Genomic DNA, 70,848 nt, shown 5'->3' on the forward strand with positions numbered 1-70,848 from the left:
TTGGGGGGAATGAAGTGAAAGGTATGCACTGACTAGACTAATACAATGTGCAGTCACACAGGTGCAGTTAACAGGTATGCATGGAGTGGTATATCACACTGCGTGCACTCACGTAGGTAGGTGGGTGCACTGAACACAACAGGTAGGTACATGCAGTGATGGGTATTACAATGTGCACCTGTCACACACAGACAGGTAGCGGACAGGCACGGTGACACTGCGTGAGCTCAACTCACGTACGTAGGTGGGTGCACTGTGAACAACAGGTAGGTAGGTATATGCAGTAATGGGTATTACAATGTGCACCTGTCACACACACAGGTAGTCACTGAATGTGCTGGGCCTGACAAAAAAAAATAGATCACAAGAACAAGATTAGCTTTCAAAAGAGCTGTTGTGGGGTGCTATTTTAGCAATAAGAATCCGCAAGGAGCAAGCTAAGAAGCCTACAAGAGCCGAACTAATCTTTCCCTATGAGAGTCTGCAGCAGCAGCAGCTATTCTTCCCCAATTTACTGCAGGCACACGAGTGAGTCAAATGGCCGGCGGTGCCTGCCTTTTATAAGGGGGAAGTGGCTCCAGGAGGGAGTGTAGCCTGATTGGCTACAATGTGACTGTGATGTAGAGGGTCAAAGTTGACCCTAATGGTGCATTATGGGGGCGAACCGAACTTCCGGAAAAGTTTGCGTTCGCTGGCGAACCGTTCGGGCCATCTCTACAGTGGATCACCCCTGAGCCTCCCAGGGGGACAGCGCTGCCTTAGATTGCAGCGCTGTACAGCCCTATTAGATGGCGGTTTCGCCCACTAACAGTCTCAGAGCGGCGCTCGCCGCTGGGAGGCTGAAGGCGGAGGGGAGGTCCGTCATCAGAGCGGGGATGCACGCACATTAGCGTGCGCGCTCCCCTGCAATCCCCATTCCAGGCCAATTGGCGTGGAGCGGTCGGCAGGTAGTTAAAAGGAAACCTACATATGCCTCTGGTTCCTTTTAAAGGACACCTGAAGTGAGGATATATGGAGGCTGCCATATTCATTTCCTTTAAAGCTAGGTGCACACATAGCAGAAACGCAAGCGTTGTGTAAAACACTGCATTTTATGCCCCACTGTTACTCAATGAGCCGCATAAAAAATGGGTATGTGTTTGTACTTTGGCATCTTTAAAATCGCTAGTTTAGTTGCATATTATGCATGAATGCATCAGAAACGCACATAATGAAAGTCAATGGAAACGCGATGTATTATTATTGTTGTCGATTTATATAGCGCCAGCATCTTCCGTGGCGCTGCACAATAGCATACAGGGTATAACAGTACAGAGTATTCAATATAACACTTGATACAAGACAAGAGGGTATAACAGCTAATGCAGTGAACAAATTAACTACAGTACATGTTTTTACAAAGGTGGGGGGTATGTACACACATTACACAGCATTGTGAGACAAAAGGGGAAGAGAGCCCTGGCCAAAGGGACTTACAGTCTAAACATTTAACCACTTTACCACTGCGGGTACGTGTATCTACACCCCTTTAAACACCCTTTGACCACCAGGGGCATAGATACACGCACCCCCTGCCGCTGTCCGCGCCCCCGCTCGCTCGTGCGCATGCTTCCGCGCTCGTGCACGCCGCCGCCCGTTCGCCCGGGAAAAACCATTCCCGTTCGTTGATCTCAGCCCTTCAGCAATGATCAGCTGCTTCTATGAGAAGCAGCATGATCATTGTGAACAAAAAGGTTGCCCAGCCTTCCTGAACTTCCTGCAAGCGTACTTCCTACGCTTGCAGGACGCATTAACAAAAAATTACTGGGGCTATCTTACACCCACAAGCATTTCTCATATACAAATACATGATTTTACATTATAAATGAACTCATTAACTCCCACACTCCCCAATTGTTACCATTTTTTTTTTTTTTTAGTAATAAAAAAAAAAATTACAATAATAATAATAAAAAAACAAATAGTTACCTTAGGGACTTAACTCTCAAAATATTTATGTCAAGAGGGTATAACACTGTTACTTTATAAACTATGGACTTGTAATTGGGGATGGACGCAAAACTGAAAAAAATGCACCTTTATTTCCAAATAAAATATTGGCGGCAAAAATTGTGATAGGGACATCATTTAAACGGTGTAATAAACGGGACAAATTGGCAAATAAATTTCATGGATTTTAATTACAGTAGCATGCATTGTTTAAAAACTATAATGGCCGAAAACTGAAAAATAATGATTTTATTTCCCCACATTTTTTTTCTATTTTTCCATTAAAACACATTTAGAATAAAATAATTCTTGGTATAATGTGCCACCTAAAGAAAGCTTAATTGGTGGCGAAAAAAACAAGATATAGTTCATTTCATTGCGATAAGTAATAATAAAGTTATAGACGAATGAATGGAACGAGCGCTCAAAGGTGAAAATTGCTCTGGTGCTCAAGGGGTAAAACCCCTCAGTGGTGAAGTGGTTAAGGTATAGGACAGTAGGTAAAGGGAAGCTGTGTGTGGAGTGGTAGAAATGGTGGTCAGTGGCTGAAGTGTCCTAGGTAGGAGAGTATGCTTGCCTGAAGAGGTGAGTTTTCACATTGTGCCTAAAGATAGTAAGTGTGGGTGAGTGGCGGATGTGTTGAGGGAGAGTGTTCCAGAGGAGGGGTGAGGATCGAGAGAAGTCTTGCAAGCAGAAGTAGGAAGAGGTGATCAGGGAAGAAGACAGAAGGATATCATTAGCAGAGCGGAGATTGCGTGTAGGATGGTATCTGGAAATAAGTTGATTAAAGCGGAATATAACCCTGCATTTCAACTTTGCTCTAAAACATTATTTACAGTATATTATATGCAACCAGCATTTTTTTTTTTACTAGACCAGCATTGGAAGGGTTACACAGAGTTTTAAAGTTCCTGGAGATTTCTGCAGACGCATCCGAAGCTGAAATAGATACATTTTGTTTACATAAATGTATCTAAGTGTTGAATGTTACACACTTTGGCTGTCCTCCAGCTCAGTCAGAGAGAGTGAGTCACATTCAACACTTAGATACATTTATGTAAACAAAATGTATCTATTTCAGCTTCGGATGCTTCTGCAGAAATCTCCAGGAACTTTAAAACTCTGTGTAACCCTTCCAATGCTGGTCTAGTAAAAAAAAAAAATGCTGGTTGCATATAATATGCTGTAAATAATGTTTTAGAGCAAAGTTGAAATGCAGGGTTATATTCCGCTTTAAGATAGGAAGGAGCTATGTTGTGGAGAGCTTTGTAGGTCGAGAGTAAAGCCCAATCTACATGATACGATTATTTGTGCAATTCGATTACGATTCTATTTACGATTCGATTAAATCCGCCATGTCCAATCGGGATTCAATTCGATTCAATTCGATTTGCCATTGCAAAGCAATCGCAAATTGAATTGAATCTAATCCCGATCGGACATGTCGGATTTAATCGGATCGTAAATAGAATCGTAATCGAATCGCACAAAGAATCGTATCGTGTAGATGGGGCTTAAAGGGAACCAGAGACGAAGCACCCTTGTGTAATTTACCATATATATCAGTAAGAACATTAGAGAAAACACTTACCATGCTCTCCATTTCATCCTCACTGCTAAAAGTGTCTGTTATCAGCAGTCATAAGAATCCCAGACTGAGCATTCAGTCTGGCTTTGCAGGGAATGATTATAGCTAAGCTGAGTCACTATAGCAGAGCCACAAGGGGGCAGGCTTGGGCTTGAAAAGACACCACAGAAGACAGACTCTGCTATAATCTTTCCGTAGCAAAGTTAGACTGAGCAGCCTGAGTGCTCAGTCGGGGATTCTTATCAGAGGTGATAACAGTCAGATTAAACAGAGAACAATGAAACAAAGAGCAGATTAGGTGTTTACTGTCATGTTCCCACTGATTTATAAGGTAAAATACAAGAGGGTGCTTCTTCTCTGGTTCTCTTTAAGGATTTTAAATTGTATCCTTTGTGTAACTGGCAGCCAGTGAAGGGAGTGGCAGAGGGGAATTGGGCTGGAGAAGCGGGAGGAGAGGTGGATGAGGTGTAACTGGCAGGCAGTGAAGGGACTGGCAGAGGGGGCTTGGGCTGGAGAAGCGAGAGGAGAGGTGGATGAGGTGTGACTGGCAGCCAGTGAAGGGACTGGGGGAGGGGAATTGGGCTGGAGAAGCGGGAGAAGAGGTGGATGAGTCGTGCAACAGAGGTCATGATAGAGTGTAGCGGGGCTAAACAATTGGCAGGGAGGCTGCAGAGCAGAGAGTTGCAATATACAGTGTTCTCCCCAGAGCCTATTACCCGGGCGGAGCGCCCACCAGATCTCTGTCCCCGCCCGGCTGCTGTGATTGGCCGCTTTCTGCATCATTAATTCTTTCCTCCGCACGATAGACATGACAGCTTGAAACGCAAGCAGAGACACCATCTCCGCCCTCTTCCTCAGCTCCTTCCTTCCTATCAGCAGCGTGGAAGGGCGGGGAAATCTCATAGCAGAGAGAGGAACAGGCAGACCGAGGGAACTTTCAGCTGGAGTCCGCACTGAAAAGAATGTGCGGTTTGATTTATCTTTTGGTGAGTCACTCCCGCTGGCTACTACAGTGGACAGACGTTCTTCTCTTCCTCTCCGTCAGAGCAGCATGTACAATGCCCCCTTCCCCAGGTCCTTCAGGTCACAAGAATGTCAGAGACCTCAAAGAAGTGTGGCACATTAACATATCAACATGTTTCTTTATTCTGGAGCATTCGGTGAGAGAGATAAGTGGTTTACAGAGGCTGTAAAAGGCAGCTTTCATTCTGCCTCCTGTGTCTCTGCACTTTATCACAAGCTGACACTTGGTTTGCTAGCTATTAACCCCAAATTGTTCAGTTCCATCACTGTGATATCTAGCTTTCAGTATGGGCAATGGCAAAAAGTTTAGTTCAGCATTTTACATCAAGTTTAGCCTTTTTTTTTGTCTCAGCAGTTAGTTATTTAGGTTGAGAAAGACATACATCCATTGAGTTCAGACAGACTACTTGTATGTTCACAAATCACTGTGCTGTACAGAACTGTAGTGAGAGGTATAAGGAGGCTGCCATCTTTATTTACCCGACAGCCTCGCTGAGCCTTTGCCTATAATACTTTTAGCCATAGCCCCTGAACAAGCATGCAGCAGATCAGGTGTTTCTGACGTTGTCAGATCTGACAAGATTACTGCATGCCTGTTTCTTGTCTGATTGAGACACTACTGCAGCCAAGTAGATCAGCAGGGCTGCCATGCAATGTGTATTGTTTAAAAGGAAATAAATATAGCAGCCTCCATATTCTTCTCACTTCAGTTCCCCTTTAAACTAGCATGGCTTTTGCAAAGTCTTCGCTGGAGTTCTCACCACTCATATCGCCTGCCCGTGTGATCAGCTTTAAGTCAGCACTCCTCTGCAACTAGTGTGTGCAGCAGCAGGAGTAACATACATTGCATGCAGGGATGGTGAATGGTGTCAGGTCATATATGTGATGATGGGGCTATGGCACTAAGGCCCCATTCACACAGGTGCTTTTCAGGGAATCCTTAGAGCTTTGCTGAACGCCAGCGAACAGAGAATCGCTATGACAAAGCTGCCCTATGGTGGCATTCACACTGCAGTTGCGATTTGTATGAAAATCAGAAATGCACTGCATACAGCATTTTGTGAGTATTCGCAATGCGATTTTTGTTTCTTGAACAAGTTATCGTCCCACCCAGTAGCACTCAGTGTGATGCTGACCTCTCCCCAGCCAGTGCGATTCCCCAGCCAGTATGACCCTCACTCTCCTTTCAGCGTTCCTTACTTTCTGACCCAGCAGCACCCTGCGTAACCTTACTTCCCCACCCGGCTACTTTTTCATGCCACCCGGCTGGAAAATATTTCTGGGGAGAACACTGAATATAGTCAGGAAATAATCAGGGCGTGCACCAGAAGTTTGGTAGCGTCCTGTGTTAGAAAGGGGCGGATGCGGGAGATGTTTTTTAGGTGGAGGCAACAAGAGGAGGATAGTTTGGTAATGTGTGGTTTGAATGTGAGACTTGAGTGCAAAATGACACCTAGACAGCGAGCCTGGGGGACAGGTGTTATGGAAGTGCCATCAACAGAAATAGTGATGTCTGGCAGGGGCATTGAGTTGTGAGGTGGGAAGACTACTATTTCAGTCTCGTCCATATTGAGTTTCAGAGAACGGGAGGACATGAAAGAGGCGATTGCATTGAGACGATCCGGGACACGAGCTTTTAAGGTGTCCAAGTCAGATGCTGAAATGTAGATCTGGGTATCGTCAGCGTATAGGTGATATTGGAAACCAAAGGAGCTGACGAGCTGACCAACACCATATGTGTAGATAGAGAAAAGGAGACGTCCGAGGACTGAGCCTTGGGGAATTCCAATAGTGAGGGGACGTGGAGAGAAGGTGGTGCTGGAGTGAACGATTCTGAAGTTCCTATCTGAGAGCTAGGAGGAAAGCCAGGAGAGAGCAAGACCCTGAATGCCCATGGATGAGAAGATTTGGAGAAGTAGGGGGTGGTCCACTGTGTCAAAAGCAGAGGAGAGGTCTAGGAGGATAAAAATAGAGTAGAAGCCTTTAGATTTAGCAGTCACCAGGTCGCTGGTTACTTTAAGTAGGGCAGTTTCTGTAGAGTGGCTGGGGCAGAATCCAGATTGGAGGTCATCAAACAGAGAATTAGCAGTGAGGTGATGGACTAAGTCAGTATAGACGTAGCGCTCAAGTAGTTTTGAAGAGAAGGGGAGGAGAGAAATAGGTTGGTAGTTGGGCCGGGAAGAGGAGTCAAGAGAAGGTTTTTTGAGAATAAGATTATAAGGGCTTGTTTGAAGGAGGATGGAACGATGCCTCTGGTGAGAGAAAGGATAAGGAGTGAAGTTAAGGCAGGTGAGATGGTAGAGGATGAGTGAGTAATGAGGTGAGAGGGCATGGGGTCAAGTGGGCATGTAGTGTGGGTCGTGATTTAGAGATGAGAGAGGAAACAGTGAGTTTGGTTAGTGGTGAGAAGGTTGTCAGGGAGGATGTCAGGTTTGGGGTATATATGGAAAGAGAAGGCTGCTGGTTAAAGTTTTTTCAAAGGTTGGTGATTTTATCACTAAAGAAGGAGACAAAGTCCTCAGCTGTGATGTAGGAAGTGGGAGGTGGAGGTGGGGGTCGGAGGAGGGAGTTGAATGTAGCAAAGAGTAGTTTAGGGTTGTGGGAGTGTGAGGAGATTAGTGCGGAGAAGTATGAATGTTTGGCTGCTGTAAGGGCCTGTCTGAGTGTGTGCAAAGCCTCTTTGTAACTGTGAAAATGCTCAGGCAAGTTATTTTTTCGCCAGCGCGTTTTGTATGCGTTTTTGATGTTTTTTTATGCGTTTTTTTTTTTTAAATAAAGATTTCGGATGTATTTCCACTTCCTGTTGTCTACCTGGTGATTTGCATCAATGTAAATATAAAAACGCATACAGAATGCATATGCGTTTTATATATGCAAACGCATTAAAACGCATGCAAAATGCTTGAAAAATGCATCTGTGTTAAACGCAAACGCACCAAAAAACACACACAACATTAACATAAAACATGACATAAAACGCTGCCTTTCACATTATGTGTCAAGTGAAATGATTGCTCAGTTGGGTTAAGATCAGGCGACTGACTTGGCTATTCAAGAATTTGTCACTTCTTTGCTTCAGTAAATTCCTGGGTTGCTTTGGCTGTATGTTTTGGGTCATTGTGCATCTGTATTATGATACACCGTCCAATCAATATGATTACATTTAGTGGGATTTGAGCAGACAGTATGTCTCTGAACGCCTCAGAATTCATTCGGCTGCTTCTGCCCTGTGTCATTTCATCAATAAACACTGCTGTCCAAGTACCACTGGCATCCATGCACGCCCAAGCCATCACTCTGCCTCAACCATGCTTTACAGATGATGCTGTATGCTTTGGATGATGAGCTGTTCCATGCCTTCTCCATACTTCTCTCTTGCCATCATTCTTGTTGAGGTTGATCTTGGTTTCATCTGTCCATAGAATGTTTTTCCAGAACTGTGCTGTGCTTTCTTAGACGTTCTTTAGCAAAGTCCAATCTAGTCTTTCTACTCTTGAGGCTCATGAGTGGCTTGCACCTTGCAGTGCGCACTCTGTATTTACTTCATGCAGTCTTCATTTTATGGTAGGCTTGGATAGCGAAACGCCTACCCCCTGGAGAGTGTTGATCCCTCGGATGGCTGTTATAAGGGGGTTTCTTTTCACCATGGAAATGATTCTGCTATCATCCACCACTGTTGTCTTCTGTGGATGTCCAGGTCTTTTTTCTTTGATAAATTTGAGAATGTAAATTTGGGAAATGAAAGGAGAGGGCATGATTCATGTATATATACATATAATAAGCAGTATGGAGTAAATGGTGTAATTGTGGTATCCCATCTAATAATGTCTGCTGCTGTGAAATGGTTTATAGTAGTAGGCAGTATGGTGGCGTAGTGGTTAGCGCTCTTGCCTTGCAGCGCTGGGTTCCCGGTTCGAATCACAGCCCGGTCAACATCTGCAAGGAGTTTGTATGTTCTCCCCGTGTCTGTGGGGGTTTCCTCCGGGCACTCGGGTTTCTTCCCACATCCTAAAACATACAGATAAGTTAATTGGCTTCCACCTAAACTGGCCCTAGACTACGATACACACACTACACGATACATACATAGACATATGACTATGGTAGGGATTAGATTGTAAGCCCCTCTGAGGACAGTTAGTGACAAGACAATATACTCTGTACAGCACAGCGTAATATGTCGTCGCTATATAGCTTATCGCCCTTTGGTAAATCAGGCCCTTGTTGTTTGCACGTCTCCTGTTACAGCAGATCGCCCCTTCTGTGACAGACATATGTCATTTTTGCATTTTGTATTATGATGGCAAGCTCTTAGGGTCGTGTTTTGTTTTGTATATTGTTTATGGTTTGTATGCTTGATTTTTAGCTTGCACTCCTTGCCTGATGAAGCGGGTTATACCTGCGAAACGTGTTGCAGAGTGCCAAAATAAATTGTTATTTGCGATTTGAACAATCTCGATTGTCCATCATTTCAGGAGGTAAGTCCACCTGTACTCCTCCTTTTTAGTTGTTTTTAGATCATTTTAACCTGCCTGGCGCCTCTGTCCAAATTTGCACACTTTAAATAAAATAGTGGCGTTCATGTGAATAGTGAATATCAGTCAGAGAGGTGTCCTATCATTCCTGAGAGTGGCCATGACATCACTCCCGCTTTCTCCAGTGATTGGAGGGGAGTGATGTCTCACAGCCACACCCCCTTGTCTGTTGCATCCAGCAGAGGGAACATTGTTTTGGATGTGTGTGGCTTGCTTTGGCAGGTGAACCCTTGTTTGTGTCAGAATCTGCAAGCTACCTAACAAGTTCACCTGTCACCAAACCATCGCATTACACACAATTTGCCCATCAGGTGTCACTGCTATATAAACAGGATAACAAGATAGGAAATTAGGCTATGACTATGGTAGGGATTAGATTGTGAGCTCCTCTGAGGACAGTCAGTGACATGACTATGTACTCTGTAATGTGCTGCAGAAGATGTCAGTGTTATATAAATACATAATAATAATATGGTAGGACATTAGGCTATGACTATGGTAGGAATAGAGTGTGAGCTCCTCTGAGGACAGTCAGTGACATGACTATGTGCTCTGTAATGTGCTGCAGAAGATGTCAGTGTTATATAAATACATAATAATAATATGGTAGGACATTAGGCTATGACTATGGTAGGATTAGATTGTGAGTTCCTCTGAGGACAGTCAGTGACATGACTATGTACTCTGTAATGTGCTGCAGAAGATGTCAGTGCTATATAAATACATAATAATAATATGGTAAGACATTAGACTATGACTATGGTAGGATTAGAGTGTGAGCTCCTCTGAGGACAGTCAGTCACATGACTATGTACTCTGTAATGTGCTGCAGAAGATGTTGGTGCTATATAAATACATATTAATAATATGGTAGGACATTACACTATGACTATGGTAGGATTAGAGTGTGAGCTCCTCTGAGGACAGTCAGTGACATGACTATGTACTCTGTAATGTGCTGCAGAAGATGTCAGTGCTATATAAATACATAATAATAATATGGTAGGACATTAGACTATGACTATGGTAGGATTAGATTGTGAGCTCCTCTGAGGACAGTCAGTGACATGACTATGTACTCTGTAATGTACTGCAGGAGATGCCAGTGCTATATAAATACATAATAATAATATGGTAGGACATTAGACTATGACTATGGTAGGATTAGATTGTGATCTCCTCTGAGGACAGTCAGTGACATGACTATGTACTCTGTAATGTGCTGCAGGAGATGTCAGTGCTATATAAATACATAATAATAATATGGTAGGACATTAGACTAGGACTATGGTAGGATTAGAGTGTGAGCTCCTCTGAGGACAGTCAGTGACATCATGACTATGTACTCTGTAAAGTGCTGCAGGAGATGTCACTGCTATATAAATACATAATAATAATATGGTAGGACATTAAACTATGACTACAGAGGGTATTAGAGATAGGGCTGGGGCACACCGAGCGGCTTTTTGAGCGTTTCTGCAGCTGCTTGCGGCTGCGGATACGCTAGGGTAATGCATTTCAATGGGGGTGTGCACGCCACAGCGAGAGGAGTTTTGCAGAAACGAATCCTCCCGGGGTGAGGCATTTTTTGGATTGCGGAGGCGTTTCTGCCTCAATGTTAAGTATAGGAAAAACGCAAACCTCTCTGAAAAACAGCAGATCAGAGCGGTTTGCCAGGCGGTTTTGTTACAGAAGCTGTTCAGTAACAGCTTTACTGTAACAATATATAATAATAATAATCCGGACATTTGTATAGCGCTTTTCTCCTGTTAGACTCAAATCGCTCAAGAGCTGCAGCCACTGGGACGCGCTCAGGAGGCCACCCTGCAGGGTTAGGGAGTCTTGCCTTGAACTCCTTACTGAATAGGTACTGACCCTAGCCAGGATTCGAACTCTGGTCTCCCATGTCAAAGGCAGAGCCCTTAACCAGTACTCTATTCAGAAATGTACTACACTGAAATCCGCAGCAGCAATCCGCAAAACGCATACCCCCCAACCGTCCCGTTTTCGTCGGGATTCTCCCGATTTGGGGGGGCCCTCCCGCTATCCCGGGCCCCCCCTCTCGAATCCCGACGGCTGGCAGAGAATAGAGGCGGAAAAACTGATCGAGGCTCCAGCCGCGGTACTGAGGGATGCGGGAGCCCGGCTTCAATACTTCCTCCCTCCCTCCCTCTGTGAATGCCCCCTAATGTATGTCCGTGTGCCCCCCTCTCCTCCCCTCCCTATAGGCAGAGTGAGCGCAGCGGAGCGGGCAGTCGGGTCCTCTTACCGCTGGCTGATGCACGCGTACTGTCTCTGGCATCCGACCTCCATGTGCTTCCTGTTTACTATGACGTCACAGGAAGCACATGGAGGTCGGATAGAGACAGTACGCGTGCATCAGCCAGCGGTAAGAGGACCCGACTGCCCGCTCCGCTGCGCTCACTCTGCCTATAGGGAGGGGAGGAGAGGGGGGCACACGGACATACATTAGGGGGCATTCACAGAGGGAGGGAGGGAGGAAGTATTGAAGCCGGGCTCCCGCATCCCTCAGTACCGCGGCTGGAGCCTCGATCAGTTTTTCCGCCTCCATTCTCTGCCCAGGCGCCCCCCCCCCCACCTAAAAGTGGCACCCTCCTCCCCACCCACGGTGACGGGCATTCTCCCCCCCCTCCACTGACAACCCCCCTAATTAATCACATAAGGGGACACTGGGGGCACATTAGGAGGGAGGGAGGGAGAAGCTTAATAGCGTCCATGCGGCATCCATGCCGCATACGCATCCCCGGGCTGGTGCCTCGATCGGGTTTTCTTTCCCCCCCCCTCGGCCACCCTCACCACCCTCCTCCCCCTCCCACTGGCACCCTCCCTTTCGGGAGTAATTAATTAAAAATTTTTAATAAAAAATAAATTTAAAAAATAAATAAAATAAAATAGTGGGCGTGGCTAGGGGGTTGGGGCGTGGCCAGGGGCGTGGCCTAAGTGTCCCGCTTTCGACACTTAAAATGTTGGGAGGTATGCAAAACGCCTCACAAAAATAAAAAGCGTTTAAAAACCTGCTAGCATTTTGCGGATCTGCTAGCGGGTTTTGGTGTGCACCGGGCCTCAAAGTGTAAGCTGATGTGTCTGAGTTTAGCTGTGACCATTGTATAGCAGGCAGTGTATACTGGGTGTGTGCTAGGCAGTGGAATGTGCAGAGTTAACAGGGGAGAGGTCAGCAGATAAACATGTTCCATCTACTTTCACTTTCTTTTTCTCTCAGCCATGGCTTCTGCAGCAGTGAGGGAAGAGCTGGACTGTGCCGTCTGTCTGAACATTTACACGGATCCGGTCACCCTGAGCTGTGGACACAACTTCTGCCGGGGATGTATTGATCGTGTGCTGGACACACAGGCAGCCTCTGGGGTTTATTCCTGTCCAGAGTGCAGAGAGGAGTGCCTGGAGAGGCCTGCTCTGCGGAGGAACGTAACACTCCGTAACATAGCAGAGCAAGTCCTGTCTGCTCAGCCTTCTGAGGAGCCCAGCGAGATCAGCTGCACCTACTGTGACTCCTCAGTGCCGGCCGTGAGGACCTGTCTGCTGTGTGAGGCTTCCCTCTGCGCCAAACACTTAGAGAAACACATCAAGTCCCCAGAACATGTCCTGATCACTCCCACAGCTTCCCTGGAGAACAGAAAGTGTTCAGTCCACAAGGAGGCCCTCAAGTATTTCTGCACCGTGGAGGATGTCTGCATCTGTGTCTCCTGCTGCCTGGCGGGGACACACAAGGGGCACCAGGTGACATCTCTGGAGGAGGCCTCAGATAAGAAGAAGGAAAACATAAGAAATATTCTGCAGACCATGGGCGGTAAAAGCAAGGAAACCGAGAAATCTGTAGAGCAATTAAAGGAACGCAGTGTACAAGTGCTACAGAAGGCAACCGGAGAGACGGAGAGAGTGACGTCCCTCTTCGGAGACTTCAGGAAACGGCTGGACGCGCTGGAGGAGAAAGTTCTGACCAACGGCTCCCAACAGGAAAAGAAGATCTCAAATGCCATTTCGGATATGATCCAGGAGCTGGAAATTAAGAACGACAGGTTGTCCAGGAGGATGCGTCACCTTGAGGAGCTCAGCAACACAACTGACCCACTGACCGTCCTACAAGATTCAGCCATGGAGGCCTCTTATGTCCCTGGAGAGGACGATAATGAGGACATAGGTGAACTAGGTGATCTGGACGAGGGTTTGATTACAGCAAGTGTTCGTCAAGGCTTGTCTGATCTCCTGAATCCTGGAAAAGATTCTGTCGATCTTCTCTTAGATCCTAATACAGCTGCTAATTCTGTTCTTTTGTCCGGAGACTTGAAATGTGCCACCTACACCCAGAATGACCAGGATCGTCCCAAAGCACTGGACAGATTCCACAATTATCAAGCTGTGAGTTGTGCAAGTTTTACCTCCGGAAAGCATTACTGGGAAGTGGAGATGAGCAAGTTTGGTGAATGCCTGATAGGTGTGGCCTATCCAAGCACGCCAAGGGTCGGAAGTAATTTTTGGTTTGGCAAAAACAACAAGTCTTGGTGCCTGAAAAGAGACGGAGGGATTTCAGCAGTGCATGACAATAAGGACACCTCAGTGATCCAAAATTTTCCCCGGCAGAAGATTGGTGTCTATCTGGATTATCAGGCTGGACGACTGTCCTTCTATGACCTGTGTGAACCGATCCAACATCTCCACACCTTCACTGCCACCTTCACCGAACCCCTCCACGCTGCCGTGAGTGTCTGGAGCAATAGTGACAAAAGTGACCTGTGCTGCTGGGTGAAGCTCAGGCCTTGAGAACATTGCTTGGGGAGTGAAATCTTGCTGTCCCTTAACTCATCTTGGACAATGATTATGTGTCTTCTTGATGGAACACCAAAGCTGGATAAATATTCTCTAATTTCCATAAGTAATCTACCAAATGATTTATCATTGCCTAATATCTCTATCCTCATTACAGAATTGTAATTGATGAGTAGATTTGTCTACCTATACCTTTCTTGTATGGCAGCCACCTTATTTCCCATCGATTACCTCTTATTCACGAAAACACACGGACCTTCTGCTAATGCCACGGGATACCTGCAGATACAATAGGAAGATTTCTCCAGCCTTGCTCAAATTCTGGATCTCTAGATAAGACTCTACAGTCCTGAAACTATAGATACATCAGCACTGCCTGGATGGTCTCTCTGCATGGAGGTGACAAAGAGTGAAATAACTGCTGATAGCTGGGGACAATCCACCACAGCCCAGGATTCTACACAATGAAGCCACCAGGACTGCGTATGGGGGAAAGGTGGGATATCTGTATCATATATCTCTCTGCAACTCCAGGTTGGCATTGCCTATGCTATGCCTTGTGTTTCAGAGCTATGGTGAGGCCATCTTGATCTCCTCTAAAAATACAGCGCTGAACCTCCGACTACAGTACTTTGTGAATCCCTCACCGGAATTCTCTGGACTTCTGCTTCACAGGAAGTGGAATTGCAAGACCTGTCTTTCTGAACAGGAAGCCAACAAACTGTAGAGGTCTGTATCTGTATGGATAGTGTTGGTAGTATCAACAGAATAGGCTTGATTCACAAAAGGGTGCTAAGTGTTAGCACGGCAGTGAAAAGCTTCTTTGCATGTGCTAACATACTTTGCACATGCTAACTAGGGTGCTTAAGTAGTTAGCACATGCAAACTACATAGCACTGTAGTTAGCACATGCAAACTACTTAGCACCGTAGTTAGCACATGCAAACTACTTAGCACCCTAGTTAGCACGGTGCTAAGTAGTAATTTGCATGTGCTAACTACGGTGCTAAGTTTGCATGTGCTAACTATGGTGCTAAGTAGTTTGTATGTGCTAACTACTTAGCACCCTAGTTAGCATGTCCAAAGCTTTTAGGTGTGCTATGTTAGCACCCTTTTGTGAATCAAGCCCAATGACTTTCAACTGCAGTATAGTAAAGCAACCACTAGATGTCACTGTCTGCAGAATGATGTGTAGATTTCTATGGTATTGTGATTATTTCCTGTATTCACCCTGTGTTCCTCTCTGTTGTAAGTAAGCTGCATTTCCTGATGGCAGTGTGCGATTTATCTCTGCATATTTTTCTTCAGTAAAGAGTTCTAACTTGTTATGCCGGATGCCTATCTGTGTGTATAGCCCCCTCTGCTCCATCAGATAGGAGCACAGCTGCAGGCAAACACAGCAAGAAAAAATAGGTGTTTTAATTTGAAATGAAAGTCTATGAAGATTTTCATACTTCCACATTGTGATGCGATGGAAGGGACGTTCTCGCCGCATCCCCGCCGCTGGTCCAGAAGTACATTACTGCACGTCTTCTGTGGCGAGCTGTGGTGATCTGCGTCGGCCTGGAAGTCATGTTAGTCTATGGAGACACGGGGATTTTATAAAAGTCATCGCCGCGAGGTGCATGCGCGGAAGCGTACTTTTACAATATGCTCCCGTGCACTTCTGAATACCTGGAAGAAGGTTTTGCCACATTACAGATTTACTTTAACCCTCTGGGGACCAGCTGCCTAACCTGCCTTAACCTCCTTATCGGTAACCCCGTGCTGGACACGGGGTAAGCCGCCGCGGAGGATTCCTCAGCCCCTAATGGGCCGATTTGCATAATTTTTTTTTTCAAACACGCAGCTAGCACTTTGCTAGCTGCATGTTTGCTGCGATCGCTGCCGCCCGCCGCCGATGCGCCGCTACCCGCCGCGATACATGGCTCCCCCCCTGCATACCCCTTGCGCAGCCTGGCCAATGGGCGCCAGGCTGCGCTATGGGGTGGATCGCGATTCTTTGTGACGTCACAACGTCGGCGATGTCGATGACGTCACTCCGTTCATCGGCATGGCGACGGGGAAAGCCCTCAAGGAAATCCCGTTCAGAACGGGATTTCCTTATGGGCAAGCGGCGCCGCGGCGATCTAACGGTACGTGGGGACGCCGCAGGGAGGGGGGAAGCGTTAGGCTAGCTACATGCTAAAAAAAAAAAGTGAGGAAAAACCCTTCCGTGGCCGCGCAGCCGCACACAATTCATACCGCCAGGGAGGTTAAAGGGGAACTGAAGAGAGAGGTATATGGAGACTGCCATGTTTATTTCCTTTTAAGCAATACCAGTTGCCTGGCAGCCCTGCTGATCCTCTGCCTCTAATGCTATTAGCCATAGCCCCTGAATAAGCATGCAGCAGATCAGGTGTTTCAGACTTTAAAGTCAGATGTGACAAGACTAGCTGCATGCTTGTTTCTGGTGTTATTCAGATACTACTGCAGAGCTAACAGGCAGGCAACTGGTATTGATTAAAAGGAAATAAATATGGCAGCCTCCGTATAACTCTTACTTCAGTTTCCCTTTAAGGACCAGGCCATTTTACATGCGGGGGGGGGGGGGGGGGGGGAGGCATATTTGGGGGGGGGGGGGGGGCAGGCAGCCGGATCCCCCGGAGTATAGATATCTGGGTGTGGTGTCCCCCATATAGCCAGCAGCCTTTACTCACCTCCCAGGCTCCAGCGATGAGCAGCTCTACCCCCCTCCGCTCTGGCCGGCATCCTCGCTTGCACTGCTGTTAAGTTCCAGGTCGCAGCTTGATGACGTCATCAACCCGACACTTACGTCAGAGTGAGCAGGGATGCCGGTGTAATGTCTGATTGCGCTGCCTGGAAGCTCCCTTCCACACTGAGTAGCATGCATGCTCAGTGTGAAGTTAATTATGCTGCTGAAGGTAAAATAATAACTATCTCTGCTTCCACACATCCTACACCCCTCAAAATTCCAGGGTAGGGAGGGGACCCCCCGAACTACCTCTATGCCAAATTGCAGCGCCCAAGCCCCACTGGTTCAGGAGATAGATTAGAGAAACCTATCTCGGGAACCAGTGGGTCTCGGGGGCTGCAATTTGGCATAGAGGTAGTTTGGGGGGTCCCCTCCCTACCCTGAAAATTTAGGGAGTGTAGGATGTGTGGGAGCGGAGATATTTTATATTTTACCACCAGCAGCATATATAAACAGGAACTGTGGCCGCACAGTCTCCTACGGGCAGTGCAAAAATAACAGGCAGCGTAATCAGACACAACACCGGCCAAAGTGTCATATGACAGCTTAATCACCCCTCTCGGGTGCACACGATCGCGTTGGGAGCGGAAGCAGCAGGTGGCGTAAATCCTCTGCTGCATCAGAGTTGGATGGAATGGGGCCCTAAACAAGGTGGTATCTGTGGTGCCCCCTTATGATCTTTTTCGTAATCTGGGTTGGAGAGGGGTCAGGACCCCTTGACAGCCACTAGGCCTCAGGCACCTGCCTAGCTTGCCTGGTGGATGATCCTGCTCTGTGTGCAGGAGTGCGGTCGTGAACTTTTGAGGGTCTCAGTGTTGGATTGGTGGTCAGTGGGAGGACCGGGGTTTGCTTTTAAAGATCACGGGGTCGATTTTGCGGTATCCTGCGGTAAAACAGGCGTGTGCAGAAACTGATGCTCGTTTGACACGGCAATTTTGCCTACGGACACCACAGGGCTGTGAGTGTGACCTGTGTACAGTGAGGTGCGCTGATTGCGCAATGCGCGCTACTCTGGTGCCGTTCTTACCGGTAGAATTGCAGTGCACAGTCTGCACTCGGCCGTTATACCGCAGGGCAGGGAATGGACCCGCATGTCACAAACACGGCTTTACAAGAATGGTGATCTTCAGGTTTTTCCTGAACTTCCTCATAGGAGATGTTATCTCATGTTAGCTCAGAATACGTTTCAGCACCTGCAAGATGTAGATGAGAAAAGTAATACACTATCATCTCGTTATATTAAACTCTGATATAGTAAACATTCGGGTATAGTAAACTACCTCTCCAGGTCCCGGCCAATCTCCATTATAAGTCTATGGGAGCAGCGCCTGGTATAGTAAACTCTGATATAATAAAACTTCTGTTATAGAAAATATGTTTTTTGGCCCTTACGTGATTCTGACTCTGGATATAGTAAAAAGTGGGCGGTGCATGCATCATATGTCAGTGGCCGCTGCATGTGTCATGTCAGTGGGCGGTGCATGTGTCATATGTCAGTGGGCGTTGCATATGTCAGTGGGCGGTGCATGTGTCATGTCAGTGGGCGGTGCATGCTTCATATGTCAGTGAGCGGTGCATGCTTCATATGTCAGTGGGCGGTGCATGCGTCATATGTCAGTGGGCGGTGCATGCGTCATATGTCAGTGGGTGGTGCATGCTTCATATGTCAGTGGGCGGTGCATGTGTCATGTCAGTGGGCGGTGCATGTGTCATATGTCAGTGGCCGATACATGTGTCATGTCAGTGGGCGGTGCATGTGTCAGTGGGCGGTGCATGCTTCATATGTCAGTGGGCGGTGCATGTGTCACATGTCAGTGGGCGGTGCATGTGTCATATGTCAGTGGGCGGTGCATGTGCCATATGTCAGTGGGCGGTGCATGTGTCACATGTCAGTGGGCGGTGCATGTGTCATGTCAGTGGGCGGTGCATATGTCATATGTCAGTGGGCGGTGCATGTGTCATGTCAGTGGCCGATGCATGTGTCATGTCAGTGGCCGATGCATGTGTCATGTGTCAGTGGGCGGTGCATGCTTCATATGTCAGTAGGCGGTGCATGTGTCATAATTCAGTGGGTGGTGCATGTGTCATATGTCAGTGGGCGGTGCATGCTTCATATGTCAGTGGGCGGTGCATGTGTCAGTGGGCGGTGCATGCTTCATGACATGCACCGCCCACTGACATATGACATATGCACTGCCCACTGACATGACACATGCACCACCCACTGACATATGAAGCATGCACCGCCCACTGACATATGACACATGCACCGCCCACTGACATATGAAGCATGCACCGCCCACTGACACATGACACATGCACCGCCCACTGACATGACACATGCACCGCCCAATGACATATGACATATGCACCGCCCACTGACATATGACACATGCACCACCCACTGACATATGAAGCATGCACCGCCCACTGACATTTTAACACCGTCATGTCAGTGGCTTGTGCATGCTGCATATGTCAGTGGGCGGTGCATGCTTCATATGTCGATGTGCAACCCATGGTCAGCTGCTCTAGCATGTGGAGCCTGGTAGCGTGTGGAGCGCAGTACAGGCTACTTTCACTTGTAGTGCAGATCAGAGCGGACCTACTCATTGCAAAACTAAGGAGAGTGGTGAGGAGAGTGCCAAGTAGGGATGATTAATGAGATGCAAATTTTTCTGAAATTATGCAATTTTTTTTATGCAAATGTATGCAGTTTGAAAACGGACCAATCATTTTAAACCCAGGTTTAAATTGATTGGTCCATTTTCAAGCTGCATATATATTTGCATCAACTCAGAAAAATATGCATACCTTTGATCATCCCTAGTGCTAAGTCCCGCCCGTGGAGGTACCGGAGCCACTTGCATTACAGATGTGCGTGGTTTATGATGACTGGCTGCATTTTTAAGAGAGGCTTCACGATTGGCTCAAGTGTGAGCAGAAAGTTTTGCAGGACACGTGCTGCAAGTCCCGCCCACAGAGGTATCAGAGCCACTCACAGGAAGCCAGTGGCTGCCTCTATTCAGTAATGGCTGAAATTTTTAAGGAGCCCTGGATACTGTACCAGCAATATATGCAGCCCTAAGGTATACTTAAAGAGACTCTGAAGTCTCACAAAAATCATGTTTTTATATTAAAAATCTGTTTAACATGATAGCCCTAACTAAAACACCGCATTCCTGTGGCTGAACTCTAACTAAATCCCCCCAAACTCCCCGGGGCACACTGCAGGGAGCACTTCCGTGAGAGGCAGAGCTTTCAGCTGCAGCTCTGCCTCTCCACGGGTCTATCAGTACGTATCTCCGCCTCACCCCGGAGAGGCGGAGATCCGCAATGGATTGATGCAAATGGAGGCAGAGCTGCAGTTGAAAGCTCTGCCTCCCGGGGCAGCAAAATCCATGTCCAAGAAAGCAGTGGATTGGGGGGGGGGGGGGGGGGGGTTGAGTTGGGGGGATTTAGAGTTCAGCCGCAGAGATGCAGCGTTTTAGGTAGGGCAATCATGTTAAAGAGATTTTTTATATAAAAACATGATTGTTATGAGACTTCAGAGTCTCTTTAACCTTGTAGTCCATCAAATTTTGTAAGAAGAAAAAATCGGCACTAGATGCAGACTTGGCAGATCAGGAGATGCAGGTGCAGACAAGCAATTGTGCCTCCAGCAGATAATTATATCAAAAAGTTGAGAGGAAAGAGAATTTCCGGGCACCAATTGCATACAGAAGTCACCTTTTATTTATGCTCCCGACACCTTCAAAATGTACATGCAATAAATCTTAGCCTAACAGCCGTTTCACAGGATAACCGGCTTCTTCAGAAGCAGCAGATACAAGTATGGGCCCTTGGTGGTGGAAAAACTGGCCAATCGAAATTGATTGTGTGTATTAGGCTGATTCTGGAATCCGTGAAGAACAGTTCTGCAGAGACGGAGAGCAGACATTGCCCGACAACTCAGCCCCATAGATGACACAAACCGGCTCATCCATAAGATCTTTATTTATCATCACAGCCCGCAGGACATGCCTGCAATGTCACAGTCCTTGTTGTACAGTATTTATGTCACACACAGATCTCAGTGTCACTTTATATAACAGCCTTTCGATATAATCTACAGTGAATACAAATCCGGCCTAAATTAAGATTAAAGCGGACCTGAACTTCCTCTCTGCTGTATACACAACAGCATAATAACCGCTGTTAGGCTAAGTTCACAGTAGGACGTTGTGGTGCTGCATTTAATAAAGTCTTATAACGCAGGTTACCGCACTACAATAAGAAGTCTATCGGACGTTCACAGTGTGACGTTAGCATTGCAGTGTAACATGTAGCTTTGTGTTCTTTGAACGGGATTTCCTGATCAAAGATCGCCGCAGGCGATCGAAGCGGGTGGGGGGATGAAGCCCTAGGCTCGCTACATGATTTAAAAAAAAAAAAAAAATTTAAAAGACTGCTGCGCTGCCCCCTGGCGGTTTCTAATAGACCGCCAGGAGGGTTAAGGGCCCGATTCCACTAGAGCGAATCTGCATGCGTTTCCTGCATGCTGATTCGCATAGAGAATACAAGTGGATGGGCCTGTTTCCACTTGTCAGGATTTCTGAGCGTTTTGCTGTGCAGAAAAAATCTGCACGGTAGACCCCGCAGAATTCACATACCGCAATGCGATTCGCATACAATGTATTTAATAGGGAATTCGCATGCTCTTTCGTATGCAAATTTTACCACAAATTTGCGGGCGTTTTCCCATAAAATCAATGTAAAAGCACACAGGCACTGATATAGTTAAATTCGCATACTTACTAACATCTCTGAAAACGCCCGCGAATTTGCGGTAAAATTTGCATCCGCGTGCAAATTCATTTTGCGTTTTCCGCGACTAATTCGCACCGCACAAGTGGAAATGGGCCCTAAAGCACACCTGGGGCTCGATTCACTGTAGGGTGATAACTGCTATCACAGCAATTATCACATGATCTGCCGCGATCACGTGCAAACCTTCGCTTATCACGCAAAGTAATCTTTTACGCGCGAGGCGGATCGCGTGATAACTGCTGTGATAGCAGTTATTACGCTATAGTGAATCGAGCCCCTGAAGTGACAGGGATATGGAGGGTGCCATATTTATTTCCTTTTGAAGAATGCACATTGCCTGGCTGTCCTGCTGATCATCTGCCTCTAATAATTTTAGCCATAGACCCTGAACAAGCATGCAGCAGATCAGGTGCTCTGACTGAAGTGTGACTGTAGCTGCATGCTTGTTTCTGGTGTGATTCAGACACTATTGCAGCCAAAGAGATCAGGTTTGCCAGGCAACCTCGTATTGTGTAACAGGAAATAAATATGGCAGCCTCCATAACCCTCTAACTTCAGGTGTCCTTTAATTAGCACTCTCGCGGCTGCAACGTGCAAACAATAACCTCTACAAAAGTCTCATTTGTCCTCTTGCAGTGAATGAACCAACCGATTGGAAGGAGGAGGCGGAGCCAAATGTGGCTTTCTGCCACTGTTTTCATATTGTGTGTTTTCATATTGTGTGGTGGCTGGATAGAGTACTGGTTAAGGGCTCTGCCTTTGACATGGGAGACCAGGGTTCGAATCCTGGCTAGGTCAAGTACCTATTCAGTAAGGAGTTCAAGGCAAGACTCCATAACACTGCAGGGTGGCCTCCTGAGCGCGTCCCAGTGGCTGCAGCTCTTGAGCGCTTTGAGTCCGACAGGAGAAAAGCGCTATACAAATGTTCAGATTATTATTATTATAATATTAGTTCTCTCCATGCAGGAGGGCCCCTGGGACATTCAGAAGAAAAGTTAAGAGTGCAGGTAGACGCTTCTGAGTGTCAGCACCACATCATGTACACCAGCCCATACGGTATATTGGTTCTCTTTTCAGCATATTCCTGAAATATCAGTACATGAACCCTCTACCAGGCATGGGCAAACTTGGCCCTCCAGCTGTTAAGAAACTACAAGTCCCACAATGCATTGCAAGCATCTTACAGCCACAGTCATGACTCAAAGGCAGATGCATTGTGGGACTTGTAGTTCCGTAACAGCTGGAGGGCCAAGTTTGCCCATGCCTGGTAACCAGACAGCAAGAATGAAACTTAACAAGTGCAAAACAGATCATATTAATGACAGGGAGAGTTTAGAAGAAGTGCAAACAAAACAGAGCAAGAATAGTAGATACTATTTGCTTATCTGATTGTTTCTTGCCCTGGCTAAGATAATTACAGTCTATCTCTGGAAACGTGCAGTAAGGTAGATTTACCCTCAAAGTTCAGAAATGTTCAGTTCAGGTTGTGGAAGCAATGCTAAGAAGTAAATCAAAGACTCCTCTCAGTGGTGTAGCTAAGGAGCTGTGGGCCCCGATGCAAGTTTTACAAGCCTTATCCCCACCGCGGAGAGCAGCGGTCCACGAGGAAGCTACTTGAGCGAAACAATTGTCAACCGGACAGGTCTCTGTGGGTGGCGACACCGGGACGGTGCTGTATTTTGATTGGATACAAACAACTGTACTTTGATTTGTTTTAATCTGCAAAGCTTTGTTAATAAATGATGGCAGTTTAATAGTCAGCTGGTGCCCATGTGAAAAAACTTTGTTTTTGGGTGAGCAAGTTTTACAATGGGGCCCCCAAGCACTCTATACATAACAATTGATACGGCGCACCAAAACCTGCCAATGGCAACTACAGTTTCAGAGATACAAGAAGGGGATGGGGAACAGTTTGTTAATGATTACCACTATTCAAAGTATCTATAGAAGTGATTATTACCAGCACTGGACCAATAGAGAGCTAATACTGAAGTTGAGGGAGGGCCCTTTGGGGCCCCTCTGGCCCAAGGGCCCCGATGCAGTTGAAACCTCTGCAACCCCTATTGCTAAGCCCGTCTCCTCTAACTTCTGATCCTCAACCAGCAGTGGTCCTCATTCTCCACAATACCAAAGGCAGCATGGAGGGGCTCAGTGAAGGTGGTGCTGAAGGTGTGGAGGTGTCTGACTGGTTCAACCAGCTCATAAAAGGACAACCGCCCAGCCTCATAGTCCAGATACACCCAGAATCTGTGGGACAAGCACTGATTGCTCAGGGAATTCTCCACACCATTGTGTATCACCGAATAGTTATTTTTGTATCTGGCCAGACACCAAGATTTGTCGTTTTCTCCGAACCAGGACCGATCTCCACTCCTGTCCATACTGGTGTAAGCCAATCCGATCATCCAATCTCCCATCTCGCTGGTCTCTACCTCCCAGTAATGCTGCCCTGACGAGAAATTCCTGAAACTTAAAATCTGGCCGTCCTCAAATCGTTTTGATGATTGTGGGTAATTCTGATGGTTCGTAGACAGGAAAGCGGATTTCAGGTCCTGTGATACAGATATGTTATTTGCAGCAGTGTCCACGTCCAGTAGGATATCTGAAGCTTCTGAGACACCAATCCTGCTTACATTAGACATGATCATGTTTACTCTTGAGTGTATATTCATAAAGATCAGACCCTCATCCAGGTGTTCTCCAGAATTATGTCCACACAGGTATTCTTTATCCCTCTCCTCTGCCACATCAGCTCTGTCTGACTTCTGGTCCTGCAGGACCATTAGTGGATCAGTTGTGTTGCTCAGCTCCTCAATGTGACGTAGCTTCGCTGCCAACTCTTCTTTCTTCATTTCCAAAAGTTGGATCTGTTGGGAAAGTGGTTGCAAAAGCTGCTCTTGCTCTCTGAAGATCTGGCTCAGGGCCTTCTTCTCTTCTACTTCCATCCATCTCCTGAAGTTCCTAAACAGATCAGTGACCTTCTCTGCCAACTGAAGGCCTTTTTCTTCAGTCTCTCTTATGCTCAGCTGTAAGTTCCGGACTTGTTGATCCACCTCTTCTGTCTTGGAGGTCAGCTTCTGTAGATCATTTTTCAGTTTATCTTTCTTTTTCTCAAAGGCGCACTCGACAGACTTGACTTCGTGTTTGATGTGTTCAGCGAGGCAGCAGCTGTCGCAGATGCAGCTGGAGTCATTGTAGCAGTAGAACGCCAGGGTCTTCTTGTGCAATGGGCATTTTCTGTCCGACAGAGATCCCACTGGACCAATTAAGACATGTTCGGCTGAGTTAGGGTGGACTCTCAGGTGGTCCTCACACAGAGATATCTCACAGTGCAGGCAGGTTTTCACAGCAGGTACAGGAGAGTCCATGCAGTAAGTGCAGGAGATAAGGAAGTCCTCCGTTTCTGGGTTAGTGGAGTGGAACATTTCCACGATGTTCTGGATGTTGGTGTTCACCTGCAGCCCTGGACACTCCAGAAACTCTTCCCTGCACTCTGGACAAGAGTAAACTCCAAGGCCCTCCTGCGTCTGGAGAACCCGGGCAATACAGACCCGACAGAAGTTGTGTCCACATTTCAGCGTTACAGGGTTGCTGAAAACGTTCAGACAGACGGAGCAGTTCAGACTGTCTCTCAGACCAGTGAAAGCCATTGTTGTGAGTAGGAGGGAGAAGCAGCTCTTATAAAGATGCCTCAGAACCGGTAAGATTAGTTTTTCTGTTTGTTGTTTTTCTTTGAGCTTCTGGTAACCTATTTTGGGAATTCCTTCTAGAGCGGACCTGAACTCAGAACTTCCTCTCTGCTCTAAAATAAGCAACAGCATAATAACCTCTAAAGAAAACATTTCTTTGTTGCAGCTGATACAAATCCTGCAATAAATCTGCAGTGTGTCTACTTCCTGCTTTCATGGAAGCAGACATTTGGTTAACATCCTGGGCCTTATTCAATTCACTTTATCTCCAAAGTTTTCTCCTAGGACATCATTTTTTATCTTCCGTTTTAACTAATTGTTTAGCAATCTGCAATTGAAAAAGTACAACAATTTAGGAGAAAAAGTACTATCAAAATTATTCAGAGTATTTTCTTGCTTGTGAGCTTAAAGGGAACCTTAACTGAATGGGGGGTAGAGAGTTTCACTTACCTGGGGCTATTACCAGCCCCCTGCAGCAGTCCTGTGCCCTCGGAGCCGCTCTGGAATCCTCCGGTCCCCCGCTGTCACTTAGTTTCGTTTTTGACGACTCACCAGTCGGCCGGCTGACATGCGTATTATTGGACGCATTCCCTACTGCAATTAGCGCTGTTGCGGACCGCAACGCGTACAAAAATACGCATTGCCGCATTCCGCACGCGTAGATATGCAGCAACACGTTTTTGTATGCGTTGCGGTCCACAACAGCGCTAAATGCAGTAGGGAATGCGTCCAATAATAGTATAATACGCATGTCAGCCGGCCGACTGGTGAGTCGTCAAAAACGAAACTAAGTGACAGCGGGGGACCGGAGGATTCCAGAGCGGCTCCGAGGGCACAGGACTGCTGCAGGGGGCTGGTAATAGCCCCAGGTAAGTGAAACTCTCTACCCCCCATTCAGTTAAGGTTCCCTTTAAACCCCATTATATTACTAAGATATAAAAATTTCACCTATGAGAAAACTTAGGTGAAAAGGTGAATAGCCTATGCCCCCCTGTGTTTACAAATTAGCTGATCTGCCAAGGCAGCCAGCTGACACAGCTGAGAGATCAAATTCCAATGTGTGATTAGTCACAGATGAGGGGGAATTAGACAGGCTAAACTCTCTAAATACATACAGGGTGTATTTCTCTCTGGTTTCCTTCTGTCCTATGCAAGAGTTCAGGTCCACTTGAAACTGTCCTAGGGGGGGTCCTCCTATTACACAGTGACATACTCAGCACTGCCTGTATCTAATATTAATCTGCCATGCGCCCTCTAGTGGCCGGACCGCTCAATGCCTTCTAATGTATTTCAACACACAGACCATCCAACCTCGTGGATGCAACCGGTGCGCTGAAACAGCTGGAATTCATGGGCAGCAGACAGGGTAGAAGGGAGTGTGTGAGCTACAGAAACACAAACTACACAATATTTCAGAAACAGGGCTGCCACCACCTCTGTAATGGACAGAGAACCTACTCTGGGTAGCAAAACTTCAGGAAGGCTAGAATTCTTTCTGTTTGGCTGAAAGCAGGTTTGCAGCTGATAAACTGGCTTGAACCTGTTTATCATAAATGCAATATAAATAATTTATATATTCAGAAAATGATTGTAATCGTAACAGTTATAGAGACAGTGATAACCCAGTGTATAACAAAAGAAAAAAACAAAAGAAAATGGATACTTACAATTTTGGAAGAAATATGTCCTTTGTGGAAACTCCAAGCAAAACGGAAGAGTCCTCTTTGTTCCAGAATAAAAGTCAGACAAAATGGCAGCCAGCCTAGGTTCTCATGCTAGCTGCTTGTAATCCTTATACGATGGTAAAACGGAGAACTGCCTGCTGAGAATGCTCTGTCTTTCTTATCCAGATTGGCCTTTGAGGGCAGATCTCAGAGCCCTCCTTCTAGGCTGGGGTTTTATTTTGGAGGGAATTTTAAGTCCAAAATATCTGGAATTTTCATATAGCAGACCCTGTTCATTGCACACTAATAATAATAGCAAATATACAATCCTTGGAAAATATCAGTCTCAATGACACTAGACATGAGTATTGTATGATACTCGGTTCCTGAGAAGTTTAATCATCTGGTTGTGGCTTAGCCCAGCGACATCAATTTAATATGAGATCCTGACCAACAAAATTATATAATTTTCATACCCATCATAAGTACTGTATCTCCTAAAAAGGCAAAAATCATACAATACATTAATTTTACAGCCTGTCTGTCTTGTATCCTGCTGAAGACAAGTACATAGCAGTACAAGCCAAATGTTCCTTTCAGATTGTATTTTCACACCTAAAGGCTCATACACACGTCTGATTTTTTTAAACGACCCGTCGTTTAGACGTCCCATCGTTCAGTCTTCCGGACGTCAAATCGGGCGTGTGTACAGTCCGTCGTTCAGCTGATAAGACTGGTCTTACTCTTACTCAAGACCAGTCTTATCACCTGAACGACGGACTGTACACACGCCCGATTTGATATCCGGACGACTGAACGACGGGACGTCCAAACTACGGGGCCTTATCTGTGGGTTGCCTGCAGAAAGGGAGATCCTTTGTTCTAGTTAAATTAAAGACAAACATTGGCCTCCCAGGTCAACAGCTGTACTCAGATGGACAAGACCAGACCCCAGCTTTTTGCTCTGTGGGTCCCTAGACAGGCAATCGAAATTGGAAACAATCAGAAAACCGATTGATTACGTTCCTTCCCAAACCTATTGCATTTCTTCATGAATTGGTTGTGACAGATGTCCTAAGCAATACAGCACACAGGATAAAGGCAAGACAAAGTGTACCGGTCACCTACATTATTTTCCACAGAAAATATTCATTAAAAATGTACGCACATTACCCTACATAATACCCATCAACTTGTGTGACCTTATGGGTTTGTTGTACTCTTCATGTTCCCACCACGTTACAGCTGATAACTGTCACCAGTGGCGGTGGGCAGCAGATGCTTTGCTGCTAGTGATGTGATCACCAGGTGATGTTCCCGGGGATAGCCTCGCTGGTAACAGGGGGGCAAGAGGACCATGTGGTAAGGAGATGGCCGATGAAGCTAGCTGGGTACTGAGCTGGTGGGCGCCAGGCTGGATGGAAGACAGGCCAGGCCAGATGTTGGGGTTGGTTGCAGGCAAAGCAAGGTCAGGATTGGGAATGCTCATCGGATTCTGCGGAATTGAAATTTCCACATTTTGGATTGGAAATTTGCACTTCGGATCGGAAAACGGAAATTGGGATTCTGTGGAAATCCAATTTAATGCAACTCGGCCAAATTTTAGCCAAAACACAGAACTCGGAGGTATTGTACCAATCAGAGAATACAGACCTTTTCAGCAAAGTTTTAATTGTACACCGATCAAAAGACTGATTTTTCGTTTTTTTGGTTTTCCAATTTCCGATTTTTTTTTTCATTTTTTGCATCCTCTAATGCAAAGAATTACTAATAAAACACTCCTTTAAAAATCGAGAAATGGAAAATCTGAAAAATAGATATTGAGGAATCGGTAAATCCGAATTTGGAACTTCCGCGGGATCATAAATTGGCCAAAAAGCAGAGTTAAGAGTAAACAGCATCATAAATCGGGATCATAAATTGGCTCTTCCAACCATCCCTAGTCAGGATACCCGCCAAGACTGGCATTAGGTAGCTGATTGGGAGTTGGATTGATAACTGGAGCAGGAGAGCAGGAGTAGTGCTTCAAGCTGGGCCTACAGCAGGAGATCAGGAGTAATCCTTCAGGCTGGGCCTAGATCAGGAGATGAGGAGTAGTCCTTCAAGCTGGGCCTACAGCAGGAGATCAGGAGTAGTCCTTCAGGCTGGGCCTAGATCAGGAGATGAGGAGTAGTCCTTCAGGCTGGGCCTACAGCAGGAGATGGGGAGTAGTCCTTCAAGCTGGGCCTACAGCAGCAGATCAGGAGTAGTCCTTCATGCTGGGCCTACAGCAGGAGATCAGCAGTAGTCCTTCAAGCTGGGCCTACAGCAGTAGATCAGGAGTAGTCCTTCAGGCAGGCCTAGAGCTACGGTGACCATACGTCCCGCTTTACCCGGGACACGTCCCGCCTTCGGGGGGCGCTGTCCCAGGCTACGGCCTCGGGACTCTGGCCACCGTACAGTGAACTAGCCGCAGCGTCTACTAGACGCTGCGCTAGTTCATTCCCCGCAGCCCCGCTCCAGCCTGCAATGTTTTCCTCCGGCAGGCACAGGCAGAGCAGGGCTACGGGAAGATGGCGTCCGGAGGCGGAGCCCTGTATTGGAGACTATTTGTCTCCAGTACAGGGCTCCGCCTCCGGACGCCATCTTGCCGTAGCCCTGCTCTGCCTGTGAGAGGATGAGCGGGAGATTGAAGATCGTCCAGGCCAGGGGGAGCTGCACACACCAGAGGCCGGCTGCGTGAGGGGACGTCTTCTGCCAGGTGAGTAAATGCTTTTTCTTGCAGGTGAAGTGTTTGCCCACATTTTGTACTGACATATTTGCCCAAATTGTGTTCATTTTGTACTGACATGTTTGCCCGCAGTGCGTTTATCTTGTACTGACATGTTTGCCCGCAGTGCGTTTATCTTGTACTGACATGTTTGCCTGCAGTGCGTTTATCTTGTACTGACATGTTTGCCCGCAGTGCGTTTATCTTGTACTGACATGTATGCCCGCAGTGCGTTTATCTTGTACTGACATGTTTGCCCGCAGTGCGTTTATCTTGTACTGACATGTTTGCCCGCAGTGCGTTTATCTTGTACTGACATGTTTGCCCGCAGTGCGTTTATCTTGTACTGACATGTTTGCCCGCAGTGCGTTTATCTTGTACTGACATGTTTGCCCCCATTGCGTTTATTTTGTACTGACATGTTTGCCCCCATTGCGTTTATTTTATGCTGACATGTTGCCCGCAATGCGTTTATTTTGTGCTGAAATGTTGCCCGCAATGCGTTTATTTTGTGGTGTCTGGGGTAACTGTTGCTGCATTTATTATTTGATGGTCATAGTTGGCTGTGTTTGCTGCTTTGGGGCTATGGCATACTATTAAATAGCATCACACAGTTTCTGCACACCTATGATGTGAATCCACGTTTGACCACATCACGGCGTAAACACTGCTTTCTTATGCCTCGCTGTTGCATCATTACGTTAGCTCCGCCCATAGAATGTCATGGCCACGCCCATTTTTCGCACGCGCTGCAGACACCACATTTTTCGCCGCGGCGGCCGCATCCCCTGTTTTTCGCCACGGCACTCTACTAGGGCAGGAGATAAGGAGTAGTCCTTCAGGCTGGGCCTACAGCAGTAGATCAGGAGTAGTCCTTCAGGCAGGGCCTACAGCTGGAGATCAGAAGTAGTCCTTCAGGCTGGGCCTAGAGCAGGAGATCAGGAGTAGTCCTTCAGGCTGGGCCTACAGCAGGAGATCAGGAGTAGTCCTTCAGGCTGGGCCTAGAGCAGGAGATGAAGAGTAGTCCTTCAGGCTGGGCCTAGAGCAGGAGATCAGGAGTAGTCATTCAGGCTGGGCCTAGAGCAGGAGATCAGGAGTAGTCCTTCAGGCTGGGCCTACAGCAATAGATCAGGAGTAGTCCTTCAGGCTGGGCCTAGAGCAGGAGATCAGGAGTAGTCCTTCAGGCTGGGCCTACAGCAGTAGATCAGGAGTAGTCCTTCAGGCTGGGCCTAGAGCAAGAGATCAGGAGTAGTCCTTCAGGCTGGGCCTACAGCAGGAGATCAGGAGTAGTCCTTCAGGCTGGGCCTAGAGCAGGAGATCAGGAGTAGTCCTTCAGGCTGGGCCTACAGCAGGAGATCAGGAGTAGTCCTTCAGGCTGGGCCTAGAGCAGGAGATCAGGAGTAGTCCTTCAGGCTGGGCTTAGAGCAGGAGATCAGGAGTAGTCCTTCAGGCTGGGCCTAGAGCAGGAGATCAGGAGTAGTCCTTCAGGCTGGGCCTACAGCAGTAGATCAGGAGTAGTCCTTCAGGCTGGGCCTAGAGCAAGAGATCAGGAGTAGTCCTTCAGGCTGGGCCTACAGCAGGAGATCAGGAGTAGTCCTTCAGGCTGGGCCTACAGCAGGAGATCAGGAGTAGTCCTTCAGGCTGGGCCTAGAGCAGGAGATCAGGAGTAGTCCTTCAGGCTGGGCCTACAGCAGTAGATCAGGAGTAGTCCTTCAGGCTGGGCCTAGAGCAAGAGATCAGGAGTAGTCCTTCAGGCTGGGCCTACAGCAGGAGATCAGGAGTAGTCCTTCAGGCTGGGCCTAGAGCAGGAGATCAGGAGTAGTCCTTCAGGCTGGGCCTACAGCAGGAGATCAGGAGTAGTCCTTCAGGCTGGGCCTAGAGCAGGAGATCAGGAGTAGTCCTTCAGGCTGGGCCTAGAGCAGGAGATCAGGAGTAGTCCTTCAGGCTGGGCCTAGAGCAGGAGATCAGGAGTAGTCCTTCAGACTGGGCCTAGAGCAGGAGATCAGGAGTAGTCCTTCAGACTGGGCCTAGAGCAGGAGATCAGGAGTAGTCCTTCAGGCTGGGCCTAGAGCAGGAGATCAGGAGTAGTCCTTCAGGCTGGGCCTAGAGCAGGAGATCAGGAGTAGTGTTGCTCGGATAGTGCTTTTTAAAATCTGAATTGATCCGGATCCGGATACCTAGATATCCGAATCCAGCCTTTTAGATATCCGCGTGAACGCGGATATCCGGTTGCATTATCCGCGGATATCCGGGCTATTCGGATATCTGGATAGAAAAACGGAAGTGCCCTTTAAATAGCTTTAAAAGGTGTTTTTAGGGTAAATGGGGCATGTATCATCATAATTTTGCAAAGGGGAACACTAATTGATGATGTGGGGACTTAAAAAAAAATGGCTGTCAATTAACATCAGGCCTAGGTTCCAGTCAGCGGTCGTGCAGCCCCCATTGTGTCCAAAGTCCAACCGCACAACTGGGACATGACAGTTTTCAGCCAAGACACCTCCAAAAAATTATGCAGCAATTGTGTTTTGGATTAAATATAGGTGGTATCAGTGGCCTGTGGCACCCTGGCCTGGCGGTGGGAGCAGCACAGGCAGCAGGAGCAGGGCAATGCAGCAGCAGCAGGTGTAACGTATGCCAGGAGCCTGCCGGACGTGGCACGTGGCACTTTCCAAGTGGCACGTGTCACGTGCCATGTGACAAGTGACACGTGCCACGTGCGAAGAGACATGTGCCAAGTGACAGTCAGACAGCAGAGGAGAAGACACTAGTGCACACTAAAGGTAGCCATACACTGGTCGATTTGCCATCAGATTCGACCAACAGACAGATCCCTATCTGATCGAATCTGATCAGAGAGGGATCATATGGCTGCCTTTACTGCAAACAGATTGTGAACCGATTTCAGCCTGAAACCGTTTACAATCTGTGGTGGTGGTGCTGCCGCCGCTCCCCCCGCCCGCATACATTACCTGCTCCGCTGGTGCGACTGCCCCCGGCCACCGCTCTTCTTCTCCGTCTCCGCTCTGGTCTCTGGCATGCTTCCCTTCTTCTTGTCTGGGGGAAGTTTAAACAGTAGAGCGATCTCTACTGTTTAAACTTCCTGCCGGGACAGGAAGAAGGGAAGCATGCCAGAGACCAGACCAGAGCGGAGCGGAGACGGAGAAGAAGAACGGAGACCCGGGAGTCGCGCAGGCGGAGCAGGTAATGTATGCGGCTCTGTTGCGTCTATTGCGGCGGTCGTCGGGCACTCGAACGCCGCTAGCGATGCGCTCTTTACCCGCGGGCGATCGACGGTTATTTTCCGCACGGCGCGATTGACGGGATCGGACGGAATGGATCAAAATTCGGCGTGTAGCGTGAACGATTGGCAGCAGATTCGATCCCATTGATCGAATCTGCTGTCAAAACGGGCCAGTGTATGGCCAGCTTTACACATTAATGAATTAACAATAGTGTAGTGATAGTGAAGGGGTTAATCACTGAGCTTATCACTGTGTAAAGCCCTTGCCCCAGCAACAGCACTGCAGCTGTGCAGCACACACTCTAACTGTCACACTATGAGATAATCAATCAAGCTAAATAACGATTACTATAGAGTAGTGAGGGGGTTAATCAAAGAACAGCTTTATGCTGGGAATACACGTTTCGTTTTTGCCTTCGTTTCGATTGTGCCTTTTGTACTTTTCATTCCCGAAATAATCGAACGTACGGTTAATATCACCACTCAAGGTTTCGTTTTTTTTTTCGATTCTGATGGTTTCGTTTTTCCAATGATCGAAGGCTGCAAAGAAACAAAACGAAAATCCCTTTTTACAGGGACGGACTAACATAAACGAATATATAATCGATCTGAACAGCCATCAAGCCTACCAATGACTCGATTAGATGGATAAAGAGAGATAATATCAAACATGTTGGATCACTAGTCGTTCGTTTTTGGGGTCTATTAATCGAAACTATAATGAGATTATGACTATTTTCACATACGTTTTCAACACTCGATTCGTTTACTGAACGAATCGAAGGCTAAAACGAAGGCAAAAACGAAACGTGTATTCCCAGCATTAGGTTTATAACTGTGTACAGGCAGCCATCGCTAGGCCACCAGCACTGCAGCATGTCTCTCAGGAAGCATTCAGCAAGCCAGAACGATCTGTCTCATCATGGCAGCCCTCCTTATTATACAGAGGGCTGGCCAGTGTTCCTTTCTGTGATTGGTTGCTAGGGCTTCTGCTGAGAGCCCTCTGATTGGCTCCAGGACGTCATCACCTTAGTTACAGTATTTCGGATTCGGATATCCGCGGATATCCGGGTCATGCATCAAACTACCCGCAGATAGCTATCCAGATTTCTATAGCTATCCGGAATCTGATCCGGATAGCGTAAAAATGGTTGGATATCCGGGTTAACCCGGATATCCGGATGAGCATCACTAATCAGGAGTAGTCTTTCAAGCTGGGCCTACAGCAGGAGATCAGGAGTAGTCCTTCAAGCTGGGCCTACAGCAGGAGATCAGGAGTAGTCCTTCAAGCTGGGCCTACAGCAGGAGATCAGGAGTAGTCCTTCAAGCTGGGCCTACAGCAGGAGATCAGGAGTAGTCCTTCAAGCTGGGCCTACAGCAGGAGACCAGGAGTAGTCCTTCAGGTTGGGCTTAGAGCAGGAGATCAGGAGTAGTCCTTCAGGCTGGGCCTAGAGCAGGAGATCAGGAGTAGTCCTTCAGGCTGGGCCTAGAGCAGGAGATCAGGAGTAGTCCTTCAGGCTGGGCCTACAGCAGGAGATCAGGAGTAGTCCTTCAGGTTGGGCCTAGAGCAGGATATCAGGAGTAGTCCTTCAGGCTGGGCCTAGAGCAGGAGATCAGGAGTAGTCCTTCAGGCTGGACCTAGAGCAGGAGATCAGGAGTAGTCCTTCAGGCTGGACCTACAGCAGTAGATCAGGAGTAGTCCTTCAGGCTGGGCCTACAGCAGTAGATCAGGAGTAGTCCTTCAGGCTGGGCCTAGAGCAGGAGATCAGGAGTAGTCCTTCAGGCTGGGCCTACAGCAGGAGATCAGGAGTAGTCCTTTAGGTTGGGCCTAGAGCAGGAGATCAGGAGTAAAGACAAGACAAGGCAAGACAAATAACATTTATATTGCGCTTTTCTCCTTGCGGACTCAAAGCGCCAGAGCAGAGCAGCAGCCACTAGGGCGTGCTCTATTGGCAGTAGCAGTGTAAGGGAGACTTGCCAAAGGTCTCCTACTGAGTTAGTGCTGGCTTACTGAACAGGCAGAGCCGAGATTCGAACCCTGGTCTCCTGTGTCAGAGGCAGAGCCCTTAACCGTTACACCATCAGTCTTTCAGGCTGGGCCTACAGCAGGAGATCAGGAGTAGTCCATCAGGTTTGGCCTACAGCAGGAGATCAGGAGTAGTCCTTCAGGTTGGGCCTAGAGCAGGAGATCAGGAGTAGTCCTTCAGGTTGGGCCTAGAGCAGGAGATCAGGAGTAGTCCTTCAGGCTGGGCCTACAGCAGTAGATCAGGAGTAGTCCTTCAGGTTGGGCCTAGAGCAGGAGATCAGGAGTAGTCCTTCAGGTTGGGTCTAGAGCAGGAGATCAGGAGTAGTCCTTCAGGTTGGGCCTACAGCAGTAGATCAGGAGTAGTCCTTCAGGTTGGGCCTAGAGCAGGAGATCAGGAGTAGTCCTTCAGGTTGGGCCTAGAGCAGGAGATCAGGAGTAGTCCTTCAGGTTGGGCCTAGAGCAGGAGATCAGGAGTAGTCCTTCAGGCTGGGCCTAGAGCAGATCAGGAGTAGTCCTTCAGGCTGGGCCTAGAGCAAGAGATCAGTAGTCCTTCAGGCTGGGTCAATGGATGTATGTTCGGGTATCTAGTTTGTTCTTCTGGTTTAGTCTGGGAATAATAGCCAGAGGAAAGGTGATGATTCGATTTGTAACCTCTTGAAGATCCCTTTCCAGAATGTAGAAATGAGGCCCACCCTTCGTTGGAAGCCATGCCTGTGGGTAGCCCATGTAGTCTTTCTTTTAGGAAACACTCTGCAGTAGTGGCAGCAGAAGGAGTAACTCTCATGGAGATGGAATCTGCCATCTTGGGTAAGTGATTTTACAAACAGGAAGTTTTAAATCAGAATAACACCGTTTATTGGCCATCATAAAGAGGAACTTTAACCGAGGATTGAACTTCATCCTAATCAGTAGCTGATCAGTACCTTTTCTCAAATAGATCATTGTAGACTCTGTATGGCTGCTATTGTGTCATGACCATGGTCCTGACCGTTTGCTGTCTGTAAACCTTGTTGCATTGTGGGAAATAACTGCTGTTTCCAACTATCAAGCAAGCAATATCTTCCTCTGTGCATAGAACTCTCAGTAATGAACATTCCGTACAGATCACCTGGCAGAACTAAGATGTCACCACCAATGATAAATGTGAGAATGTAAATCAGGGCGAGGAAAAATTTTACAATGGGCAAACATTGGCTAAATAATCTATACATGAATATTAAAAAAATAAGCAATTTTATTCAAGTTATTTTCACAACAGAGAAAAGAGTAAGCTTTCGTCTAAAAGCCTTTTTCAGAGTCTATTTCTGTAGAATTGTCTGAAGAAGGCAGCACAGTAGAAAGCTTACTCTTTTCTCTTAAAGGATACTGCAGCCGAAAGGCTGCAGAGAGATAAAACCTGCATTGTGTAGGTAAAGAAAAGGACATACTCACCGCTCCCCGCCGTCGGGTCCCGCTCGTCAGCCACAGCTCCCGGTACTGGCCGACTCTCCTGACCCGGACATACTGCGCCGCACATGCGCAGTAGGTCCTGTAATCTTCGCTTCTGGCGTCGCATCATGACGCCAGAAGTACGGACACTCCCCCGCCTCCTGCGTGTGCGCTCCAGCGGCTCCACTATAAAGCTAGCATGTAGCTACCTAAACTGGGTGCCCCCCAGTTTAGGTAGTGACAGGGAAACTTAAGCCATGCCCCCTGTGTGGCATTAAGCCACACATCAGATTTTTCAGGAGAGTGCCAGCGGGTGGGAGAGGGTGACAATAGGCAGGAGAGGAGTGCCAGTGGGCAGGAGGGGGGTGCCCGTGTGTGGGGAGGATAACAGAATGGCAGAGAGAGAGAGAGACACAGCTGAGAGGGAGAGTGACAGCTGAGAGACAGAGAGAGAGAGACAGCAAAGAGAGAGAGGCAGAGAGAGAGAGCAGAGAGGGACAGCAGGGAGGCAGAGAGAGAGAGACAGCAAAGAGAGAGAGCAGAAAGACAGAGAGGAACAGCAGGAGGCAGAGAGAGAGCAAGAGATAGAAAGAGACAGCAGAAAGGCAGAGAGAGAAAGCAGAAAGGCAGAGAGAGAGAGAGAGAGAGACAGCAGAAAGGCAGGGAAAGAGAGAGCAGAAAGGCAGAGAGAGAGAGAGACAGCAGAAAGGCAGAGAGAGAGAGAAAGCAGAAAGGCAGAGAGAGAGAGAGAGAGAGAGAGAGAGAGAGAGAGAGAGACAGCAGAAAGGCAGAGAGAGAGAGAAAGCAGAAAGGCAGAGAGAGAGAGAGAGACAGCAGAAAGGCAGAGAGAAAGACAGCAGAAAGGCAGAGAGAGAGAGAGACAGCAGAAAGGCAGAGAGAGAGTGAGCAGAAAGGCAGAAAGAACATTAGAGAAAACACCTACCCTGCTCTCTGCTTCATCCTTCACTGCTCAGCCTGCTTGTTATCAGCCCTGATAAAATCCCTGACTGAGCAGTCAATCTGGCTTTGCTCAGGAATCATTACAGCCGAGTCTGTCTTCTCTGATGTCTTTTCAAGCCCAAGCCTGCCCCCTTCTGGCTCTGCATTCCCTCTCTGTGTACTTGCAGCATCACAGAGAGCTGTGATGAGATGGGAGGAGCTGCTGCTGACGAGGAATGAGCTATGGTATATTGAAAAATGTTTTTTTTTGTAATCTAGACTGGTTAGTAATAAGAGGTTTTAGAAATAGTGATTTCATTTTGCACACAGCCCCCCAAATAATATGCTTTTCTGATGAACTGTGTTTTGCGTGGAGTTTTCGTAAAAAAAAACACAAAAAACGGTACACCAGAGCGGCAAAAATACCAGGTATAATATTTATTTTGTAAAATCTATCGGGGGATATGTTTATTTTGTGCCAAAGCATTCATCTCTGGTTTCCTTTAAGCCTACACCCCCCCTCCACTGCAGCCATCCTGTGCCCTCGCAGTCACTCTCGGATCCTCCAGTACCCGGCCGCCAGCTAGTTACTTTTTTTTTTGGGGGGGGGGGGGGGGGGCGACAGGCCCGACAGGCCTGGCCACGCGTTTGCTCACTGCGTTCAGCCTGTGCAGGATGCTATTGCGGACGGGAATGTGAAGCAGACGCGTCGCCAGGCCTGCGCAGGCGCAGTGAGCCTATTGGTCGAAAACGTAACTAGCTGGGGGCGGGTCACCGGAGGATCCAAGAGTGACTACGAGGGCACAGGATGGCTGCATGGAGCTGGTAGAAGCTCCAGGTGAGTAGAACTGATTTTGTTTTTCAGGCTTAAGTGTCACTTTTTAAGCACTGTATTATATGGACCCTGCAAGCCTCCCAAGCACAGCTGCAGTGTCAGAGAGGTGTAATCAGAGTAAGGAGACAGTACTGTTAAGGATTACCACTATGCAATGCACATATAGAGGTGTTACCAGCACAGCACGAATGCAAAGCTAATAAGATGGATGAATGAGGGCTTCTAGTGGGCCCCTCTGGTCCAGGGGCCCGGGACAGGCGCAGCCTCTGCATCCCCTACTAGTGATGGGTCGTTCGCGAACGAGCCGGCTCTTTGCTGCGAACGACAAGAGCCGGTACTCAGTTTAAGAAGAGCCGATGTCTGTGAGTCACTCACCAGTGCGCTTTGCTCTGTAATAAAGAGCACTGAGGCATGCCGGGAGATGTAGTCCTCCTCCTGTGGCTTGTAGGAGTGTATGGGGCGGAGCAGAGCAGCAGCAGCAGGAGGGATTGCCCCACTCAGAGAAGCAGCCTGGAGTTGTCATGGAGATGGGGCGGGGCTTTTCTTCCGTATCTGAGTGGCTTCTAATGATATTAAATGAAGAGCCGTTTGAGAGCCATACGAGCCGGCTCTTTAATGGGAGTCGAGACAAAAGAGCCGATTCTCTTAAAAGAGCCGGAATTCCTATCACTATCCCCTACTGCTACGTGACTGGAGAGGTGGAGAGGCGGGGAGAGGGAGGGGGAGGCGGTGAGGCAGGGAGTGGCGGGTAGAGGGGAAGAATGTGGCAGTGCAGCTATGCGGCCTGATGGGACAATGTGGTGAAATCCCCACTCAGAATGTGACGAGGAAGTAACTGTACAACAGAGCTGTGTGACAATGTGACAACTGCCACCCCTCAGAGTCACTCTGTGAAGGGAAACTCCAGCAGAGACGAGCAGATGTGAGAGATGCATTGTAGCACAGAGCTGCTAGTGTCACGCAATGAGGCCTCTACAGACCAACCAATCAACCGTGTACGTTTTCTATACAATACCTTGGGCAGCACGGTGGCGTAGTGGCTAACACTCTCACCTTGCAGCACTGGGTCCCTGGTTTGAATCCCAGCCAGGGCACTATCTGTCTGCGCGAGTTTGTATGTTCTCCCAGTGTCTGCATGGGTTTCCTCTTGACATTCAGGTTTCCTCCAAGATCCCAAGTACATACAGATAAGTGTATTGGCTTCCCACTAAAATTGGCCCTACTGTAGACTACAATGGACATATGACTATGGTAGGATTAGATAGTGAGCTCCTCCAAGGACAGTCAGTGACATGACTATGTACTCTGTAATGTGCTGCAGAAGATGTCAGTGCTATATAAATACATAATAATAATATGGTAGGACATTAGACAATGACTATGGTAGGATTAGATTGTGAGCTCCTCTGAGGACAGTCAGTGACATGACTATGTACTCTGTAAAGTGCTGCAGGAGATGTCAGTGCTATATAAATACATAATAATAATATGGTAGGACATTAGACAATGACTATGGTAGGATTAGATTGTGAGCTCCTCTGAGGACAGTCAGTGACATGGCTATGTACTCTGTAATGTGCTGCAGGAGATGTCAGTGCTATATAAATACATAATAATAATATGGGAGGAAATTACACTATGACTATGGTAGGATTAGATTGTGAGCCCCTCTGAGGACAGTCAGTGACATGACTATGTACTCTGTAATGTGCTGCAGAAGATGTCAGTGCTATATAAATACATAATAGTAATGTGGTAGGGCATTAGACTATGACTATGGTAGGATTAGAGTGTGAGCTCCTCTGAGGACAGTCAGTGACATCATGACTATGTACTCTGTAATGTGCTGCAGAAGATGTCACTGCTATATAAATACATAATAATAATATGGTAGGTCATTAGACTATGACTATGGTAGGATTAGAGTGTGAGCTCCTCTGAGGACAGTCAGTGACATGACTATGTACTCTGTAATGTGCTGCAGAAGATGTCAGTGCTATATAAATACATAATAATAATATGGTAGGACATTACACTATGACTATGGTAGGATTAGATTGTGAGCTGCTCTGAGAAACAGTCAGTGACATGACTATGTACTCTGTAATGTGCTGCAGGAGATGCCAGTGCTATATAAATACATAATAATAATATGGTAGGACATTAGACTATGACTATGGTAGGATTAGATTGTAAGCTCCTCTGAGGACAGTCAGTGACATGAGTATGTACTCTGTAATGTGCTGCAGGAGATGTCAGTGCTATATAAATACATAATAATAATATAGTAGGACATTAGACAATGACTATGGTAGGATTAGATTGTGAGCTCCTCTGAGGACAGTCAGTGACATGACTATGTACTCTGTAAAGTGCTGCAGGAGATGTCAGTGCTATATAAATACATAATAATAATATGGTAGGACATTAGACAATGACTATGGTAGGATTAGATTGTGAGCTCCTCTGAGGACAGTCAGTGACATGGCTATGTACTCTGTAATGTGCTGCAGGAGATGTCAGTGCTATATAAATACATAATAATAATATGGGAGGAAATTACACTATGACTATGGTAGGATTAGATTGTGAGCCCCTCTGAGGACAGTCAGTGACATGACTATGTACTCTGTAATGTGCTGCAGAAGATGTCAGTGCTATATAAATACATAATAGTAATGTGGTAGGGCATTAGACTATGACTATGGTAGGATTAGAGTGTGAGCTCCTCTGAGGACAGTCAGTGACATCATGACTATGTACTCTGTAATGTGCTGCAGAAGATGTCAATGCTATATAAATACATAATAATAATATGGTAGGTCATTAGACTATGACTATGGTAGGATTAGAGTGTGAGCTCCTCTGAGGACAGTCAGTGACATGACAATGTACTCTGTAAAGTGCTGCAGGAGATGTCAGTGCTATATAAATACATAATAATATGGTAGGACATTAGACTATGACTATGGTAGGATTAGATTGTGAGCTCCTCTGAGGACAGTCAGTGACATGACTATGTACTCTGTAAAGTGCTGCAGAAGATGTCAGTGCTATATAAATACATAATAATAATATGGTAGGACATTAGACTATGACTATGGTAGGATTAGAGTGTGAGCTCCTTTGAGGACAGTCAGTGACATGACTATGTACTCTGTAATGTGCTGCAGATAGAAGATGTCAGTGCTATATAAATACATAATAATAATATGGTAGGATATTACACTATGACTATGGTAGGATTAGATTGTGAGCTCCTCTGAGGACAGTCAGTGACATGACTATGTACTCTGTAAAGTGCTGCAGAAGATGTCAGTGCTATATAAATCCTACTAATATTATAAATGGGAAAGTTCGGATGTTTGTTACTCGATCACGCAACAATGGCTGAACGGATGTGAATGAAATTTGGCACACACATAGTACATTACCTGGAATAACATATAGGATACTTTTTATTCCCATAACAAAAAGTAGTCGGAGACAAATGAAAATTTCACTGGGAAAATATAAACTGCAGCCATTCTTACACTGTTAATGGCAGGGTTCTCAGACTTTACACAGTTGGTCGCTGGGTGACTGGGATTAATATTCAGAAAGGTGGGTGGAGCCTATAAAAGCCAATCAAAATTCACCTACTGATTTTCAAGGGAAATATTTACATTGCTGCCATAGGCCTCAAACCCGGTACAGTTGATCATTGGGTGACTGGGGTTTAAATTGAGAAAGGGCCACACACAGCCTATCAGATTTGTTTCATTCCAATGAAAATTATTGATGCCAAACACTGAAAAGCTCACAAACTTGGTAATTGAGTAATTGATTAATTGTGTTGTGAGGGTTAGGAAAAGTGGGCGCAGCCAACAGCAGCCAGATACATACCCGGGTAACAACTGGGTCATCAGTGGGCGGAGATAAAATACAAATTTCACTGGGAAAATGTAAACTGCAGCAATTCTTACACTGTTAATGGCAGGGTTCTCAGACTTTACACAGTTGAATACTGGGTGACTGGGATTAATGTTCAGAAAAATGGGTGGAGCCTACAAAAGCCAATCAAAATTCACCTATTGATTTTTAAGGGAAATATTTCATTGCTGCCATTCTTGCACTGTTAATGACGCAGCCTCAAACCTGGAACAATTGTCATTGGGTGACTGGGGTTTACATTAATAAAAGGGGGTGAAGCCACAAACAGCCAATCTGATTTGTTTTATTTTAATGCAGGTTATGGATGCCAAAGACCGCAAAGCTCACAAACTTGGTCATTGAGTTATTGAGTAATTGTGTGTTAGGGTTAGGAAAAGTGGGCGCAGCCAACACCAGCCAAATACATCCCCGGGCAACGCCGGGTCATCGGTGGGCGGAGACATATACAAATTTCATTGATAAACTGTAAACTGCGGCCATGCTTACACTGTTAATGGTAGGGCTGTCAAACTTTGCATAATTGGTCACTGGGTGACTGGGATTAATATTCAGAAAGTGGGTGGAGCCTACAAAAGCCAATCAAAATTCACCTATTGATTTTCAAGGAGAATATGTAATTGTTGCCATTCTTGCACTGTTAATGGCACAAGCCTTAAAGAGAGTCTGAAGCGAGAATAGATCTCGCTTCAGACCTCATAGCTAGCAGGGGCATGTGTGCCCCTGCTAAAACGCCACTATCCCGCGGCTTAACGGGGGTCCCTGTCCCCCCAAATCCCCTCCGTAATGCGGGGGAGCGCTTCCGCATTGGGGCAGGGCTAACCGCCGCAGCCCTGCCCCACGCGCGTCTGTCAGCGCGTATCTCCGCCTCTCCCCCGCCCCTCTCAGTCTTCCTTCACTGAGGGGCGGGGGAGAGGCGGCGATGCGTGTCTGATAGACGCGCTGTGAGGCAGGGCTGCAGCCGTTAGCCCTGCCTCTAGGAAGGGCTAATCTGCGACCAAGAAGACGACCAAGGTTTGCGGGGGACCATCAATCAGCCGCGGGATAGCGGCGTTTTAGCAGGGGCACACATGCCCCTGCTATATATGAGAGCTGAAGCGAGATTTAGTCTCGCTTCAGTGTCTCTTTAAACCTGGTACAGTTGTCATTAGGTGACTGGGGTTTAAATTCAGAAAAAGGAGTGGAGCCACAAACAGCCAATCAGATTTGTTTCATTTCAATGCAAATTATTGATGCCAAAGACCGCAAAGCTCACTGAGGGCTGGTGCACACCGAGCGGCTTTTTGGGCGTTTTCCGATCCGCTTGCGGCTGCGGATCTGCTTGGTCAATGTATCTCAATGGGGTGGTGCACACCAGAGCGGGAGGCATTTTGCAGAAACGAAAAATGCCTGGGTGAGGCATTTTTTGGATTGTGGATGCGTTTCTGCCTCAATGTTAAGTATAGGAAAAACGCAAACCGCTCTGAAAAACGGCACTTCAGAGCGGTTTTGCAGGCGTTTTTTGTTACAGTAGCTGTTCAGTAACAGCTTTACTGTAACAATACAGGAAATCTACTACACCAAAACCGCTAGACAAAACCGCAAAACGCTAGCTGAAACGCTACAGAAAAAGAAGAAAAAGTGTTTCAAAATCTGCTAGCATTTTGCGGATCTGCTAGCGGGTTTTGGTCTGCACCAGCCCAAACTTGGTCATTGAGCAATTGTGTAAGGGTTAGAAAAAGTGGGCGGAGCCAACATCAGCCAAATACATACCGGGCAATGTCAGGAAATCAGTGGGAGGAGAAAAATACAAATTTCATTGGGAAAATGTAAACGGCAGCCATTCTTAAACTGGCCACTAACGGTCCAATTTCTAGCGAAAAATCGTTAGAGCGATCAGAAATTCTGATCGGATTGGTTGTAAATAATCTCCATTGGTGGACACAATCGATTATGAATGAGTAAAAAAAATGTCGCCCGAATGAATTTTCGTCTAACGAAAATTTGGATTTTCTTGGTGGTCGTGATAGATAGGAAGCAATGATTGCTTAGTTGATGGTGTAGTGAACGATTTTCCGTCCGATCAAAATTTCTGATCGCTCGAACGATTTTTCGCTAGAAATTGGACCGTTAGTGGCCAGCTTTACACTGTTAATGGCACAAGCCTCTTACAAGATTACTCACCTGTATTTGGTACAGTTGGCCATTGGGTGATTTGGGTTCAAATTCAGAAAAGGGGTGGAGCCACAGCCAATCAGATTTATTTTATTTTAATGCAAACTATTGATGCCAAAGACGGCAAAGCTCACAAACTTGGTCATTAAGTAATTGTGTGTTTGGCCCAGTGCACCCCAAAAACCGCTAGCAGATCCGCAAAATGCTAGCGGATTTTGAAGCGTTTTTTCTTATTATTATGAAGCATTTTGCTAGCGTTTTGCGGTTTTGTAAAGCGTTTTTTGTGTAGCAGATTACAGATATTGTTACAGTAAAGCTGTTACAGCTTTTGTAACAAACGCCTGGAAAACCGCTCGGATCTGGCGTTTTATCAAGCGTTTTGCGTTTTTCCTATACTTTACAATGGAGGCAGAAACGCCTCAGAAATCCAACAAATGCTTCAGCCCGGGAGTTTGCGTTTCAGCTAAAACCGACCCGCTCTGGTGTGCACCAGCCCATTGATACAGTATACATTAGCCAAGCGGATTTACAGGCGGATGCAGCCGGTGGATCACATCCAAATCTGCTGCCCCAGTTTAGGGAGTATAGCTGCCCCAGTATAGGGAGTATAGTTACCCCAGTATAGAGAGTATAGCTACCCCAGTATAGGGAGTATAGCTGCCCCAGTATAGGGAGTATAGCTGCCCCAGTATAGGGAGTATAGTTACCCCAGTATAGAGAGTATAGCTACCCCAGTATAGGGAGTATAGTTACCCCAGTATAGAGAGTATAGCTGCCCCAGTATAGGGAGTATAGTTACCCCAGTATAGAGTATAGCTACCCCAGTATAGGGAGTATAGTTACCCCAGTATAGAGAGTATAGCTGCCCCAGTATAGGGAGTATAGCTGCCCCAGTATAGGGAGTATAGCTGCCCCAGTATAGGGAGTATAGCTGCCCCAGTATAGGGAGTATAGTTACCCCAGTATAGAGAGTATAGCTACCCCAGTATAGGGAGTATAGTTACCCCAGTATAGAGAGTATAGCTGCCCCAGTATAGGGAGTATAGTTACCCCAGTATAGAGAGTATAGCTACCCCAGTATAGGGAGTATAGTTATCCCAGTATAGAGAGTATAGCTGCCCCAGTATAGGGAGTATAGCTGCCCCAGTATAGGGAGTATAGCTGCCCCAGTATAGGGAGTATAGCTGCCCCAGTATAGGGAGTATAGCTGCCCCAGTATAGGGAGTATAGTTACCCCAGTATAGAGAGTATAGCTACCCCAGTATAGGAAGTATAGTTACCCCAGTATATAGAGTATAGCTGCCCCAGTATAGGGAGTATAGTTACCCCAGTATAGAGAGTATAGCTACCCCAGTATAGGCAGTATAGTTACCCCAGTATAGAGAGTATAGCTGCCCCAGTATAGGGAGTATAGTTACCCCAGTATAGAGAGTATAGCTACCCCAGTATAGGGAGTATAGTTACCCCAGTATAGAGAGTATAGCTGCCCCAGTATAGGGAGTATAGTTACCCCAGTATAGAGAGTATAGCTGCCCCAGTATAGGGAGTATAGTTACCCCAGTATAGAGAGTATAGCTACCCCAGTATAGGGAGTATAGTTACCCCAGTATAGAGAGTATAGCTGCCCCAGTATAGGGAGTATAGTTACCCCAGTATAGAGAGTATAGCTGCCCCAGTATAGGGAGTATAGTTACCCCAGTATAGAGAGTATAGCTGCCCCAGTATAGGGAGTATAGCTGCCCCAGTATAGGGAGTATAGCTGCCCCAGTATAGGGAGTATATTTACCCCAGTATAGAGAGTATAGCTACCCCAGTATAGGGAGTATAGTTACCCCAGTATAGAGAGTATAGCTGCCCCAGTATAGGGAGTATAGTTACCCCAGTATAGAGAGTATAGCTACCCCAGTATAGGGAGTATAGTTACCCCAGTATAGAGAGTATAGCTGCCCCAGTATAGGGAGTATAGCTGCCCCAGTATAGGGAGTATAGCTGCCCCAGTATAGGGAGTATAGCTGCCCCAGTATAGGGAGTATAGCTGCCCCAGTATAGGGAGTATAGCTGCCCCAGTATAGGGAGTATAGTTACCCCAGTATAGAGAGTATAGCTACCCCAGTATAGGAAGTATAGTTACCCCAGTATATAGAGTATAGCTGCCCCAGTATAGGGAGTATAGTTACCCCAGTATAGAGAGTATAGTTACCCCAGTATAGAGAGTATAGCTACCCCAGCATAGCTAGTATAGTTACTAGAGATGTAGCGAACGGTTCCAGGCGAACTTTTGCGGAAGTTCGATTCGCCCCATAATGCACTATGAGGGTCAACTTTGACCCTCTGCATCACAGTCAGCAGGCACATTGTAGCCATTCAGGCTACACTAAGCCCTGGAGCCCCCCCCCCCCCCTTATATAAGGCAGGCTCGCTGGCCATGACACTCACTCGTGTGCCTGCTAGAGACAGACTAGGGACAGCTGCTGCAGACTTTTTCTCCTAGGGACAGATTAGTTAGGCTCTTGGCTTGCTCCTGGCTGATTGTTATTGCTAAAATAGCACCCCTCAACCGCTCTTTTGAGAGATAATGTTTTCCAGATGTGTTTTTTTTGTGTGTGTTGCTCACTGACATTATACAGCCCTATCTGTTGCAGCTGGACCTTGGTAATTGTTATTACTGAGCCAGCCAGGCCCTGCCTAACTATCTATACTGGGACACCTACCTATGCCTACCTAACTACCTATACTGGGACTCCTACCTATGCCTACCTACATACAAGAATAATAAGGTCGTTACTTCATTGTGGACAGACCAAATTTGATCAGCTGGACAGTCACTGTTGTTCTATCATTGAGCTACCACAGCCCGGCGACCATATGGGCTGGAAAACCGCCACGGCCTGCACTCTGGCCATGGTGCGCACCGGTCCAGCACGGCCGTCACAACTCAAACAGCTGTTTGCGGTGCGTTACACGGTGAGTTTGGTGTGTCAGTGTGAAGCAGAACTCTAATTACACTACCTGATTGATGTATACACATGCAAGATGTTTTAAAGCACTTTAGGCCTCCAGTTTAGCATTCAATGTGATTTCTGCCCTTAAAACGCTGCTTTGCGTCTAATCCAGATTTTTCCTGGGGACTTTGAGCATGCATCCCACTCCGCCATGCCCCCCTCCAGGTGTTAGACCCCTTGAAACATCTTTTCCATCACTTTTGTGGCCAGCATAATTTTTTCTATTTTTCAAAGTTCGCCTCCCCATTGAAGTCTATTGCGGTTCGCAAACTTTTCCGCGAACCGAACTTTCCGCGAAGGTTCGCGAACCGAAAATCGGAGGTTCGCGACATCACTAATAGTTACCCCAGTATAGCTAGTATAGCTGCCCCAGTACAGCTAGCATAGCTGCCCCAGTACAGCTACCATAGCTGCCCCAGTATAGCTAGCATAGCTGCCCCAGTATAGCTAGTATAGCTGCCCCAGTATAGCTAGTATAGCTGCCCCAGTATAGCTAGTATAGCTGCCCCAGTATAGCTAGTATAGCTGCCCCAGTATAGCTGCCCCTGTATAGCTAGTATAGCTGCCCCAGTATAGCTAGTATAGCTGCCCCAGTATAGCTAGTATAGCTGCCCCAGTATAGCTAGTATAGCTGCCCCTGTATAGCTAGTATAGCTGCCCCAGTATAGCTAGTATAGCTGCCCCAGTATAGCTAGTATAGCTGGCCCAGTATAGCTGCCCCAGTATAGCTAGTATAGCTGCCCCAGTATAGCTAGCATAGTGCCCCAGTATAGCTAGTATAGCTGCCCCCAGTATAGCTAGTATAGCTGCCCCCGTATAGCTAGTATAGCTGCCCCAGTATAGCTGCCCCAGTATAGCTAGTATAGCTGCCCCAGTATAGGGAGTATAGCTGCCCCAGTATAGGGAGTATAGCTGCCCCAGTATAGCTGCCCCAGGATAGCTAGTATAGCTGCCCCAGTATAGCTAGTATAGCTGCCCCCAGTATAGCTAGTATAGCTGCCCCCAGTATAGCTAGTATAGCTGCCCCCAGTATAGCTGCCCCAGGATAGCTAGTATAGCTGCCCCAGGATAGCTAGTATAGCTGCCCCAGGATAGCTAGTATAGCTGCCCCAGGATAGCTAGTATAGCTGCCCCAGGATAGGTAGTATAGTTGCCCCAGTATAGGGAGTATAGCTGCCCCAGTATAGCGAGTATAGCTGCCCCAGTATAGCTAGTATAGCTGCCCCAGTATATATAGCTAGTATAGATGCCCCTGTATAGAGATTATAGTTGCCCCAGTATAGGGAGTATAGCTGCCCCAGTATAGCTGCCCCAGTATAGCTAGTATAGCTGCCCCAGTATAGGGAGTATAGCTGCCCCAGTATAGCGAGTATAGCTGCCCCAGTATAGCTGCCCCAGTATAGCTGCCCCAGTATAGGGAGTATAGCTGCCCCAGTATAGCGAGTATAGCTGCCCCAGTATAGGGAGTATAGCTGCCCCAGTATAGGGAGTATAGCTGCCCCAGTATAGCGAGTATAGCTGCCCCAGTATAGCTAGTATAGCTGCCCCCAATATAGCTAGTATAGCTGCCCCAGTATAGCTAGTATAGCTGCCCCAGTATAGCTGCCCCCAATATAGCTAGTATAGCTGCCCCAGTATAGCTAGTATAGCTGCCCCAGTATAGCTGCCCCAGTATAGCTAGTATAGCTGCCCCAGTATAGGGAGTATAGCTGCCCCAGTATAGCGAGTATAGCTGCCCCAGTATAGGGAGTATAGCTGCCCCAGTATAGCTAGTATAGCTGCCCCAGGATAGCTACTATAGCTGCCCCAGTATAGGGAGTATAATTGCCCCAGTATAGGGAGTATAGCTGCCCCAGTATAGCTAGTATAGCTGCCCCAGTATAGCTAGTATAGCTGCCCCAGTATAGGGAGTATAGCTGCCCCAGTATAGCGAGTATAGCTGCCCCAGTATAGGGATTATAGCTGCCCCAGTATAGCTACTATAGCTGCCCCAGTATAGGGAGTATAATTGCCCCAGTATAGGGAGTATAGCTGCCCCAGTATAGCTAGTATAGCTGCCCCAGTATAGCTAGTATAGCTGCCCCAGTATAGCGAGTGTAGCTGCCCCAGTATAGGGAGTATAGTTACCCCAGTATAGCTAGTATAGCTGCCCCAGTATAGCTAGTATAGCTGCCCCAGTATAGCTAGTATAGTTACCCCAGTATATATAGCTAGTATAGATGCCCCTGTATAGAGATTATAGTTGCCCCAGTATAGGGAGTATAGCTGCCCCAGTATAGCTAGTATAGTGCCCCAGTATAGCTGCCCCAGTATAGCTAGTATAGTGCCCCAGTATAGCTAGTATAGTTGCCCCCAGTATAGCTAGTATAGTGCCCCAGTATAGCTAGTATAGTTGCCCCCAGTATAGCTAGTATAGTTGCCCCCAGTATAGCTAGTATAGTGCCCCAGTATAGTGCCCCAGTATAGCTAGTATAGCTGCCCCAGTATAGCTAGTATAGCTGCCCCAGTATAGAGATTATAGTTGCTGCCGCTGTGTTACCTTAGCTGGAGGCCGCTTTCTCTGTATACTGTGTATCCTGGTCAGCCCCTCTCCATCCTGCCCCGTCTTCTTGAGCGGCGCCGCTACAGGAAGCCGCTCTCCTGCTTCCTACCGATTCACAGCAGCCGGGAGACGCGCTGCTGTGTAAGAAGACGGGGCAGGATGGAGAGGGGCTGACCAGGATATATACAGAGGAAGCGGCCTCCAGCTAAGGTAACACAGCGGCGGCCGCGGGGGGAGGGGGTGAGAGGCCAGACAGAGCCGCGGTCAGCTGCAAACGGCCCAAGGGCCGGGGGTTGGGGACCCCTGCATATTGTTTCTATGTAACAATAAAGGCAAAGCTCATTGGATTTGAATTGTTTGTGTTGACCTTTTCTTACAATTTTGTTTATATAGAGGCTACACCGCCGGGCAGCCAGCATCAGCAGAAAACATATCTCTGTTACTTCCTGTACTTTGCACTTACCTTTTCTTATCTGTGCTATCTGATTGTACTTTGTAAGTTTTTTTTATGTTTCTTCAATAAACACCCTTGAATAATAAAAGATATATCTCTGGAGACTGCCCTGGTACTACCTGCATCCAGTACATGAGATTTCACATACAGTCAGGAAGTGAGCTGGAAAAAGGCTTATTAGCTGAAATGTTTTTCTTTTAAGTTAGCCAATAATAAACAGTACCCCGATGAGGGCGTACACCTACAATGCTCTACTGCTTTTCCCTTTAAGTTAGCATTACCACCTGCTGGTAAAACTTTCAAACTGCAACTCACATTCACCCCCACAAGTGTGCTGATCTCTGCTACCTCTAGTATGTACAGTATAAGCTATTACTCTGTGCCTGTACTGATAGTAAACTAGCTGCAGTGTGTGCTGATCTCTGCTGCCTCCAGTATATACAGTATAAGCTGTAACTCTGTATCTGTACTGATAGTAAACTAGCTGCAGTGTGTGCTGATCTCTGCCACCCCCAGTGTGTATAGTATAAGCTGTTACTCTGCGCAGGGCCGGATTTACAACTCAGGAGCCTGTAGGCACAGGGGTTCTGGCGCCCTAAGCTCCGCCCCTCAACCCAGGCCACACCCACAACTGCAGCAAAGTTCCCACGCTTAAAGCTAATGTGAACCGATATTAAAAAAAAAAGTCAGATACTCACCTAAGGAGAGGGAAGGCTCGGTCCTAATGAGCCTTCCCTCTCCTCTCCGGGTGCCCTCAGTGCTGCGCTGGCTCCCCTGTTCGCATCTGCCGCTGCGGGGACTTCGGAAGTCTTCGGGAGCCGAGTCCTCCCGAAGACAGGCGGCTCCATACTGCGCACTCGCAAATGCGTCATAGAGAGCGCTCGCGCGTGCGCAGTGTTAAGTGGCCCGACTTCGGGAGCACTAAGGCTCCCAAAGCATTTCCAAAGCCTCCCTTCGGCCGGGAAACAGCGGTATTTGACCGAAATGGTCAAATACCACTACGGGGGAGCCAGCGCAACGACGGGGACCGGGAGAGGAGACGCTCTATGGGACCCAGAGCCTCCCTCCCCTTAGGTACGTATCTGACTTTTATATTTAAAAGTTCCCATTCACTTTAAAAAGGGCTCTACTGTGAAAGAGTCCTACCAATTATGACATGGCATGCATGCTAAAGAACTGTGTCACTTACTGTGGATTTCTGCCTCTCTCTGGTCTGTGCCACAGCAAGTTGGTCTCACTCTCAATTCCAGGGACCACCAGGGGCCAGGGCACTGTGTCACATACACACCGGTGCTGTCTCTCACACTATGCCACACACACGTGTGCAGACAGTCGCAGGCAGAAACACACCCACACACACACTGTACACACACACACACACACACTGTACACACACACACACACGAGCTGTAAATATACAGACAGTGCAGCCGGCCAGGGTTATCTCCCGTGTCCTACTGTTTGCCTCCGCCCCCTCCCCGCCTGTCACTTCAAAATACATCGGCTATCTTAATGGACAGCCAGGGGTCGGCGGGGCGGAGCTTCTTCCTACCTCGCTGACTGTGCTGCTCCTGCACCACGAGTTGTCCTCTCTGTCCCCCTGATCACACCGGCGCAGGCAGGTTAATTTCGCCGGATGAATGCACCAACCTCGCGACCGCCCACATAAGTCAGAGCCTCAGATCTCCAGTAGGCTGCAGAGACAATCGCGCCGCCCCCTGCCGCCTATGCACGCAGCAGCTGCTGTCAAGTTGCAGCGCTGCGTGCAGGCATGAATACGGCGGTGGCCGGTGGGCGGGGAGAGCAGCATGTAAGGACTGTCTTAGTGTGTGTCACTAGCTGCCCGCCCCTCACTGCCGGATCGGGATTCAAAGAGGAGGCAGGCGGCTCTGGCTTTAGTGTTACTTTTTCTACATCCCATCTTAAAGGGACATACTTTAAACCCGCCCCTTGGCCAATCAGGCGCCTGTAGGCACGTGCCTAGTGTGCCTTATGGTAAATCCGGCCCTGACTCTGTGCCTGTACTGATAGTAAACTAGCTGCAGTGTGTGCTGATCTCTGCTGCCTCCAGTATATACAGTATAAGCTGTAACACTGTATCTGTACTGATAGTAAACTAGCTGCAGTGTGTGCTGATCTCTGCTACCCCCAATATGTATAGTATCAGCTGTTACTCTGTGCCTGTACCGATAGTAAACTAGCTGCAGTGTGTGCTGATCTCTGCTGCCTCCAGTATGTACAGTATAAGCTGTTACTCTGTGTCTGTACTGATAGTAAGCTAGCTGCAGCGTGTGCTGATCTCTGCTGCCTCCAGTATGTACAGTATAAGCTGTTACTCTGTGCCTGTACTGATAGTAAATTAGCTGCAGTGTGTGCTGATCTCTGCTGCCTCCAGTATGTACAGTATAAGCTGTTACTCTGTGCCTGTACTGACAGTAAACTAGCTGCAGTGTGTGTTGATCTCTGCTGCCTCCAGTATGTACAGTATAAGCTGTTTCTCTGTACCTGTACTAATAGTAAACTAGCTGCAGTGTGTGCTGATTCCTGCTACCTCCAGTATGTACAGTATAAGCGGTTTCTCTGTGCCTGTACTAATAGTAAACTAGCTGCAGTGTGTGCTGATCTATGATTGTATACATGGTTTATATTCACTTATATGAACCTGATTTCACCTGAACTTCCACCCATGAGCTGGTTACCTGGTTTCCTTTTTTTCCCCAGAGGTGAGTGGATCAAACCTGATTGGAAGAAATAACAGACATCAGACATGCTGCTATGATTGCCGCCCGGCCTTTATTGGTAAATATTGCAGCATAGCAAGAAGACGTTACACATTAATGAGATGATTAATTACAAATACATTAGACTTTAAAGTGACAATAAAGAAAAGAGAAAAACTTATATAATGAATTATATATGTAGTACAGATAATGAATAGAACATTGGTAGCAGAGAAAAGAGTCTCATAATTTTATTTTCAGTTAGCTTTTTTTACAACATGTGACAGGTTGTCATTTAACATTATGAAAGTGAAGCGCTCTATGGTGCATTAACATTTTATTACCGATAAAAATGAATACAAATTGCACTTACAAGATGCAAATACTTTCAAAGCATGTCTCCCATATAGGGTAGTCAGAAATCCCTTCTCCTCTCTCAGATTCCCGTAGCTGTGGCCAATAGCAAGTCTGTCCAGACGTACAACAGACCATCGGGGTGGGGTGGAGTGGCAAGGACCTCAATCACAGTGCCTGACATGTTTCGGCCTACTTACGCCTTCATCAGATGACACTGCAGGCTTGGACACTGGGATAAATAGAACAATTTAGTGCTAGATAGGGGGCGTGGTTACCTGAGGGGCGGTATAGTAATTGAATACCACCTGTCAATCGCTTACTCAGACTTTAATAGAGTTTTTGGTGTTGCTTAAAGTTTATGGTAAATTGCACCTACCTACTATCATAGGGTCGTTTAACATTGCAGAACTGTCCGTGTCAACCAGCCCTTAAAGGACAACTGAAGCTAGAGGGATATGTAGGCTGCAATATATATTTCCTTTTAAGTAATACCAGTTGCCTGGCTGTTTTGCTAATCTGCCTCCAATACATTTTAGCCATAGCCCCTGAACAAGCATGCAGCAGATCAGGTGTTTCTGATAATATTGTCAGATCTGACAATTAGCTGCATGCTTGTTTCTGGAGTGATTCAGACACTTCTGCAGCCAAATAGATCAGCAGGGCTGCCAGGTAACTGGTATTGTTTAACAGGAAATAAATATGGCAGCCTTCATATACCTCTCCCTTCAGTTGTACTTTAAACTATGATCAAACTTGGAAATGTTTCAGCAACACTACACAAGTCAGTAGCTTACAAAACACCCACTTTTGAATAGCCCTGGTTGTTAGCTTTCCATAATGGTGACATTTGTGGCATTTTTCTGCTGTCCAGACTCTTCTGGGGGCAATGCCTGCTAGATGCCCAACTAGTGCTCAATTGAGACATATTTGATATCATTTTAAAGGAATACTGTAGGGGGGTCGGGGGAAAATGAGTTGAACTTACCCGGGGCTTCCAATGGTCCCCCGCAGACATCCTGTGCCCGCACAGCCACTCACCGATGCTCTGGCCCCGCCTCTGGTTCACTTTTGGAATTTCAGACTTTAAAGTCTGAAAACCACTGCGCCTGCATTGACGTGTTCTCGCTTCTGCTGATGTCACCAGGAGCGTACTGTGCAGTCGCAGACCATACTGGGCCTGCGCAGTACGCTCCTGGTGACATCAGTGGGAGCGAGGACACGGCAACGCAGGCGCAGTGGTTTTCAGACTTTAAAGTCAGAAATTCCAGAAGTGAACCGGAGGCGGGGCCGGAGCATTGGGGAGTGGCTGCACAGGCACAGGACGTCTGCGGGGGACCATTAGAAGCCCCGGGTAAGTTCAGCTCATTTTCCCCCACCCCCCTTTAGTATCCCTTTAACTGTGATAAGTTGTAGAATAGATTTTCATGGGGTTTAGTGTCGAGGTCTATGTCTTATGAATTATTTTTAGTGACAAACTGAATCAAAATCAATGACATTTTTATTTTTTATGTATTTTGCACCAATATAAAAAGCTTCTAAAAAGAAAAGTTACAGAATTTAAAATAGAATACATAAATGGTTACCTTAGGGACTCTTTTTTTTTTTTTTTTTAAATAGGTTTGCCTTGAAGGTATAGTACTTTTATCTTTGCAAATAAGATCTTGCAATTATAGCTAGTGTACAATGAGAAAACAAAATATATATAAAAATACACCTTTATTTCTAAATAATAAATTATCTCCACACATTGCACCAGGGACATCATTTACATGTTGGGATAACCAGGATAAAATGAGTGGGTTATTTTTACGGTAGCACTGTTTATTTTTAAACTATAGTAGAAGGAAATTGAGAAATTGTGTATTTTTTTCTTCCTTCCCCCCCCCCCCCCCCTTCCCCCTCATACTGTATGTTCCTTTTAACTGCAGAGAATAGACATATTACTGAAAAAAATATTACCCCCCAAAAGTCTATTTTGGGGCAGAAAAAAACAAGGTATAATTTACATGTGATAAGTAGTGATAAAGTTATTGGCAAATGAATGGGAAGAGCGCTGAAATGTAAAAATTGCTTGGATGCATAAGGTGACAACAACTCTGAAGTGCTTATGTCCCTTATAGTCTTCTGATGGTTCTGGGTCATGGAATCAGGAAAAAAAAGGGCGCCTGGGCGTAATGGAATTTTTGGGCGCCCCATAGGCTCTAAAACAAAATATCAGCTGTTGGGCTCCAAAGAAGAAATTAGGGGGGCCGATAAATTTCATTTTGATAATTTGCAAATTGTCGGTTTAACTTTTTATATTTTTTTTTTGTTTTGATAATTTGTAAATTATCGTTTTAACTTTTTATAGCATTTTGAAATTCATTTTGAGAGTTATAATTTTGTTAAATATTTTTGTATTATCGTTATTTGCAGCGGAGAAAGGGGGTTTTACGATTAGGCGTCAGGAAGGGTATTTTAGGGTGAGGCACCACCAGGGGGGTCTTAGGGTAAGGCAAAACCAGGGAAGTGGTTAGGGTGAGGCAAAACCAGGGGGGTCTTAGGGTGAGGCAAAACCAGGAGGGTCTTAGGGTGAGGCAAAACCAGGGGGGTCTTAGGGTGAGGCACCACCAGGGGGGTGGTTAGGGTTAGGCACCACCAAGGGAGTCTTAGGGTTTGGCACTACCAGGGGGGGTCTTAGGGTGAGGCACCACCAGGGGGGTCTTAGGGTGAGGCACCACCAGGGGGGTCTTAGGGTGAGGCACCACCAGGGGGGTCTTAGGGTGAGGCACCACCAGGGGAGTCTTAGGGTGAGGCACCACCAAGGGGGTCTTAGGGTGAGGCAAAACCAGGGGGGTCTTAGGGTGAGGCACCACCAAGGGGGTCTTAGGGTGAGGCAAAACCAGGGGGGTCTTAGGGTGAGGCACCACCAAGGGGGTCTTAGGGTGAGGCACCACCAAGGGGGTCTTAGGGTTAGGCACCACCAGGGGAGTCTTAGGGTGAGGCACCACCAAGGGGGTCTTAGGGTGAGGCACCACCAGGGGGGTCTTAGGGTGAGGCAAAACCAGGGGGGATCTTAGGGTGAGGCACCACCAAGGGGGTCTTAGGGTGAGGCACCACCAAGGGGGTCTTAGGGTGAGGCACCACCAAGGGGGTCTTAGGGTGAGGCACCACCAAGCGAGTCTTAGGATTAGGCACTACCAGGGGGGGGGGGGGGGTCTTAGGGTGAGGCACCAACCAGGGGGGTGGTTAGGGTTAGGCACCATCAGGGGGGTCTTAGGGTAAGGGACCACCAGGGGGGTCTTAGGGTTAGACATTGGTAGAGGGAGGAATCTGTGTTAGGAGGATTAGGTTTAGTTGTGGAAAAATATTGGTAATATTTACCATTGTTTTACTATAGTTTTTACGAGTGTACATACATTTTCGTTTTTATTGTTATAGATATTTTCAGATTTTATTACATGAAGAAACAAAAAAATGGTTATAGGCAATAGTATAAAATTTCGCCCTTTTTTCCAGGCGCCCTTATTTGATGTATGACTGGGTCACTGTGAGGTAATTGCCTGTAGAGATGGCCTAAACTCTTCGCAAATGAACAGTCCCGCATGTGCAGAGCGCTCCCGGCAGTGCTGGTCGTAATGGAAAAATCTACGCTTATGGATCATTACGCGTAATTTTACGCTATTACGCAATTACAGTTACGGCGTAGGAAATTATCTACGGTTCATCACTGTAATTACGCGTTAACTTACGCAGTTACGCGTAAGGATACCGTAATGTAGGCGCTTACACTACGATGTTACGCGTAGTGCCGTAATACCAATTAATGCGTATTTTTTGACGCATACGGGCGATGGGTACGCAATAGCCGTCAATGTGACAGCTAATGCGTACACATTATTCGTATGCGTCAAAGCGTACGCTTATATACTGAAGGGCGGGAGAAGATACTATTGGTTGCTTAGGATGTTGACTGATTGGCTACTCTTAGAAAAGGGGAGTTTTTACGTTAGTAATTATGCGTAAAATTACGCGTAAGTCTTCGTAAAATTACGCATACCTAGCAATTACGGTAGACAGTGTAATTACGATACCACTTAACTCCTTACGCGTAAATAATTACGCGTAAGACCGTAAATTACGCGTAGCGCTTACGCGTAAATTTACATTGAATTACGATGCGTAATTACGCTCATGCGTAATTTCGGCCCAGCACTGGCTCCCGGCTGTGGCCATGCGCTCAGGGATGCGTGGTCGCCAGGAAACAGTCTTCGCAGTACTATGGGAGCTTGCGAACACAGAAGTGATCCCAGGGTCATTCCCCATGGACTGTTCGCTTGCAAAGAGATCAGGCCATCTCTAATTGCCTGCTGCGTACATTACATAAGACTGGAGGGAAATTCCCACATGGGGGTTGGGAATAAAGATGAACAACATGGACAGCATCCCCCATTGCGAGTTACTTTTCTATACCTTTCCCTGTGATTGTGGTCTGCACACATGTGGCGCTGGAATGTGGCATGAGGAAAGGGATAGATATTCAGGTAGGTCTGTTATATGCACCAAAATTCTCCCAGCATGCAAATCTCTTCCCATCAGGAAGAGGAAGCTGTGCTAGCAAATGGAAGCCATGGCATTCCCTGCCCATCAGTTAGCCGACAGATGAAGTGTAACGCCAGTCACAGCATTAGGACCGTGCAGCGGTCTGTATGGTCACACTGAAATACAACAGCCTTCAATTATTAAAGAGAAACTCCAACAAAGAATTTAACTTTATCCCAATCAGTAGTGATACCCCCTTTTACATGAGAAATCTATTGCTTTTCACAAACAGACCATCAGGGGGCGCTGTACGACTGATATTGTGGTGAAACCCCTCCCACAAGAAGCTCTGAGGACCGCGGTACTTTTGACAGTTTGTTACAATGTAACAAGGTTCACAGACAGGAAATAGCTGTTTACAGCTGTCTGCAACACCAAAACAGCTAGCAGCAGCTACATAACCTGCCCACAGTAAAAATGTCGCCATGTAATAAATGTCAGAATGTAAATCGGGGAGACTAAAGATTTTACAATGGGTAAACACTGACTAAATCATTTAAACATAATTATTGTAAAAATGAAGCACTTTTTTAATTACATTATTTTCACTGGAGTTCCTCTTTAAACACTGTTTTCATCACAAAATGCGGATTCCCACACCGCTGTAGGAGTGTCCTCCCCATCCTGCCTGACACATCTCTCTGCCTTAGCTCCCTTAGAACAGGTCAGGTCAGAGGAATGCACTGCAAGTTTCACTGCTGCATGTTCTCTCTAGCAGCTTTCATTGCTTTTTTCATCTGCTGTGCTTTTAATAAATCCTGCAGGAGCTAGTAAAAGCAGCAGTCAGTTGGAAGGGTGAGAATGGAAAGACTACACTCCCACACAGATGTTTTGCATGCAGTTGAAAGTTTTGGTCATTGAAATAGTGATCCTTTCATCATGTTGGATGTCCTCTGCTTGCCTTATGAAGTGGAGGAGGGAAGCAGGGGGAGGAAAATCTCAAACTGTACTGAGTTTATAACCAGAAAGCTGCTGGCGCAGTGATCGGTAGCTAGTGGCTTTCATTTGCTGGCGCAGTTTCCATTTCCTGAGTAAAATTTTGCATGTTAAGCTGTGTGCTCACTTGCAATGCAGGGAGATGGATCCAGCGATGTCTCCCTGACAACTAGCGCTCCTCGGATACATCTTCCGGCTGACGGGTATGCGTGATGTCATGCCAGGGTCGAGCGAAACTTCAAACGATCGCGGCACCTTGCGCGGGAGTCGTTGGGGATCTTAAAGATCTGATGTGCTGTGACGGCCATTATCGCCGCACAACGCTAAGCGACCTGATCGTGCACCTGTACCCATGTCGCGAGATCGCAGAAACGACCGCTCATCGCTCAAAAATTGCCGGTAACCTGTAAAATCGTCGGAAAAATCGCAAGGTGGGCCTTTAGGGGGATTTATCGCTCATCTCTTTTCAGCCATGGTAAAAGCAATCCTACAATTCTATTGCCTCTGGACCAGCATGTGAAGACATCAGTGTAAGGCTCGGTTCACCTTTGTTTAAAAGACTTATCCATGACTCCGTTTTGGGGCCCGGACCAAAACTGGAGCCCCGGATACAAATCTTAAAATTAGGCAGTTTTCACCCACTTCAAAAGTGGATCCGTGTGCGATCCAGGGGGTCCATGCTAAAAAAACTGAACGGACAGTCCGGATTTGCAGGTTTTTCACGGACCCCCACGGACCCCGGATACACGAAGGGGTAGTGAAACCTAATGAAAGAAACGGATCCCCCTCTACACAGGCAGCTTTGGACACAGGAATGGATCTGTTTTCTGTGTCCCAGCCCTGTCTGTGGGTGGGTGGGGGGCTCCATGCTGGAGGGTAGCAGGCAGGAAGGGGGGCAGCAGGCACAGCATCAGGCAGGGGGGTCGAACCCCCTTCTCTCTCACCTGGGTGCCCCCTTCAGCTATTTTCTTCATTATAAAATCAATGTAGCGGCGAGCGGGGAACTTACTAACTTCCTTGTTCCACCGCTCGCTGCGTCACTTCCTGTATGCCGCCCACTGTACTTCATTGGGCGGCATACAGGAAGTGACGCGGCGAGCGGTGGAACAAGGAAGTGAGTAAGTTCCCCGCTCGCCGCTACATTGATTTTATAATGATTTTAAAAGAAACTAGCTGGAGGGGGAGCGGGGGGATAGGGGGACCCAGGCGAAAGAGGGGGGGGGGGGGGGGGCGCTGTGCCCGCTACCCACTGTCCTGGCTGCTACCCCCCTCAGTTCAGGAAAAAAAAAACGCCAATGGTTAAAAACCGTTTGCTGCAAAGGGAAGCACGGGTCCATTTGCGTTCCGGTTTCTGAAAGCGGGAGCCTGCACTATGGATTGCGTTCTGCAACCGGGTCTAGTGTGGACCGACCCTAATTACAGAGGCGACAGACAGCCTGGCAGAAGCACAGAACAAAGTATATAAAAAAACTGATGAGCAAAGTATTTTACACCATCATCCCAACAGCTTCAGAACGTCTGTCACAGAAGCAGTGTTAAAAGACCACTTCCGCCAAAAATGTGTAAAATTGAAAATACATACAAAGAAGAAGTATTTTTCTTCCAGATTGAAATGAGCTATACATTACTTTTCTCCTATGTCACAGTAGTTAGTACAAATCTGACAGAACTGACAAGTTTTTGACTAGACCATCTCTCCATGAGAAATTCTCAGTATTTCATTTATTCTTTACAGAAGCACTCCCTGGAATACAAAGATGCCAGCTGCCCCCCTGCCTGTTTACGCACTATTCTGGCAGTTGTATTGAGCAAGGGTGACACAGGGTGGTGCTTTTGAAAATAAAGAAAATCCTGAGAACCCCCCTATGAGGAGATGAGCTATTCCAAAACATGCCAGTTCTGTCAGATTTCTACTATCTACTGTAAGTGACAGGGAAAGTAATTTATATCACATTTTGCACAATGTCTTCTTTATTTATGTGCTTTCAGGTATTTTAAATGTTACAATTTTTCACGATAGTGGTCCTTTAAGTGTGGGCGTTACAAGCATTTGGGGGTTATTATCGCTGTCTAGATCCCTGATACAGAAAGTCTCCCACACGCTCCCCCGGCTCCTCCCCTCTGACACCCCCATGGGGCTGTAATATAAAACAGGGACAGGAAATACAGGACAGCGATAAAAACTAGTCCAGGATTCTAACTTTTCCCCACTTTACAAAAATGTTGTTTTCTTTGTTTCTGTCTGTGTCACTTCTGAGGAAGTTTCCCACATTCCTGTTTGGGCAGGAAGTAATGTAACTCTCTTAGATGGGGACTAAGGACAGCGGTAAAAACCCCAGAGTAGTTCTGACCCCTCAATCAAACCATCCAATACTGCCATAAACATTTCCTGAGATCAGACTTTACAAACCAGCCGGCAGCTGCCATTTTTCTCTCAGGATACGATTTACTAACAAAAACAACAAGAATTCCTTTATATAACACTATTATTATTATTATTATTATCTCTATCGCAAACATGAATATATATACACATACATTGTAAATTTCTCTCAGAGTACAGTGCACCATACTACAGTTTTCCCGTGTTGCTGTCCCTTACAGTAGGTAGTGAAAAGCTGACAGATCTGACAGGGTTTGAAGTAGCCCATCTCCTCATGAGGGATTCTCTGCATTATCGTTATTCTTTATGAAAGCACTCCCTGGAATTGGAAAGGATCTATACAAAGATGTCAGCCAGCTTTCCTGCATGCTATTTTGACAGCTGGACTGAGGAACTACCATTTTAAAAATAAATCAGAAACCCCCATGAGGAGAATGGACTAGGGCAAATCCTGTCAGATTCTTACCCGTTTACTGCAAGTGGCAGCAACATAGGAAAAAAGTAAGTGCACTTTACTGTGGAAGATATCATCTTATCACTAAAAATTATACGTCAATACAGTATTATGATAAATCACCCCAACCCCTACAACACCACCCCATCATTGTGATTAATAAAACAATGATAATTCCTTACTGATTTCAAAGATATCTAAGATCCCCCTGGCTTCTGGTTACTGACACAGGCTTCCCCACCCCCAGCAGCCTGTACACATACTCCGGGGCTGTGTGTCTGCACTCTGCTGCTCTGACAGTTTCTCCTCTTCATACAATGTAACGCGTAACAGGCATTACTCACATACTGTGAATCTGTGATCTGCACATCACCTCTGAACTGGCCACCGCTCTCTGCAGATCAGACATGATGTGCAGATCACAGACATGTGAGTGATGTTGGCACACAGTGATGGGCAGCAGAGGATGGACAGCAGCTAGAGGAAACCGGAAACTGTGAAATCAGAAGGAAACAGCTGCTGCAGTTTGGATGTACAGTTTTGGTCCCGGCAAGATATCAAGCGTTGCATTCTCCAAATTTGATCATAGGGTGTCCACCATAAGTAATTACTGAACTGAAGGAGGACGTGAGATATATTGTACATTCTTAACTAGAGAACATTCAGCATTTACCACCAGGAGAAACCTGCAGAAAGCTGTCGCTGGAGAGACAATGGAAGAAGAGGAATGTATTTTCGTCACTGAATGTCCTCTCTCATTGTCTTCTGATCGTGTAGCGCCACGATATTACTGAACGATCTTGACCCAGACGTCATATCCCACGCGGATGGCGGCATGTAGCGGCTGGCTGAAATCCGTGTTATAGGTGTGCAAGTGCATAATGTCTGGCTCCACACTGTAAAATGAGAGCTTCCCCTCATCATAATCCAGATAGATTCCCAACCTTCGAAATCGTTTAAATGAAGATGGAAGGGATAAGTTTAGTTGGTCGCTATCATGTCTTAAGGAGTAGCTTCTGTTACTTTTGCATAGGCACCAGGACTCATACGTGTTTCCAAAAACAGAGTTACTCCCATCTCTGTCTATGTTCTCGTAAGACATCCCAACACGCCAGTTATTGGTATCGCTTAGCTCCACCTCCCAGTAATGGCAGCCGTTTGAGAGGCCCTTTCTGCTTATCACTTGGTGCGACTCAAATCTATCATCTGTATCATCGATATCATCATTAACTTGTGTGCCATATGCTATAGTGTAATCGGAGGATATAGCTACGTTGGTTGCAGCCGTGTCCTTGTCGAGTCGCACATCGGCCAACTCTGGAAACTTGAGCATTTTAGGAACATCGGCCAAAATATCTGATAGCCGTTTGCGTAGCTTCAAAGAGATCTCAACCTCGTCCAGTCCTGCAATGGTTGGGACAGCTCTTCGTCCTCTCTTCTCAATGGTGGAAAAGTCCCCTCTGTTGGTTTCTTGTTCTTGTAGGACCGTTAGCGGGTCTGTCGTGTTAAACAGCTCCTCAAGGTGACAGATCTTACTAGAAATTTCGTCTTTCTTTATTTCCTGCCGCCGGATCAAATCTGAGACAGGCTGCAAATTCTGTTCCACTTGCCTGGTGATGTTGTCAATTTCCTGGACTTCAAGAATATCCAACTTCTCCCGTATGTTTCGAAACAGGGCAGCAACTCGCTTGGTCATACTCGCTGCCTCGTTGGCCTTCTTCTTGCTCTCCTGTAGGCTGTGGACCCACGTCTCCATGTCTTTCTTCCGGGCAATGAGTTGATCGTGAGTAATTTTCAGTCTTTCCTTTTTCTTCTTGGAGGCCTCATGGAGTGTCTGCACCTGATGTCCTCGATGGTTGGCACTTTGCTTGCATGATGCACAGATACAGGTGGCATCCACAGTGCAGTAATACTCCAAAAGTTTCTTGTGGACGGGACATTTTATGGTCTTCAGGGAGGCAGACGGCTCAACCAAGATGTGTTCTGGTGACTTGCTGTGAGTGTTCAGGTGACTGTTGCACAAAGAGGCCTCACAATGCAGACAGGACTTCACAGCATCTACAGGAGCATGGATACAATATGAGCAGATGACTCCTGTCTTCTTCTGACCAGGTGGCTGAGATGGTGAGGGTGTAGACTGGACCCTCTCTGCAATGTTGGCCAGAGTTACGTTCTTCTGTAGCCAGGGTCGTTTCCTGAAGGTTGATCGGCACTGAGGGCAGCTATAAACACCCTGGCTTCTTTCCCTGTCCAGCGCCTGATTGATGCAGACCTGGCAGAAGTTGTGGCCACATCTCAGAGTAACGGGGTCCTTGTAGACCTCCAGGCAGATGGAGCAGTTCAGCTCGTCCTTCAGATCGGCAGACGCCATGGCTGACAGAGGAAGAATCAGGAAACGAAACTAACGTACTTTAGCCTTTCTGCTTGTTTTTCACAGCAGGATAAGGGAGGCAGAGTGAGGGGAGTGACCGCAGCTAGATGTATTGAGCCAGCAGTGGTGAACCTCCAATAAGCTGCTGCCTCTGGTTATTGGCCGTAGTTGTCAGTCCAGCCCTTTGTAGGAAACCCTTTCGCTGTTCCCACATCAGTGTTCTGATCCTGCAAAGAGGAGGGATTGCCCAAGTTATGTTTTTCTTTTAACCCTTCGGGATCAGAGAGCTGTGAAGATAGAGGTTTCACTGCTTCTCTACTTATTTTTTCTTTTCAGATCTTTGCAAATGTTATGAAAGCTAATGCTTAAAGGGATATGGAGGCTGCCATATTTATTTCCTTTTATACAATGCAGATTGCATGGCTGTCCTGCTGATCCTCTGCCTCTAATGTATTTAGCCATAGCGTCCTGAACAAGCATATGCAGATCAGGCCGTGCTCTGACTATATATTTGCACATATTTTAAATTTTATAATTTTTCGCTGTAGTGCCCCTTTAAGTAAGTGGAGCCAGTTACACAAATGCCAAACTGAACACCTGTTAGGAATCATGTACTGTGATTTTCTGCCTGCTGGTGGTAGTATTGAGCAGGACTGCCCTGGACTTCCACCATCCACCAGCAGGTGGCCTTCCATTAACTGTAAAAAAGACTGGTAGTTCCTGCTCTGGCCTGTGGGTGGCTGAGGAGCACTTTCTGCAGAAGCTCACCACCAGCTGCATCCTGTTTCTGATTGCATGGGCTATTTAAAGGACAACTGAAGTGAGAGGTATATGGAGGCTGCCATATTTATTTCCTGTTAAACAATACCAGTTTCCTGGCAGCCCTGTAGGTCTGTTTGGATGCAGACGTGTCTGACTCACACCAGAAACAAGCATGCAGCTAATCTTGTCTGATCGGACAATAATGTCAGAAACACCTGATCTGCTGCATGCTTGTTATTATTATTATTTATTGGATTTATATAGTGCCAACATATTACACAGCGCTGTACAATACATAGGATTACAGACAATGATAATAGGTGTGACTGACAGCACAATACAGGTACTAAGCAATAAGATACACAACACAATACAGGTAGTAATACAATGCCAGATCATACACTGGAGTGGTAGTGCCAATAATACAAGTTCACATACTCTGGGTAGAGTGTACAATCAAGTATGATACACAAGTGGAGAGGGCCCTGCCAAAGGCTTACAACCTAGAGGGAGGGGGTGGTGACTTGAAAGTGGGGGAGGGGGGGTGCATCAAGAAGTTCTAAGCAGAGAGAGTTAAGGTAGCCATACAATGGTCGATTTGCCATCAGATTCGACCAACAGATAGATCCCACTCTGATCGAATCTGATCAGAGAGGGATCGTATGGCTGCCTTTACTGCAAACAGATTGTGAACCGATTTCAGCATGAAACCGTTCACAATCTGTGGTGGTGGTGGTGCTGCTGCCGCTCCCCCCGCCCGCATACATTACCTGCTCCGCCGGCGCAACTCCATTCCCCGCTATCTTCTACGCTCTGGTCTGGTCTCCGGGTCCGACACATGCTTCACTTCTTCCTGCCCGGCAGGAAGTTTAAACAGAAGAGCGCCCACTACTGTTTAAACTTCCTGCCGAGCTAGAAGAAGTGAAGCATGCCGGAGACCAGACCAGAGCGGAGACGGAGCAGCAGTGACCGGGGTGAGTCGTGCCGGCGGAGCAGGTAATGTATTGCCACTCTATTGCGTCGGTCGTCGGGCACTCGAACGCCGCTAGCGACGCGCTCCCTACCCGCGGGCGATCGACGGTAATTTCCCGCACTGAGCGATCGACGGGATCGATCTATTTCGGGACGAAATAGATCGACATTTAGCGTGTAGCGTGAACGATGTGACAACAGATTCGATCCCAGTGATCGAATCTGCTGTCGATCAGCGGGGAATCGGCCTAGTGTATGGCCAGCTTTATGGCAGCATCGAGGTGGGGTAGGCCTCCTTGAAGAGGTGAGTTTTGAGGGCTTGTTTGAAGATAGTGAAGGGGGGGCAAGCCTGATGGGCAGTAGGAGAGTTCCACAGGATGGGGGCAGCTCTAGTAAAGTCCTGTAGGCGTGCATGGGAGTGTGAGATGCGTGGGGTGGTTAGGAGGAGGTTGTTGGTGGAGCGAAGTGGGCGGCCAGGTGAGAATCTGCTGACCAGGTCAGAGATGTAGGTCGGGCAGGACTTGTGTATAGATTTATAGGCCAAACATAGGATCTTGAAACTGATATTGAAACGTATTGGAAGTCAGTGAAGGAATTTGCACAGGGGAGTCATGGAGACAGAGTAGTGGGAGGAGTAGATTAGTCTGGCTGCTGCATTCATGATGGATTGTAGGGGGGCGATGCTGTTCTGAAGAAGGCCTGACAGGAGGGTGTTGCAGTAGTCCAGGCCGGATATGATGAGGGCATGGACGAGGAATTTGGCAGTGTCCAGGGTCAGAAGAAGGCCTGACAGGAGGGTGTTGCAGTAGTCCAGGCAGGAGATGATGAGGGCATGGATGGATGAGGAATTTGGCAGTGTCCAAGATCAGAAGAAGGCCTGACAGGAGGGTGTTGGAGTAGACCAGGCAGGAGATGATAAGGGCATGGATGGATGAGGAGTTTGGCAGTGTCCAGGGTCAGAAGAAGGCCTGAGAGGAGGGTGTTGCAGTAGACCAGGCAGGAGATGATAAGGGCATGGATGGATGAGGAGTTTGGCAGTGTCCAAGGTCAGAAGAAGGCCTGACAGGAGGGTGTTGCAGTAGTCCAGGCAGGAGATGATGAGGGCATGGACGACGAATTTGGCAGTGTCCAGGGTCAGAAGAAGGCCTGACAGGAGGGTGTTGCAGTAGTCCAGGCAGGAGATGATGAGGGCATGGACGAGGAGTTTGGCAGTGTCCAGGGTCAGAGGGAGGCCTAGGAGGGTGTTGTAGCAGTCCAGGCAGGAGAAGATGTGGGTATGGATGGATGAGGAGTTTGGCAGTGTCCGGGGTTAGAAGGAGGCCTGACAGCTTTGCCTCCATTAGCGTCAATCCCCACTGATCGCCGCCTCTCTCCGCCCCTCCATGTGTAAGAAGACACAAGGGCGGAGAGAGTCAGTGATCAGCGGGGATTGACGCGAGTAGAGGCAGAGCTACGGCCCAAAGCTCTGCCTCTACCAGGAAGCGATCCCTGCATCTTGCCCCGGGGATTTAATTACATTGTTTTGCCGCGGGAATGCAGCGTTTTAGCGATGCTGAGATTGCTGAAGATAAATGTTAGATGTTAAATACAAAGAGGAATTTTAGAAGGCATCAGACTCTCTTTAAAAATATGGCAGAACATTCTCTTCCTCCTGCTAGCCTCCAGAACTTTGTTGTACACGAATTGTGCTCACAAACCAAGGTCCCACTGTACTTGCAGACCTGAGCCTCTGGACATTTCCTGTACCCATTCCCGGGGAACAAGCAGCACGAGCCCACTGTGGCGTAGAAGATTTGGTAAAGTAGAATTGGTATTATAATGAGCCTGCCTGTGAATGTTGATGTTTGTGCCAAGAACCAGGAATGAATCCGCCGTTTCTGGGCCTTGGAGCTTGTTCCCCGCTGATGATGTGCAGGCTGGGACACAGGCCGCTCTTCCTGATAGGCGGAGGAGCGCGTTCTCAGTACACCCTCCGCAAAGGTAAACAATAGTCAGCTGACTGGGGTCAGCTGACAGCTCTAGCATCAGCTGACTGCGCGGCTGACACTTGGCAGGTGAAAAGGTGCACTGATTGGATGAAAGTTGTTATTTAAACTTGCAGAGTGCTCCCAGTCATCGCCCGTGATAAGCATAGCTGTGGCTAATTGTTGGGTGCGCACTCACATTGTCTGAACTATTGGAATTAACCTTGGCTTGTATTTGAACATTCTTGTCTGCTGTTTACTAAGCCTTACTTGTTACCTGGATACTCTTGCCTGCTGCCTGGACCGACCTTTGCTTGTTACCTGGATACTCTTGCCTGCTGCCTGGACCCACCTTTGCTTGTTACCTGGATACTCTTGCCTGCTGCCTGGACAGACCTCTGCTTGTTACCTGGATAGACTTGCCTGCTGCCTGGACAGACCCTTGCTTATTTCCTGGATACTCTTGCCTGTTGCCTGGACAGACCTCTGCTTGTTACCTGGATACACTTGCCTGCTGCCTGGACAGACCCTTGCTTATTTTCTGGATACTCTTGCCTGCTGCCTGGACAGACTTCTGCTTGTTACCTGAATATACTTGGCTGCTGTCTGGACAGACCTCTGCTTGTTATCTGGATACACTTGCCTGCTGCCTGGACAGACCCTTGGTTATTTCCTGGATACTCTTGTTTATACCTGGACTGACCCTTGCCTGTTGCTTGGATAATCTTGCATGCTGACCTTACATGAACTTTCTCACTTGCTACTTGGATCATCCACTGCCTGTTCCCTGAACCATCATTACTGGCAAGGTACTAGTCCTGTGTGATACTTATGAACTATTGAACTGTGTTAAACCTGCCTCAGTGGGGTTCTGGCAGGTTCTTGTCCTCTCTACTTTAGTCTGTATGCCTTGCATGTTAAGACCTGGGGGTAACCGTAGTCAGGAGACAAATAATGGGGCCTTGTCTATAGATGAAGACCGTGGGCCGGGCTCAGAGTCACGGCATTAGATTGGGGCATAGAGACTGATTGGGGACATAACCTGTCACAACTTACAGGTATATGGTCACGCGAGAAAATACAAGGATGGGTTACCTCCAAGGCAACCACTGTATAAGTAGGTGGGGAACTTGTCCTGTCTCCACTCAGGTATAAGAATAGCCCATTCCACCAGGGTGGATATCACAATGTTTGTAGGAAGAACAGAGGAACCAACAAGTATAAAATCAGTTGATTCCAAATGCAAAAAACCTGTGGGGGGTGATATTGGTAGACTTACCTCCCAACAGGAGACTCAACAGATTGATAAAACAATAATGTTAGTTTCAGGTTTCTAACTCCAAAGACAAGGGGATGGATGCAACGCATTTCACAGCTCCACAGCCCGTTTCATCACCTTATATTAATTGAGATACACATTTATTATTGCTTTGTAGTACAGTCCCATATTGTTGCCTGATGAAGAGGGTTGTGGACCTGAGAAATGCGTTGCATCCCTCCCCTCTTTGTTTTGTGAGTTAAAGAAAGAAAACAAACATTATTATTATTATTTTATCGATCTCTCGAGTTCTATTCAAGATCGGCCTACTGACATTTAAATCACTACATAATCTGGGCCCTGGATACATGAAAGATATACTGCAGCTGCATAGCAATCCCTGCAATCTCAGATCAACAGGTTCTAATAATCTAGTCATATCCTGAGTCCACTTGGAAACTTTTGGTCCCAGAGCCTTCTGTCATGCTGCCCCTACGTTATGGAACTCCTTATCTCAGCAGATCAGGACAGACATAGAACTCACCTTAAAAACCAAATTCTTGGTAAATAGAGGAGGTAGTGGTGGACTTACCTCCTCCAAGTAGACACACAACGACTGTAGTAAACACAGTCAATATATTTTATTTATGAACTCCAAATATGCAACGCGTTTCGCAGGTTTGATCCCGCTTCATCAGGCAATAACAACGGAGCAATAGCATATGTGGTCAGTAGAAGAGCCAGGCACCTCTGTTACCTCTGCCACATAGGTGCCTGGCTCTTCTACTGACCACATATGCTATTGCTCCGTTGTTATTGCCTGATGAAGCGGGATCAAACCTGCGAAACGCGTTGCATATTTGGAGTTCATAAATAAAATATATTGACTGTCTTTACTACAGTCGTTGTGTGTCTACTTGGAGGAGGTAAGTCCACCACTACCTCCTCTATTTACCAAGAATTTGGTTTTTAAGCTCATTTAGCTTCCTTTTATCCTTCTGGCGCCTCTGTTCTCCTGCATAATATTGAGTCCACCCTGGGTGGAGGGTTGAACCCCCTTTTTCTCATCTACAGAGAGCGACTTCTTATTCCTGAGTGGGGTCAGGAAAATCTCCCCACCTGCTTTTACAGTGGTTGCCTAATGGTAACCCTGGTTTGTGAGTATTAATATTTACTCTATCTAGTAACCATTTACCAGTACATATTACACTATTGGGGCTCTTGGTGTTCCTTGTTTTTACAGAACTCACCTGTTCAGTTTGGCATTTGCAGAATTATAACTTTATCCTGTGTTAATACGTCATCCTAACAAATTACTGAATCTGAGAGAGCCTAAGTGATTTTAGTCCTACGGGAGAAAAGCGCAATAGAAATGTTCCACCCCCCCCCCCCCTCCCTTCAGGTTTATTGCATTTTAAATCAACTGATTTTACACTTGTTGGAATCTCTGTTTTCCTACAAACCTGATCTGTACCTGTATCTGACCTTGCTAACCTGTTGCCAAACCTGTTATCCTGTCCCGGACTTTGTCAGGAATCAGGATATTGGTTGTGTGTACACACTTCATTTCTTTGGTGATTTCATGTATATAGAGTGACAGGGTTTTACTGTGATATTCTCGTTTGCATGTATTTGCATGTTATTGCTTTACAATAAACCTTGTTGCACATTATAGCCTTGTTTCAGTGTGTGTATCGCTGCAAACTGTGGTCATCTTCTGTTCCTCTGTTCAGGTTCATAACACCACCAAAAAATAAAGCCTAGTGAGTAAAAGGGGTAGGGAGCAGTACAGTTAATAGGGGGCAGTATAGCTCCATGTACACCAGAGGGAGCTGTAGGCCTTTGCCTGGTCAGCCTGTGCCCAGAAATGGACCTGGCCATATCAGTGTACTGTGGTTTCAAGACTTTAGATTATAAAATAACATACAAATA

At 47.0% G+C, this 70,848-nt stretch overlaps 3 protein-coding genes across 3 annotated transcripts; 1 reads left to right on the forward strand and 2 right to left on the reverse strand.

Moving 5' to 3' along the window:
• The first annotated feature begins 6,846 nt into the window (after window positions 1-6,846).
• Window positions 6,847-14,665, forward strand: LOC137541069 (E3 ubiquitin/ISG15 ligase TRIM25-like). The gene is made up of 3 exons (XM_068262212.1): window positions 6,847-6,889; window positions 12,377-13,869; window positions 14,507-14,665. Exons 1-3 carry the CDS (start codon window positions 6,847-6,849, stop codon window positions 14,663-14,665), a joined length of 1,695 nt encoding a protein of 564 aa, XP_068118313.1.
• An 8,918-nt stretch (window positions 14,666-23,583) lies between these two features.
• On the reverse strand, window positions 23,584-25,152 carry LOC137541070 (E3 ubiquitin/ISG15 ligase TRIM25-like). The gene has a single exon (XM_068262213.1). It carries the CDS (start codon window positions 25,150-25,152, stop codon window positions 23,584-23,586), a length of 1,569 nt encoding a protein of 522 aa, XP_068118314.1.
• A 37,224-nt stretch (window positions 25,153-62,376) lies between these two features.
• On the reverse strand, window positions 62,377-63,960 carry LOC137541071 (E3 ubiquitin/ISG15 ligase TRIM25-like). The gene has a single exon (XM_068262214.1). It carries the CDS (start codon window positions 63,958-63,960, stop codon window positions 62,377-62,379), a length of 1,584 nt encoding a protein of 527 aa, XP_068118315.1.
• Window positions 63,961-70,848: the final 6,888 nt, after the last annotated feature.

The sequence above is a fragment of the Hyperolius riggenbachi genome, chromosome 12, assembly GCF_040937935.1.
Source record: "Hyperolius riggenbachi isolate aHypRig1 chromosome 12, aHypRig1.pri, whole genome shotgun sequence".
Taxonomy (NCBI): domain Eukaryota; kingdom Metazoa; phylum Chordata; class Amphibia; order Anura; family Hyperoliidae; genus Hyperolius; species Hyperolius riggenbachi.

Coding starts and splice junctions, on each gene's coding strand:
- LOC137541070 (XM_068262213.1), bottom strand. CDS start 25,152: ATGGCTTTCACTGGTCTGAGAGACAGTCTGAACTGCTCCGTCTGTCTG.
- LOC137541069 (XM_068262212.1), top strand. CDS start 6,847: ATGCCTCTGGTGAGAGAAAGGATAAGGAGTGAAGTTAAGGCAG. Junction 6,890..12,376: donor AAGGAGTGAAGTTAAGGCAG/GTGAGATGGTAG, acceptor TTTTTCTCTCAG/CCATGGCTTCTGCAGCAGTG. Junction 13,870..14,506: donor CCGAACCCCTCCACGCTGCC/GTGAGTGTCTGG, acceptor CTTGTGTTTCAG/AGCTATGGTGAGGCCATCTT.
- LOC137541071 (XM_068262214.1), bottom strand. CDS start 63,960: ATGGCGTCTGCCGATCTGAAGGACGAGCTGAACTGCTCCATCTGCCTG.